At 32.2% G+C, this 72,089-nt stretch overlaps 2 protein-coding genes, 1 long non-coding RNA gene and 5 pseudogenes across 7 annotated transcripts in view; 4 read left to right on the top strand and 4 right to left on the bottom strand.

The window, feature by feature from the left end:
• LOC148204167 (nuclear speckle RNA-binding protein B-like) overlaps positions 1 to 4,306 on the top strand; it is a 9,207-nt gene extending 4,901 nt beyond the window's left edge. Inside the window, exon 6 of the mRNA XM_088107219.1 lies at positions 3,672 to 4,306. Coding sequence (XP_087963345.1) covers positions 3,672 to 3,778 — 107 coding nt within the window. The 3' untranslated portion in view covers positions 3,779 to 4,306. The remainder of the gene's footprint in view (positions 1 to 3,671) is intronic.
• Positions 4,307 to 8,967: 4,661 nt separating this feature from the next.
• LOC148204166 (17.3 kDa class II heat shock protein pseudogene) lies at positions 8,968 to 9,318 on the bottom strand (annotated as a pseudogene).
• A 12,436-nt stretch (positions 9,319 to 21,754) lies between these two features.
• Positions 21,755 to 25,498, top strand: LOC148204165 (RNA-binding protein 1-like; annotated as a pseudogene). Its single transcript, XR_015784439.1, has 6 exons — positions 21,755 to 21,885; positions 22,536 to 22,633; positions 22,718 to 22,995; positions 23,363 to 23,424; positions 24,270 to 24,351; positions 24,980 to 25,498. The product of XR_015784439.1 is annotated as an RNA-binding protein 1-like (transcript).
• A 2,429-nt stretch (positions 25,499 to 27,927) lies between these two features.
• LOC124833982 ((S)-coclaurine N-methyltransferase-like) lies at positions 27,928 to 30,741 on the bottom strand (annotated as a pseudogene). Its single transcript, XR_015784438.1, has 7 exons — positions 30,473 to 30,741; positions 29,450 to 29,729; positions 29,229 to 29,328; positions 29,040 to 29,150; positions 28,807 to 28,890; positions 28,532 to 28,590; positions 27,928 to 28,411 (listed from the first exon to the last, which is right to left on the bottom strand). The product of XR_015784438.1 is annotated as a (S)-coclaurine N-methyltransferase-like (transcript).
• A 3,032-nt stretch (positions 30,742 to 33,773) lies between these two features.
• Positions 33,774 to 38,522, top strand: LOC148204164 (25S rRNA (cytosine-C(5))-methyltransferase NSUN5-like; annotated as a pseudogene). Its single transcript, XR_015784436.1, has 10 exons — positions 33,774 to 34,078; positions 34,149 to 34,198; positions 34,284 to 34,322; positions 34,428 to 34,563; positions 34,731 to 34,817; positions 34,986 to 35,084; positions 35,276 to 35,792; positions 35,935 to 36,112; positions 37,335 to 37,483; positions 37,891 to 38,522. The product of XR_015784436.1 is annotated as a 25S rRNA (cytosine-C(5))-methyltransferase NSUN5-like (transcript).
• A 1,638-nt stretch (positions 38,523 to 40,160) lies between these two features.
• On the bottom strand, positions 40,161 to 40,830 carry LOC148204163 (17.3 kDa class II heat shock protein-like). The gene has a single exon (XM_088107218.1). The coding sequence runs from the start codon at positions 40,760 to 40,762 to the stop codon at positions 40,331 to 40,333; it is 432 nt and encodes a 143-aa protein (XP_087963344.1). The 5' UTR covers positions 40,763 to 40,830; the 3' UTR covers positions 40,161 to 40,330.
• A 3,668-nt stretch (positions 40,831 to 44,498) lies between these two features.
• Positions 44,499 to 46,687, top strand: LOC148204162 (uncharacterized). Its single transcript, XR_015784437.1, has 3 exons — positions 44,499 to 44,632; positions 44,780 to 44,856; positions 46,471 to 46,687. It is a non-coding gene; the product is annotated as an uncharacterized LOC148204162 (long non-coding RNA).
• Positions 46,688 to 53,074: 6,387 nt separating this feature from the next.
• Positions 53,075 to 58,604, bottom strand: LOC124848703 (uncharacterized; annotated as a pseudogene). Its single transcript, XR_015784501.1, has 9 exons — positions 58,448 to 58,604; positions 58,207 to 58,290; positions 57,723 to 57,961; positions 57,348 to 57,582; positions 56,666 to 56,745; positions 56,414 to 56,498; positions 55,309 to 55,440; positions 55,089 to 55,201; positions 53,075 to 53,999 (listed from the first exon to the last, which is right to left on the bottom strand). The product of XR_015784501.1 is annotated as an uncharacterized LOC124848703 (transcript).
• Positions 58,605 to 72,089: the final 13,485 nt, after the last annotated feature.

Below are 72,089 nucleotides of genomic sequence, written 5' to 3'. Positions count from 1 at the left end.
CATCTCTGGTAATACCTCATTGTTCTCAACCCTTTCCATCCAAGAAAAACCCCATTTCATTACTCTTGCAAATGGCTCTAAAACTTGTTCAAAGGGAGTCGGTCAAGTCTCCCTGTCTCCCTCTCTAACTCTGAAATCTGTTCTTTTTGTCCCTAATTGTCCATTCAATTTAATTTCCTTAAGTCAGTTAACCAAAATGTTACATTGTTCAATAACTTTCAATTCAAAATCTTTTGTTGTACAGGAGCGTGGCTCGGGGAGACAGATTGGAGAAGGATACGAAGCTGGAGGTTTATACCATTTTGGATCTCGTCCATGGGTATCCTGTGTTGCAGCTCTTCCCCCTAAAGTGTTACATGACCGATTTGGCCACCCTCACTTGTCAAAGTTAAAAAAGATGTGTCCTGAACTTAGTGGTCTTCAGACTTTAGAATGTGAGTCTTGTCAAATAGGAAAACATGTTAGATCCGTCTTTCCTAAAAAGTCTCAATCAATGAGTAATTCTAGTTTTTCTATTATTCATTCTGATGTCTAGGGACCTAGTCGCGTCTCTTCTTTTGGTTTTAGGTACTTTGTTACCTTTATTGATGAATATTCTAGATGTACTTGGGTTTATCTAATGAAAGATCGCTTTGAATTGTTACCCATCTTCACATCCTTTTTGAATGAAATCAAGAACCAATTTGGTAAAGTGATTAAAATCTTAAGAAGTGATAATGCAAAAGAGTATTTCTCATCCAATTTTTCTGCAATCCTTAGCTCCCATGGTATTTTGCATCAGTCCACTTGTCCTCATACACCCCAGCAAAATGATATAGCCGAAAGAAAAAATAGACACTTAGTTGAAACTGCTCGTACCCTTTTGCTTGGTGCCTATATACCTGTCCATCACTGGGGATGCCATCTTAACCGCCTGTTTTCTTATTAATAGGATGCCCTCCTCCTCTCTCAATAATAAAGTCCCTTTCTCCATTCTCTTTCCCAATGATCCTCTCTTTCACACCCCTCCTCGGGTTTTTGGTTGTGTATGTTTTGTTCACGACATGTCTCCGGGGCTAGACAAGCTCTCCGCTCGTGCGATCAAATGTGTCTTTTTGAGCTATTCTCGGCTTCAAAAAGGGTACCGGTGTTACTCTCTTGAAACCAAGAAGTACTACATGTCTGCCAATGTTACATTCTTTGAACAGACACCTTTCTTCTCTCCATCTGTTCAAGATGTCCATATCCTCCAACAGGTCCTTCCTCTTCCAGTAGTTGAGTCCAATATCTCTAATGTCAATGTCAATCCAAGTCATGCTCAAGGTCCTCCCGAACCTTCCTCTCCACATATTGATATCTTCCGACACAGTACCCCGATGGGTAGTCCTCTTCTAGAAAATGGTGGATCTCCTCCTTCAGATTCTTCTCCCTCATCGCCTCCTGCCACGCCTCCTGGTGAAGATGATTCTGGTTGGCCCATTGCTCTTAAAAAAGGTACTCGTTCCACTCGAAACCCTCATCCCATTTATAATTTTCTTAGCTATCACAGATTGTCGCCCTCCTTTTATTCCCTTGTATCCTCAATGTCCTCTGTAGTTATACCCAAAAGTGTGAAAGAAGCATTTGATCATCCTGGATGGCGACAAGCCATGATTGCTGAAATGCAGGCTCTTGACCACAGTAATACTTGGGAGCTTGTGCCACTTCCCCCGGGCAAAAGGCTGTTGGTTGTCAATGGGTCTTTGCAATTAAAGTTGGCCCTAATGGTGACATTGATCGACTCAAAGCCCGGCTAGTTGCAAAAGGGTACACTCAGGTGTATGGCCTTGATTATTGTGACACATTTTCTCCCGTGGCCAAGATGACTACCATTCGTCTGTTCTTTGCAATGGCAACAATTCGTCATTGGCCACTTCATCAATTGAATATCAAGAATGCCTTTCTCCATGGTGATCTTGAGGAGGAAGTTTATATGGAGCAACCTCCTGGGTTTGTTGCTCAGGGGGAGTCTGGTATGGTTTGCAAATTGCACCGATCTCTATATGGGCTCAAGCAATCACCACGTGCTTGGTTTGGAAAATTCAGCTCCATTGTTCAGAAATTTGGGCTAAAACGCAGTGAAGCAGATCATTCAGTCTTTTATTATCACTCGTCTCTTGGGAAATGTGTTTACTTAATTGTAGATGTTGATGATATCGTTATTACAGGGAATGATACTGCTAGAATATCTCAATTGAAGGAGTACTTGTGTAGACATTTCCAAACCAAGGATCTTGGAAGCCTCAAATACTTCTTAGGCATTGAAGTAGCTCAGTCAAAAGATGGAGTTGTAATCTCCCAAAGGAAGTATGCTCTAGATATTTTGCAAGAAACAGACATAATTGATTGTAGACCGGTTGAGAGTCCCATGGACCCAAATCAAAAATTAACAACAGAAGAAGGTGAGTTATTCTCCGACCCGGAGAGATATAGGAGGCTAGTTGGAAAACTAATCTATCTCACTATTACAAGGCCAGATCTATCTTTTGCTGTTGGGGTGGTTAGTCAGTTCATGCAAGCTCCATGTGTTGGCCATTGGAATGCTATCATTCGCATTCTAAGGTATCTGAAAAAGGCTCCCGGGCAAGGGCTGTTATATGAAGAAAAAGGAAGCCTTCAGGTATTAGGATATTGTGATGCCGATTGGGCAGGTTCTCCTATTGATAAACGATCTACTACTGGATATTGTGTCTTCCTTGGAGGAAACATTATCTCATGGAAAAGTAAGAAACAAAATGTAGTGGCTCGATCAACAGCGGAAGCTGAATATAGGGCAATGGCGTCACTAACATGTGAACTTATATGGGTGAAACAGTTCCTCCAAGAGCTTAGCTTCTGTGACATCCAGAGTATGAAGATGTATTGTGATAACCAAACTGCTCTTCACATTGCATCAAATCCAGTATTTCAGTATTTCACAAGAGGACTAAGAATATAGAAATTGATTGTCATTTTGTTCGGGAAAAGTTATTGTCAAAAGAAATATGTACCGAGTTTGTTGGATCAAATGACCAACTCGCAGATGTGTTGACTAAGTCATTAAGGGGACCTGGTATCAAGTTTATTTGTTCAAGCTTGGTACATACAATCTGTATGCTCCAGCTTGAGGGGAAGTGTTAAAATTATTGGTTATTGTGTATGAGTTATGTGTGTATGAGTTGTGTTCAAGTGTGTTCCAACTAAGAGTGAGGTGGAAAGGAGTGTTCCAACTAAGAGTGAGTTGGAAAGGAGTGTGGTTAGTTACTTTGTTTCCTATAAATGTAAGTGTAGAGGTGTTTAAGCCCTCACGAGAACATATTTTTATCTCAAGTACATCTAACAATTTATGTTGTAACTAAGAGTCTTTTGTCTGTAAATTGTGTTTTCACCAGAAACAGCTTCTCTGCTTTGGATGTCAATAATATCTATTTTTTTTTTATATAATTTATTCTTATTCAAAACGCACACATCTAAAAAAAGTTAAATTTTATGAGTAAATTTCTAATATTACTTTGTATCCATATGGTAAATATAAATCTAGATGTACAGTGTTTGTTAGAAGGTGTACTACAGATAAACTTAGCCTTTGGTTGTCAATTTGAAATTTAAATTAAAAGGTCTTTAAACATATGTATGTGTGTGGGTTGTATACTCAAGGGTAAAACTTGATGCAGGCTATAAATTTGATGATAAAAAGCCTGACTCGCCAACCCTAAAAATACAGTTTGCGCACTTTCCATTCCGTCTACCGTCTGATCATGGCAACAGTATAACAACATGACACAGACGGCTTGACATTCATTTCTTGGGTGTAATGGATTTTGATGGTGTTGAGATGAACTCTATCAGATAGAGGTATTCACTTTTATACTCCGAGTTTTAGGTTAGACCTTCCTGGCTGTTGAATGTAGGATATGGATATGCAAGAAGTCTGGTAACAGGACAATTTTTAATCTGAAATATGTTGATAGAATTTTCATTATATTTTGGCCCCTATTTTCAGTTAGCCTCTCCAATCACCGGATTAAGGCCGTGGCTTATACATTTGAGTTTTGACCCTCTTATATCTGACAATGGTTGAAGTTCATGTATTCGGCTGCCCAAGAAGATAGTTGTAACTTTGGTCATGAACTGTAAAAATAATACTAATAGTTCGGAGTTGGCTCAGTATGCATTCGGGCTACATTATATCAGTAAATCATGGCATACTACGTGTCTTTTGTCTGAACTAAATATAAACATTGCATTGCATTGCTTTAAGCTGTATATGCTATCCAGAGGAACCCGTTCTCCTGGTGTTTGAATTTTATCCAAAGCTGATTTAATGGCTTGCCTCTTCTCATCTTTGCCTTACGTCGAAGATTAATGCATGGTGCAAGATTCCAAATAACGATGACCATTGCCTCGTGATGATGATTGATGTTGAGGTATTGTGCTTGTTGGCTAATAATTGGCGGGGTGTTAAAAATTACTGCTGCACTTTTTGGCTACTCTTTAGGGATTTACTTATAGACATGTCCGATGGCTACCCCGATTTCTCAGTGATTCTTAAATTATCTATGCACTGTAGCCAATGGTATAATATATATTTATATATATATATTTGATCACTATATGTAAATTGAACTCCAGACAAAAAAGAAACATGAAAATACTCTGGCCTAATCGTGACACATCCTATATTATTATGTGAAATATATATAGAAATAGAAACAAGTATGAATATAAAGTTTCATACAAGCTAAAAATGATAAGTGGAATTACGTGTAGGTGAGAAAACTTAATACGTGTGATGCTGAAATTTTATTTTGTGATTTGGTTGTAATTTATTGAAGATGATCTTTCTAATGTTGTATCCCTTCAAATACTCAATAAGTAGTATTGGGGTCGATAATTCAAAGTGACTATTTGTTCATATTAATATATAACAATTGAAAATAGAGTTAAGTGTTGTTGAAAATCTTACATAGACTAGAGATAAAGTTAATTTATAATATATAAGTGAGTGTAAACTTCACTTTACAAGCTAGTTTTGTGAGGTTGAGTTAGGCTTAAAGTCTACTTCTAACGTGATATGAGAATTATGCTTAAAGTTCACATTAACTAGAGATATGTCAATTTATTATATATATATATATATATATATATATATATATATATATATATATATATATATATATATATATAAAAGTGAGGAAGTCAACATAGGATGATAATGGATATTCTAATTAGTTACTTGTGAAATAAAATTAAACATACTTAAAAACATACTTAAAAACATATGGTATCAAAGTCATTTATTCTTCTCCTATTTTCACACATTCTATCAAAGTTTATGTTTTAACTTGGTAACACATTAATATGGGTAGAATGAAATTGATAATAGATTCACATAAAAAGATTATTTATGTCGAAAATCTTCTTAGTAGTAAATAAAAGTATGGAGATGTAATACCTTTTCAAAATGTGTATGTCGAATATTTTGGTGCACCCCATCATAAACCTATAACAAATTCGAATGTTTTAATGTTTTCCAAAATATAATTTTGGAATGATAAGATGTTGGGATATGGTGCAGGAAGTAATAGTCTAAGAGTACACAATATATTGGGATCGTTGATTAAGCTCTAAGGTTCACCATTGAATATTTGTGAATAAAAAGTACTTTACTTTGAGGGGAAAATTGTTTGAGAACAATTGTAAATATGAAGTTCTACGTATAAGTGAGAATAATTTGTAAATATATTATCGTAAAATTTATTTGAACCTTAATAATTTTTAAGTGTTTTTATCTTTAAGGATTTAAACATAATTTATTTTCTAAATATCATTTTTTATTTGGTGTGATTTTATTTCTATATATGTTATTCGTAACAACTAATTCATTGAACTCAAATAAATAAGAGTATTTTATTTTACAAATAAAATAAGACTTCATAAGAATAAAACTAATGTCGATTGTAACATCTATATCTATATATATACGGAGATTTTTTTGTGTGTGTACATTTTAAAATTTTTTTCCCATTAAATAAACATTATTTTAAATTAAAATAATTACATTTCTAATTTTATCCTTTAAATGATTATTAATTTAAATTTAATTATTTTATAAATTAAATAAGTTATTTTATGATTTTATCCTTTTAAATCATTATTTATTTTAAAGTAAAAAAAGATACATACGGAAGTATTTCCACTAGTAAACATGTTAAAAATCGTCGTATTGTGTTCTGTTTTTTTTTTTTTCAAATAACATGGTTTGGATTTATAGGTTTGAAAACTAATCTAAACCAAATCAAATTAAACGGCCGGACAATGTAATATATTATTTAATTTTGTTTTTATTATTCAGATTTATAAATTTGATTATGTTTTAATTTATATAGAATGTAGATCTTAACATTTATCAATTGGAATTATTTTTTGCTGATGTTGAAATTATGTTGACAACAACAAATATACGATAATGTTTTAACGGTGAATGGTTCGTATGTGTGTTTGTATCTTTCCTGCACTTGTGGTATTCTACCCTTAAAATAATCTATCTCACACTTAAATACTCTATCTCACACCTCATACTATTCGATGAGAGTTACGCATCTCATAAACATAATGCCCATCACAGCACCTTATCATAAAAAGAACCTGTTAACTGATGTCATTGTTCTTGTGCAAGGTTTCATTGTTCTTGTGCAAGCTGAATAATGGGTTTGTTTGTAGGAACGACCAATAATGAGATGATTTTTTAGCATTGTTGGTTGGTTTATAGCAGTTTTGTGAAGGTTTAGGCCAGGACATCAAGTCAGAATTAAGAGGAAAGTTGAAGAACAGTTTGAGTCAGGACCAGTTGCTGCCAAGCAGTTTCAATTTTTCTATTCTCTTTGTATCAAAACAATTGTTCAGTTTCTTTTCTTTTCTTATTTGCTGTTTCAGTTCTGATCCCCTTTCACATGGAGGACAATGTGCAATTCTGATATAGCATGTTCAAAATTTTTTTGCTTTTCTGGTTAAGTTTTTATACTTTCTCGTGCTGATTGCTGTGTTTATTTTTTTCTTTTTTAGATCATCGTTGTCATAGTTTAAATTCCATTTGCTATTTTTAGGAAGTAAAGTAGTATAGCTGTTTTGAATTTTTCTTTGCAGTTTCATAGGCTAGTTTGATAGGTTACTTTGCTGTTTTTACTAACCAGTTTTTCTTAACAGCTTTAATTTTTACTAATCAGTTGTACTAATTCTTATTGCTTACGCTAATCCTATCACATCATACGCACGTTTCCTTATAGCTGCCATGAAATTACAAAAGAATTCACTCTAAGTTCACATTCCTATGCCTTTCACTGTTATGAAATTACAAATTTTTTAAATGAGTTTTTTTTTTCATCCTAAAAAGAAAAGTCCATGAGCTAGTCCTAATTCACAAGGATTTGGGGATATTTAGTCCAGTGGGTTTTTTAAATAAAAGATTTTTTTGGTTCCAATCCATGTGGACAGGGGCCAAGGTTCAAGTACTATGATGTGGGTTTATTTGACAGGTATAGTTTGAAGGCTGCAAGTACTAGTTTTAGACAGCAGCAGAGTTCCTGGTCTATCATTGTTTTGCACCATGATTTTTAGCGTTTTCTTTTTACATCTCAGTTTAATGCCTGATTCGGACAGATCCTGCTAAGCATGGCGAGGGTTTCTTCATTGCTTTGTTTGTTAGGAATGTAGGAAAGGTGCATCTTGGGACTGTTCAAATAAAAACGAAAATTTTTCTTTATTGCTTTGTTTGTTAGGAAAGTAGGAAAGGTCTTCGGACTGTTCAAATAAAACGAAACTAGAATTTCCCGTAGCACTCCCGGAATTAAAAACGCGCAAAGAAAGGAGAAACGTATGCCGTATATTAGCACGAATCCATTCAAAATGTGGTTATATGATCAACTGATGTAGCTTCCGAAATGGGAGGATATAAGGAGGTGACCAAGATAAAATTAGAGGTGTAAAATGTTTTAAATTTACTTATTTTCATTTAAAACAGTACATTGTATAATTATTTTGGCGCCATTCGCCATTTTCTTACTTACCTGCATATTAATATTGATTGAGTTTTGTCTAGCCCGGGCTAAAAAAAAAGAGCCGATTTCCATGCGGCGTTAAAAGATAGAGATGGTCAATTAGTAGGGGTAACAGTCAGTTCTTTCAATTTGACCTACTAAAAGTGGCAGAGTGTTGTCTAACACCCCAAAGGCGTGGGTTAGTTTGTTAGGTTTATTATATAATTAATGCCTTAATTCTGTTTTAGTGAATGTAGCCTAGAATATCCTTTTGTTATACAGATATTATTTAATGGAGTATTTTATTTATATCTATATAAATATATAAGATGATACTATACATTTACACTTCAAAATATTTCTTTTCTTGACAATGACTTTTTCCCAATTCTTGACAATCTTGAATGGATTTTCTTTTATCAAATTAAGCTTAAATATGTAATATCATAATAATGATGATAATAATAATGATAAAAATGAAATGCATTTTTTTACATTGCATGACAACAAATCGTGAAAATGTTTAGTTGTTGAAATGAAAAAATGTTCATACTACGTTAATGAAATAAGATATCAGATACACTTTTAAGGGTTTTATAGATTCATTCATCGGGAAGGGTATTTTAAGTTTCCATAAGCTGATTAATTTTTTCACACCCTTTCCATAGTAGACTTTTTTATTATTACAGAAGACGATTTCTACTCATCATAACACTGAGAGTTTAAAATTTACAAATCAGAGGAATTAGACAAATTAAAGTTTACTTCAAAGCATGCATTATTATATCACTGCATTTAGATCACATTCATATTCAGATGAACAACAAAAACTGAAGGAAAGACGCAAAACCATATAAAAACATTCAGAAAATGAAGGCATGGATAGAGATAGGTGTAGTGCAATGCCACCGGTCGATCTTGAAAATCAAGAAATTTAATCAACCTTGAACACAAGAGGCTTTAACTCCTTGGGTGGAGGAGGAGGAAGAGGAGGCAACTTGTTGATGGTGACGGTGAGCACACCATCCTTATACCTGGCAGATATGGCATCAGTGTTGGCATTGTCCGGAAACTTAAATTTGCGCATGAACTTTCCCACTCTTCTCTCCGTCCTCAAATACTTAGTCCCTACTTTCTCCTTCTCCCTCTTCCTCTCGCCGCTAATGACTAGCACAGTGTCCTCCTCCACCTGCACCTTAATGTCCTCACCTTTCAGCCCAGGCATGTCGATCACAAACGCGTAAGAGTTCGGATACTCCTTCATATCCGTAGGGGTGGCAGCCATTGATTTTGCATCTCGGACGTATGTCCAAAAAAATTCACAAAATATTAGTAGGAAGTTACAGGAGGTTCCGTACCTAATTCCCATGCTTCTAGTAGGGTTTTGACTCTTCCTCCCTTAAAAAACAAAATTCATTTTTGGGCTTTGGGCTTTGGGCTTTGTCCTTATCCATATGCAAGCTGTCCATATGATGGTCCCCTGCACACCTCACCATCCTAATCCCCTGCACCTCCCTCTCATCTTCAGCCGGAACAATCCAGTATATTTCGTGGCAAGATCTGGTTCCGTTACTGAAGGCGCAGGTGCGTGCTTCGCTGTACACGGGAATAAAACTCAGAATAGATTAATAGAAAAGTATATTGTGGGGAGGGAGTGACGCGCCCGGGAAGGAGTGTGTGAAACACTTAGGAGAGAGTGTTGCTGTCCCTGTCATAAATGAAAGAGTGTTTCATCCTACACCTCCAACGTCTCATCCTGTACCTCCAAAAATTCCATTTTTAACCTTCTGACATATGCACCTCCAACTTTTCTAAAATTTTATTTTTAATAAATATATTTTTATTTTCTTCTCTCTCTTATTAAAAGCACTTTAATAAATACATTTTTATTTTTTTCTCTTTCTTATTAAAGTCCATCTGCACCATCTTAATAATAATCTAATTTAATTTAAAATTTAAATATTATTTAATATAATTTTATATTTTAATAACTATTAAAATATGATTTATATCATAATAATAGTTATATTAAATATATAAAAATCAAATAACTAAAATAAAAGTAATAATGATAAAAATAAAAAATAAAATAATAATAACAATAATATAAAATTTGTTTTAATATATTCAAATATATTAAATTATATTAAAATATTACAATAAATTAAAGAGTTATTAAATTTTAAATAAAAACAAAATTTTTAAAAACTTATTTATTGATACCGTAAAATATGTTAATAGTTTTTTATTTAAAATTTAATAAATATTTAATTTAATTGAAAATTATAATATATTTATTATATTTTTATATTTTAATAATTATTAAAATATAATATATATTTTTATAATAGCTTTATTAAAATTACTAAAAATAATAATAATAAAAATAATAATAATAATAAAAATAAAAATAATATTTAAAATCACATTTAATATATTTAAATATGTTAAATTATATTAAATTATTAAATTAAATTAAATAATTATTAAAATTAAATAAAAAACAAAATTTTAAAAAATTCTTAATCGGATATCATATCCGATTCATATCGGATTTCTATATCCGATTGACAAATTTTAAATTTATTTTTTATTTAAACTTTAATAATTATTTAATTAAATTAACATTTTAATATAATATAATATATTTAAATATCTTTTATGTGATTTTCAATACTATTTTTATTTTCATTATTATTAACTTTATTTTAGTTATTTTATTTTACTTTTTTAATAAAATTATTATAAAATATAAATAATATTTTAATAATTATTAAATTAGAAAAATATAATAAATAATATTATTATTTTTAATTAAATTAAATATAATAAATTTTAATGTTAATAAGAGAGAAAAAAATAAAAATATATTTATTAAAGTGTCTTTAATAAGAGAGAAGAAAATAAAAGTATATTTATTAAAAAATAAAATTTTTAAAAAAGTTGGAGGTGCATATGTCAGAAGGTTAAAAATGGAATTTTTAGAGGTGCAGGATGAGATGTTGGAGGTGTAGGATGAAACACTCTAAATGAAATTTGGGGATTTTTAGTACATGAGAACAACGAGGAGTGGGGCCCAGTGTGATGGGTGTTGATTGGGTCGTGACACTGTTATTGGCTGGTGGTATTGTGTTATGGGTTAAGGTGCAGTGGATTCGCCCTATGCATGTATTTTCATCACTGGATATGAGTCGTCACACTCTTATTCTATCTGTTTTTCTTTTTTTCTTTTTTCGATAATATTCGTTGTTTTATCTCCACTCCCACCTTCCAACAACTTCACCAATTTTTCTTTTTTCAAAAATTATTTATTTATCATGCTGTTCATAAAATATTTCTGGAAAAAAATTCATTATATTAAGTAAAACTCACTTCAGTCATTTTTTGAGCTAATAAAAATAAATATTCATGCTTAGAGAATTCCAAAATAGAATTTGGAGGCTTTACCCATCACTGTGGAAATATCTAAATAGATAGTTTTACTGTCATCCCAATTTGTTAAGAAATTGTTAATATTTTAACACTAAATATTAGTTTATTTCTTAATATGACACACACCCTCTTTTTGTTACAGGATGAGTTATAAAGCTTTGTTTGTCAAAGAAGTAAACATATTAAATATGTTTCAAAGCATTATTAATTATTAACAAAAGCTAAAATAATAGATAAATAATTGAGTTATTTTAGTGAGATTCTGTTTTACGACTCATGTATAATAAAAACTTAAGAAAAAACAATGATTTTAACATATTTACATCTTAAAGATATTTTTGGTATTATAAGTTGAGTTTGAGAAATATTATTGATGTGTTGTGTACTAGAAAAAGTGTAAAATATTGATGATAAGTTAATTCAATGTGAGTTTATCATCTATGGAAAAATTAACATGTTTATCTCTGCTTAATTAAAAAAATTTAAATAAGCTTTACTCGAATAAGTAAACTTTCGGAAGTCACCAGTCTATTTAAATAAACATAAAAATAAATATTGTATGTATTATTACTATAATAAGTTTACTATAAAAAAATATATTTTTATGTTTATGTTTTAAACTTATTAAGATGTGGTTTTGAAAAAATAATTAAAACTTATATAAACCCATTACAAAATAAATTTATAGTTTGCTAGAGATCTTATTTTTCAAATAAATTATCATGAATATTATGTTACTTTAAAATATAAATATGAATACATAAGTTAAAATTTATAAAATTTGGTATACATTTTTCACTTTTATGCTGAATTAGAATACTATAATTAAATCTATATGTTAAAACAAACTAATTGATCAAAACACACAACATATAATGACACTGTATATTCTTTATTAATGTCAAACTCAAAATATAATAAAGTGTTGTTTAACCTTTTCTAATTATAACCCTGATATTAACTGAGCAACAATAGTGCTGTAAATAAACTTAAGTCTACCTACAAGGAATTATTTTATTTATTTTTATCTAACTTGTATTTTTTATAAAAGAAAGTGAAAAATACATAATTTCATTTAAAACCAAAAATGAGCAGTTTCATATATTAATCGATTTAAGATAAATATTAACAGTGTAATGATTTTAACTATTTTTAGAAGAAATCAAAATAAATATAAAAAGAAATTACTCTGATTTTTTAGAAAGTAGAAACATCTCTCACTAATATATTATGAGTTTATGGAAGATATTTATGTGTTGAAGTAAAATTGAAATCCAATTTATGAGAAGGAAAAAAATTATTCAAAACCTCAATATAATTAATTATATGAAGAAGAAATAAAAAAATTATAATAAATTAAATTTATAATTTATTATATAAATTTAATATGCTCTTGTTTTTGTCAGTTTGATTGTTTAATAATCTATAAATGAGCATATTTTTTATTTGTTCTATGCAAATAATTTGTTATTTCATTCCTAATATTACACAAATTATAATAAATGATGCTGAAAGTACTAAAAAGAAAAAAAATAATAATTGGAGTAAAATAAAAAACACAAAAAGAAACTAATCAATATTTTCTAGGAAGAAAAAAATATTTATTTCAATTATATATATAATTAAGTTGTAAATATTTAAAACATTTCTATTCTATATAATTAAATTATTTTTTTATTATAACATAATCTCTATATCATATGTAATAAATAATATGTTTAATTATTTTGTTTTTAGATAATAAAGAAAATTACCTGTATAATAGGTTCTATTGTACTATTTATGTTTTCCCTAATAATTGTAATAGTAATAAATACTTTTTTATTTTTCAATATAAAAGATTTTTTTTATTCCTTCTTATCAATCAAACAAATTTCTATTTTCACTTTTTTTTTTCTCCAATATTTTGTTTTGTCCTCTTCTGTTCAACAGTTTAACGTTAACAATAATATGTGTATATTTTAAATTAACAATTATTTTAAGATGGAACATACAGACATATATGGTATACATTGTCATTTATTTTTTTATTTTTTTATTCTTCATATACACAGGCATCTAGCACATGGGTGGATCGTGTTTCTACTTTATTAATATAGCATTAAATATGTAAGAAAAAGTTAAAAATAAAATATTTGACTTTAATTTATTGGTAGTGGTAAAAGTTTATACACTTTTTATTTTAGTGTTAATTATTTTACTGAGCTGTTTTAAAATTTTAATTATTTTTATAATGTTATTTAAGAAAATTTATAAAATCAGATAGAAAATGAAATTGTCAAATTCATGTAAATTGACAAACAGTGATACTTTATTACCTTACCCCGTTTTCTCAATCTATCTATATAATATATTTTTAAATCCAAATAAAGCATTTTTAATATTAACTATATAGCATAATTGGAACAATTATTTTGTTTAGAAATAAAAAGTATTTAGTGAAACATAGTTTCATATTTGAGAAAAGTTTTCTCACTTAACTTCTATAAAATTAATCATCCTCATTTATCATTTTCACTATTAAGTGGTGAAATAACTGAACCCCAATTATTGGAACCTAAAATGTCTATTTAGCTAAGGAGAGTGTAAAAATTTGTGTTTTTTTTTCAATATATTATTGTAAAACTTTGGGCATATTTATTCTTTTTATTCTTCTGTGTTCTTAAACTGTTTCTCCTTTATATGTTTGAATTTTATATTACTCCATATTTTTTGTTTGGTTTCTTATTTCATTTTTAAATTCTTCCAAAATTGAAAATTATCTTGCAATGGCAGTGCATGAAAGATTAATTCCATTATAATATATGTTATTTTTTATTAAATATTTGTTCATTTTAAAGTTCAACATTTTATTTTCCTCCATGTCAAATTCTGGCTTTGTTTGTTTGTGTTGTACTATGTTTCTAAGTAATTGAAGTCATAATTTTTCTATAACATTTATTTAAAAATAAATTCATTGCATTGTCATTTAGGTGGCATCCCCGGTTCCCGGAGTCGAGAACTCCGTTTTGAACCGAACGTTTTCTTCATTCCGACTGGTAAGTCATTTTCTCCCTTCTCCTCCACTGTCTTTGAATCTAGGGCATGCCACTTTACTGGTTGCATGCAGCTGGTAGCTTTTCCCTTTAGTTTCCTTGTTCATTCTAGCTCTAAGAGTTGTACTCTACCCCAATTTGGTGGTTTGTAGGTCCTGTTTAACTTGTTTCTGTGCGAGGATTACTGTTTTGGGGCTTCTTCTAAAGTGGTGTGCTTATAACCACCAAGGTAAGGGGAGCTAATTATTTTTCTTCAAATTTAATTCTTGAATCTGCTTTGTAAATGAATGCATGTTGAATTTTGGACTGTCGTGCGGTTGTATGGTACTTTGGATTTTAAGTATATATGATGGTTTGAATTGAATGGTGTAATTGATGGAACTGTGATTGATTACTTTATAGTGAGTTTGATGAACTTAATTACTGTATTGGATCATGTTAGAAGTGATTTGGAGTGTGAAATCTGTTGTAATTTTAGCTAGGTAGAAAACTTGGTGATTTGGTAGTGTTTTAGGTCATTTTGGAGGAAGTGAGGTAGTGAATTTGAGAGTTAGGGGTTCTGGGTATAATTGGGCTATTGGGGCAGTCTTAGCAAGTGGATTATGACTTGTTTGAGTCACCAAATTGGTCAGAATAGGTACAAAGTGTTAGAATTGGGTTTGGGGTCCTCTAGTTATTGAGTTTGATGTTTTGGAGTAGAAATTGAGTTGGTTTAGTACATCTAATTCCTATCCAAATGACCAATGCAATACTTTACTTTCATCCATAAACATGTTTCATATTAATATTAGTGTTACATATTTTAAATTGTTCATTTGAATATGTCTAAGATGCACCAAAACCAGAAAAATCACATTGCTGTAAAAAACTGATAAGAATAATCGATTATCTCACTTGATAATCGATTATTCTAGTTAGAGAGTTGTATCCTCTTCAAAGCTCTCGTAAATAATCGATTATCACATATAATAATCGATTATTGTCGTCGAAAAGTCATCCAGGACAGTTTTGGATGGTTTTTGGGGTTCCGGATATCATTTTTGGACGTTCTTTAGGTCGTTTTAGGGGTTTTGGGCCTTTCTAGAACTGTTGGTGACGGTTTCAAAGTTATTTTCCTTGTCTAAGTATGAGTTTAAGGGGTTTTTGTACTGTTTAGTGGGTCTCTTGGACTGTTATTGTCTGTTAATGTACATGGAATGGTTTCATGTGATTTTTTATGACTTATTAAGTTGTTTGTGGTCTTTTGAAGTATAATTAGTATTATATCTATGTTTGTATGCAATGTAAAAGTGAAAGTATGTGATTTTCAAAGTATGTTTGATGGACGTAATTCCATGGACGTCACACGGGGGTACATGATGGTGCCTCATGTTGTGATCCATAGTGAATTCTCTTGTTGAGATTCAAGTATGTTTAGAATGAATGTAGGAGCTCAGTCTTGGGGGTCATCCTGAAACTCCAATGGTCTTTCTTCTCACGTAGAGAGGATTGAACCATGTGGTGAGGAGTAGCAGGAGGTCTTAGTCTTGGGGGCTTCCAGTACGCCTCAAGGCCCGGAACAGGCTAACCTTGTGAGTGTGGTAGGGTGGGAGAGCCCAAGTTTCATAAGCCACCACGAGCGCAAGACCCGCCATAGCTCGACTATCATTCTAAAGTCCGGACGAGTCAAGTCTAGAATGTAACATGTTAGGATGTGTGTTTATCTTGATTGATTAAATTTAGCTCTGGCATGCACGTCTTGTTATATTGTATGCTTTTTATATAATTAGCTCACCCTTGCATGTTTGTGTTGTTTGCGTATGTTTCTTCTTGCGATGATCATCCACTTGGATGGGAGCAGATGTCGAGGAGGTGTCCTTGGAGCAAGCCCTAGAGGAAGAGAATGTTGAATCCTAGTATCATTAGGATATTTGTACTTTGAATTATGAGTTTTAAAACTGTTATCTGTAGAACTTATGGTATTTTGGAAGACTTTAGTATCTCATGTTTGGATTCCTAGCTTATTAAGGATGACTGTAACTCCCTATACTCTGTCATATGTTTCCAACTGTTTCTATTATTATAATTCAATGACGTCTTTATTATATATGCATGACGTATATTTTAAGGATTCACAATTTTGGGTGATCATGGCTAGATTTATTTGAACTTTCTATGTATTGACATAGAAATATATTTTTATTTGAAATTTAGAAAACTAAATATTTTGGTTTTTCATTTTTGGTTGAATTGTTTATGGATAAATGGTTGAAAATCATTGAGTGATACATTGGGAATTTTGAATGTTGAGTTGAAATTCTTCAATATGTAATATATGTTTGTAATTAATTGGATATTATAAACTTGATAAAAGGTTTTTAAAACAATAGTTTTAATTAATATTTTTACCCGTCGCATACATTTATTTTCTTTTATATTTTTGCTAAAGCAAAAATTGAATATAGAGATTTGGTTTTAGCCTTATAATTTACTTGGATGAGAAATAAATTGTTGTTCATGTAACGTTGAAAAAAAAAAACCAGCTTACTATAACATTACATTTATGTTTGACATATAAAAGATAGATGTGAAAGATGTGTGATAATATTTTTATAATTAAGTGATTAATATTTAAGTTTAATCTAGAAGGTTAGATGAATAAAAAATGACAGATCAAATGGAAATCTAGTTTTAATGTGTATAAAGCTTGTAGGTGAGATGTAAATTTGTTTAAAAAACATACTCATCACGGTGGCAAGCATCTGGTGTTTGTTAGAGATTCTTTTAATGACTAAAATTGTTTTTCCTTGTTGTTATAGTGTGGACGTATGTAATTGTTTTTAGGGTAATTCGATTATTGTTTTATATAAATGTCTTCATTGATTGAGTTGAACATGATTTTTATGATTTTTTTTTCATATTAGATGTTTAATTGATTTTAAATTTATTACACAATTTATGTTTGTATAATTTTAAATTTAGGTTAAACTCTTTTAGTTGTCTGTATTTTTGTGTGTTTTTCTCAGTTTAATCTCCGTTTTATTAGAATCTCCAATTTAGTCTTAAAAAATGTTAATTTGAGTCAATTAGGTCCTACTGTTAAATTGTGCTAACGGAGTTAAATTTTTTATGAGCTGGGACGTTGACGTGACATGTTTTTTAAACGTGGCAGAATGTTACGTGTAAGTTCCTAAGTTTAACGTGAAAAATGTTTGATTAAAAAAATAAAAAAAAATCATCTTCCATTACAAGAAGCACCCATAAATCTTCTTCCCAGCCTGAGAGACACAACAAAGAAAGACACAACAGAGAGAGAAGAAGGAAGCAATGGGAAAGAAGAGTGGAAATGGTGGTTGGAGCGCCAGTGGTAGATGCACGGTTCGACATTTCTCGCCATTTGATGAACCGTTTTGGAAGAGGAAGGGAACGGGCTGGTGACGCCTTTTCCAAAATCTAACTATGGTTATTATTATCTTCCTTGATTAGTTTTGAAGTGTGTTATCTACTGTTTAGTTTTGTCTATCATCAATGTCTATTTGGATAGCATTGATATGTCATCATTATGATGTTGTTGAAGAAAGAAGAGACATTGAAATTGGTCCTTCATTCGCTTTTGTCAATTTAAAAGAACTATCAGAGACGATTCCTCAGAATGAAAGAACTGGAAAGCACAGCATCGAACAATCAACCCCCAAAAACAAGAAAAGGAAAAAAAAACACCACTTTTCCGATCAACCCCCAAAAATCACTTCTTTAAAATAAAAAAAAAATAATTTACGAGATATGAAAAAAAAGACCCAAAACAAGATTAATTTAAAATTCTAAAATTGCAGCAGAGAAAAAAACACGAAATAGAGAGGAAGGGAGAGAAAGAGAGACAAACATTGAAGAGAGAGAAAGTGATTTCCCAAGAGTGAAAGACATTGTCTTTGTAGGAAGAGAGGGTGCAGAGCGTGTGAAACTCCTCGTCCCAGAAAATGACGTCGTCAGGTCGAGGTTGCGCCTCTCTGGTGAAGTTTATGGCAATGGCGATTCTATGCAACGAGCTAAACGTGAGTTTGAGACCCTTCCACTTAATCTGGAGTACCATACCCATTATTTGCGCTTGATCACACCAGATCGCATCCCTAGAGAGCGAGGGTCTTCACCAGATCGCACCAAACCGCGATGTGATTGGCGCGTGGAGGAGCCGTTGGAAGTGGTGATTCACCGAAAGAAAGAAGCATCGACAAGGGCAAAATCGACTTGCCGGAAATTCTATTATTAAATCCCATTTCAGAAACCCTATTATTAAAATATAATCTTTTAATAAATGCCACTTATAAAAGTTTCAGCATGACACGTTTGAACCACATCAACGTCCCAGTTCATAAAAATTTATCTCTGTTAGCATAATTTAACGGCAGAGGCCCAATTGACTCAAATTAACACTTTTTAGGACTAAATTGGGGATTCTAATAAAACAGAGATTGAACTAAAAAAACTCACAAAAATAGTTTAACCTTAAATTTATTATATGTTTGATTAATTTATAACTTGATTAAACTATAAATTATTTTTAGGTACAGTTAATTATATTAAGGTGTATTGTTAGTTTATATTAATATTTATTGTAATTTTAGAAATAGACGTGATCCTTAATTTTTGTTTGAGGTTTAGTGTAATTGTGTATTAAATCTTGAATAATATCATCGAACAATTTGAAAACAAATATTTTTCATATTTTATTAATATATGTATATTGTAAATTTATGAATAAATTTGATAAAATTGAAATTCAGATCAAATTGTATTGTTTTCTGTGATTATGAGTGACAATTTTTATTTGTGTATTTCAAAAATCAATATTATTATTAAAATCTTATCAAATTTATAATAATAGATTTTTTTTTGTGTATTTGTTACAAATTATAAAAATATTTTCTTCCAATGAATAACATCTCATTTTGTTATAATTAAAATTTTAAGAGTAATTTTTATTTGTTAGAGTATTCTTTTATGCTCCAACTAAGATAAAACAAATAGTGTAACATCCAAAAAATTAACAAAACTAAACTTAACAATTAATTTTAATGGTGAAAAATTAAACAAATATCATAGAAATACCATGAACATGTACCTGATTTCATGCACTTATAGTAGTTCAGTGCTCTACAAAGTCATTGCCAATGAATTTCTCCCTATCACACTCACAAGGTTAGTTTGTCGTGTCTTGAACCATATTGGATGTATCTAGACTAAAACCTCTTGCTACTCTTACCACATGTATCACTCATTTTTAGTTGATAATGAATGATCGTTAGAGTGTCAGGATAATCTCTAAGACTAAGCTCCCTACATTCATACCAACAACATTTTGAAACAACCAGTGAGATTTCTCTTTAGAACTTTTACAACCTCAAATTCATACTATCATAGTAATTCAAACCATACCACTTATCATAAAAGCAATTATCTTACCATTTACCTTCAAACATATAAGAGAAATGCAAATAAAACAACCAAGAAAACCCAATTCACTCGTCAAACGCCCTAATTATTGGCTCCCAGCGAGCACATGCTCCCCTAGTGAGCCAAACCACTCGCCCAACGAGAGCAGAGACAGTGAGCTCCAAAAGTCGAACGAGCTGGCGCACCTAGCCTTTGAAACCCAATGCCAAAGACCTCCAAAACTCGCCCAACGAGTGTTTGCTCGCCCAACAACTTTGTAGAATTTTGCATAACATTAATTATGCAAAATTAGCACCCCTCAACATACCATTTCCTAACTCTTATTACCTCCTCATGTATTTGTTCCCCCTTAACATTCTATCATTCAATTGTAATTTAAGTGTTTGTGACTACAAATCAACTTTACTAAACTCATCTTTCCATAAATTCCCACTTACTTCCACTAAAGGAACACCTTATAACTCATAATTCAATTTCATCTCTTCTAGCATAAAACTTCACTACTTAGGAACCTAAACAAGTAAAAAATGACTTAACAACATATTCCAAACCTTTCCTTTTGACACAAAACCTATACTTTATAATCTCACTAATCAAAACCCCTAAAATGAACTTATAACCATTCAAAACACAATCTATTGACTACCAACACTTTCTAGAATAGACTTATGTTAACTCAAAGCTCCAACAAGTTTCAAATAATCATAAAATATACCATAAAACTCAGTTTTTTCCCTTTAACCATTACTTCAAAATCTCACCTATCAAAACTTCATTTTTAGACCAAAAACAAGCCCAACACCCTTCTATTTTACTGCAATCAATACCACATAAGTTTTTCATACATCTAATCATGGATGACATACTTTTAATTGAAATCACATAAACAACTTCACATATTAGTTTGTCAATTTCTAATCAACTCAAGCATACAAAACAATTTATCAAAGCATCAGTAACATAAAACAAATGATAATCAGCTTCCCTAACCTTTTAGAATACCAATCGCTCTAAAGAATCTTATTTCGCTCACACACCTCAAGGAGTTCTATTTGTGCCTATAGACAATAAAACCAATCAGGATATACTGTTAGCAGCACTAAACAATAGAGAGTCACGTAAGAGACTCGGACATTACATGCAAAATGAGTGGGACCCACATGCAACAAAATAAATAAAGGACCACAGAAAAGTGGTTGAAACTTGACTTACTCAAACATAGAAACTAATTGATCTGAATTGAAAAGTTTGCCCTCAAGATCACTTATACAGTCTCAATTCTTCAATCAGATTAATAAAAAAAAAGAATTCATAAAAAGAAGTGAAAGAACTCTAAAATCCATTTATATTAAAATATATATTTTAATATTAAAATAATTAAGCCATACTATTTTTAATCTACTACTACTTATAAAATATTATATCTTCATAGTAAATGAATTATCGAGTTAATGTCTCTTAAATAACATTTGTAATTTATATTTATTATTTAATGTAATAATATATTTTATGTTGAAATTGATGGTATTGTTTCAAATGTTATTGGAATTATGATTAAGTTGAAGTGATAATATTTGAACCTCTCATTATACCTATACAAACATCTAATTATATTAAAATACATTTAATTTAATAATTATATTTAAATTTGAATACCTAACAAATAGTTAGTATAGTTTTTTTTAATTACCACTAACTAGAAATGTATAATATTCCATCACTATTCTTTATATTAAATAAAATCTGATTATAATATTTTTGTTAAGATAATGTATACGAAATTTGGTTATAATAAAGAAGAATAAAATTTAGATTACAGATAAAACTTGCAAGTGGAGTCTGTCCCCTTTACTCATTCACATTTTTTCTTTCTTTCCACTCTGACCAAACCGAGAGAAGAGTTTCCATGGCGGATCCCTACTACCCATATAGTGCTCCGGCAGCTGCCGACGGAGGTACTCTCTGGTATTCCCTACTTTTACAATTTTCCAATATTTTTTTTCCATCTTTAATTCGTTCGCACAGACATATGAGACTACAAAACTGAACCAGTTTTACGTGTTTTAACCATTGGATTCAGATCAGCTGTTAGTTTCTTAAAATTTCAACAATTACTTTTATTCTTCAACACTAAACCCTAAACAAGTTATATGATAGAAAAGGAGCATCAGTAATAAGATTCTGGTTCTTATTTTTCTTTAAGGTTCAACTATTGTCTTAGTCCTTATAATTGTGTCCATTTTGAGTTTTAATTTTTATATAAGGAAATTGTGGGTTTTAGTCCATGATACAAAGTTATTTTGATCCCCATTCAGAACACCAGAACATTTTGGTGATTCGAAACTGCTAAAAAAATGATCAGAGGAAACTTTTTGATGTTCTAGAATGCATGTTTGGATAATCGTAAGACGAGTGGGCTTAAACCTAGCCGCAAGAGCTTATTAGCGCTGTTAAAATATGGCAAAAACTATTCAAGGACTAGCTTACAATTTTAACATAGGAACTAAAGCTCAAGTTGACAAAACTATACCGATGAAATAAATACTTCAACCTCTTATTACAGAAAATAATGATTATGTTTTGACCGTTGTTTTGGTTCTGTCAGCAAGTATTGCGAGGACCAGCTTTGCTGGATATATTCCAACTAAGCCTTCAAATTCTACTGAACTGCGGGGCATTGGATCAGATTACCTTCAAAGAGACGTAAGAACATTATAATACTATTTTGAGTTACAATGTGATGCCGTGGGGATGGATGTTCATTTTGAATTTTGATTGTTGCTGCAGATAGGCTTGTTTTACAGTGCAGATGATACTTTGGGATCTAGGGTTCATTTTGAGCCTGTTAAGGGTTGTTCACCTCTCGCAGATCCTGACCTGACTAAAAAACGAGATATGGCACCATTAGGCATTAGTCATGGTGTTTCTGATGTGAACAGTGAAAGAGCATCATCTAAAAACAGTTATGATGGTCTGCCATGATGCTCTGCCTATTTCAGCAGCGGACTCAAACATTCTGTTTGTGGGTGGACTTCCAAATAACTGCACTAGAAGGGAAGTTGGGCGTATCCTTTGTGATTTATATGTCTGTTTGTGTGCATATGCATATCGGGCTTTTGTTCCTTGCAAAAATGGATAGGAACTAAGTATTTTGAAATTAACATCGGATTTACTTATGAGATTATAATTTGCCTTATAAGTTAATAACATATGGAGATTAGATCACTTGACAACTTTAATGGTATGCTTGGGAGTGAAATTTTGAAGGGAAAAGGAAGAGGTGAAAATTCTAGTTGGTTTTGTAAATACTAGATAACTCTTAATTTGAAAAGGAAAAATTGCGCGTTTTTGTCTTTTCTTCCAGGATACAATCCCAAGTATACATTGTATTTTGTTGTTATTTTGATACGAAGCCTTGACTTGTGCCCATAGATCTTTTCCGCCCCTTTATTGGCTATAAGGATATCAGAGTTGTTCACAAGGAGCCTAGACGTGTAAGTGTGTTAATTAAGAATTTCATGTTTTATATTTTAGCATATTTCAATAATGCAAAATCTACTTTAATAGTCTTGTCCAGGAAAGACAGAAAATGCATATAAGGTCATAGATATTATTTGTTTTTGAGGAATATACAATTTGCTTCTCACCTGTTGCAATATTCCTCTGGTTAATAATCATGGTAGTCAAAATTTCTAGAATTGCACGATTCTACCCTTCTGCAATGCCTTGCTGAGTTTGCCCATGCTTAGAATTGTTGATGAGCAAAATCAGTAGACTCAGTCTGGAATTGTAAAAACTGTGGAATTGGCTTGATTTATGAGTTTGTGTGGATCATGATTCTTTGTGCTAACTTTCAGTGTTTGATCAAGTCTCTTTTTTTTTTTTTAGTTTTGGCCTTCTGTGCTAACTATTCTAGGTATTCATGTTGTGTTTTGTACTAGGAGTACTAGTCACCACTGCAGTATTTTAATTTGCTTTGTTTGCCATTTATGACTTGTGAATCATGAGTTCTGTATGGAGTAATTTGAGCTTACTTAAGTATTAGTGGTTTTATGTGGATTTCCCCCTTCTTATTTATGCTATGTTATATGCGTGCACACGCATATTTGAATTTTATATATCTCGTGGAATCTTATGCATCTTGTTACGATTCCCTTGATTTGCAATTCATTATCTCCTTCCCAGTCTGAATAATAGAATCTTGAGTTTGACTACCTTGTTAGTAATACATTAGCTTTGGTAGGTAGATATATTAAGTGTAGAGTGTTAATCTACGCCATTTCTTGTGCTTCATTTATTATGAATAATGAATCGTTTTTAAATGGCTGGGATGCTGCAGAGCGGTGACAAGGCTATGACTTTGTGTTTTGTGGAGTTTGTTGACTCGAAATGTGCTCTCACTGCCCTGGAAGCCCTGCAAGGTATTTGTTTTTTCTGGATTGCATATAATTCAGTTTTATATCCATGCACAGTCCTGAGGATGTTAGGGAAAAAAAAAATAGAATGTGAATGTAGGCTAGTGAATAATATGGAATCTCTGATTCTATGGTGGGTTGTGGATACAGATACAGAACACTAACACTTATTTATGCTAGTATTCTAATTCAACTATCAGTACTATCCCAACTATATGTTACTAAGCACTAACTTGGTCAGACTTGTAACGAATAAATAACCATCTTAAATATTATAATGACTTGAAGCTTAAGACATCTAACAATTTATGTTGTAACTTAGAGTCTTTTGTCTGTAAATTGTGTTTTCACCAGAAACAGCTTCTCTGCTTTGGATGTCAATAATATCTATTTTTTTTATATAATTTATTCTTATTCAAAACGCACACTCATCTAAAAGAAGGTAAGTTTTATGAGTAAATTTCTAATATTGCTTTATATCAATATAAATCTAGATGTACAGTGTTTGTTAGAAGGTGTACTACAGAGAAACTTAGCCTTTGTTTGTAAATTGTCAATTTGAAATTTAAATTAAAAGGTCTTTAAACATATGTATGTGTGTGGGTTGTATACTCAAGGGTAAAACTTGATGCAGGCTATAAGTTTGATGATAAAAAGCCTGACTCGCCAACCCTAAAAATACAGTTTGCGCACTTTCCATTCCGTCTACCGTCTGATCATGGCAACAGCATAACAACATGACACAGACGGCTTGACATTCATTTCTTGGGTGTAATGGATTTTGATGGTGCTCGGATGAACTCTATCAGATAGAGGTATTCACTTTTATACTCCGAGTTTTAGGTTAGACCTTCCTGGCTGTTGAATGTAGGATATGGATATGCAAGAAGTGCCAATAGGACAATTTTTAATCTGAAATATGTTGATAGAATTTTCATTATATTTTGGCCCCTATTTTCAGTTAGCCTCTCCAATCACCGGATTAAGGCCGTGGCTTGTACATTTGAGTTTTGACCCTCTTATATCTGACAATGGTTTTATGCCCAAGAAGATAGTTGTAACTTTGGTCAGAACTGTAAAAATAATACTAATAGTTCGGAGTTGGCTCAGTATGCATTCGGGCTACATTATATCAGTAAATCATGGCATGCTACGTGTCTTTTGTCAGAACTAAATATAAACATTGCATTGCTTTACGCTGTATACGCTATCCAGAGGAACCCGTTCTCCTGGTGTTTGAATTTTATCCAAAGCTGATTTAATGGCTTGCCTCCACTTATCTTTGCCTTACGTCGAAGATTAATGCATAGTGCAAGATTCCAAATAACGATGATCATTGCCTCGTGATGATGATTGATGTTGAGGTATTGTGCTTGTCGGCTAATAATTGGCTGGGTATTAAAAATTACTGCTGCACTTTTTGGCTACTCTTCAGGGATTTGCTCTTAGACATGTCCGATGACTACCCCGATTTCTCAGTGATTCTTAAACTATTTATGTCCTGTAGCCAATGGTATAACACATACACACACATTTGGTCACTAAAAAGAAACATGAAAATACTCTGGCCTAATCGTGACACATCCTATATTATTATGTGAAATATATATAGAAATAGACGGCAAGAGAACAAGTGTGAATATAAAGTTTCATACAAGCTAAGAATGATAAGTGGGATTACGTGAAGGTGAGAAGAACTTTTAAACTTAATACGTGTGATGCTGAAATTTTATTTTGTGATTTGGTTTAATGTTTAATCCCCTCGAATACTCAGTAAGTGATATCGAGGTCGATAATTTAAAGTTATTAATTGTTCATATTAATATATAACAAAATTGAAAATAGAGTTAAGTGTTATGACTGAATATTCATGGATAAGAAAAGACCTTTGGTTGAGGATATAAAAAAATATGAAAGAGTTAGGAAGCCAACATAGGATGGGAATGGGTATTGCTATTAGCTACTGGTCCAGTCTGAAATAAAATTAAGCTTGTTACTTGTCAAGTACATGAAGGGTAAATACTTGAATACGTTTGATTATATATATATATATATAATTTTAAATAAGATTATTTAAATATAATTCTTTAAAATATTAATTCAAACAAAAATCTTATCTTAAAATAAAACCCCACAATAAAATATTCGTACAAACATATGGTATGAGAAAGTCATTTATTCCTCTCCTATTTCCACACATTGTATCAAAGTTTATGGTTTAACTTGGTAACACGTTAACATGGGTAGAATGGAATTGACAATAGATTCACGTAAGAAGATTATTTATGTCGAAAATCTTCTTAGCAGTAAATAAAAGTATGGAGATGTAATACCTTTTCGAAATGTGCATGTCGAGAACTATGCAAGAGTCATGTTGACAACAATTACTAAGTATTAGGGGCCTAACGACATGGCAATGACTTCTTGCACCTGTCAAATTTTTTGGTGCACCCCATCGAAAACCTCAAAAAAATTCGAATGTTTTAATGTGTTCCAAAAAATAATTTCGCAATGATAAGATGTTTTGTAAATATATTATCTTAAAATTTATTTGAACCTTAATCATTTTTAAGTGTTTTAATCTTTAAGGATTTAAAAACAATTTATTTTCTAAATATCATTTTTTATTTGGTGTGATTTTATTTCTAAATATGTTATTCGTAACAACTAATTCATTGAACTCAAATAAATAAGAGTATTTTATCTTACAAATAAAATAAGACTTCATAAGAATAAAACTAATGTCGATTGTAACATCTATATCTATATATATACAGAGATTTTTTTGTGTGTGTATATTTTTAATTTTTTTTCCATTAAATAAACATTATTTTAAATTAAAATAATTACATTTCTAATTTTATCCTTTAAATGATTATTAATTTAAATTTAATTATTTTACAAATTAAATAAATTATTTTATGATTTTATCCTTTTAAATCATTATTTATTTTTAAGTAAAAAAAAGATACATACGGAAGTATTTCCACTAGTGAAGATGTTAAAAATCAAACTAATCCAATTTAAAAAGTGAAAATTGTAAAATATTAACTTCGTCGTATTATGTTCTGTTTTTTTTTCAAATAACATGTTTTGGATTTATAGGTTGAAAACTAATCTAAACCAAATCAAATTAAACCGCCGGACAATGTAATATATTATTTAATTATGTTTTTATTATTCAGACTTATAAATTTGATTATGTTTTAATTTATATAGAATGTAGATCTTAACATTTATCAATTGGAATTATTTTTTGCTGATAGTTGAAATTATGTTGACAACAACAAATATACGATAATGTTTTAATGGTGAATGGTTGTTCAATAAGTAGAAAAAATATTTAATGTAAAAAATAACCAAACAAGATAACACCATATTAGTAATACTCTTGATACTTAGTTTGGTTCTTCTACAAAATATCTTTTTGGGTGTGAGTTCCTCAAGAACTTGATTGCAATAGTTCTTTGATTGGGTGACTTTCCTAGAACTATTGTAACTTGGAATTATTGAAACACCCATATAAAAACACCACAACCTAGCATCAAACTACCATATACTTTAAATGCCAAAACCCCGTAATTTGAGGCAAAAATCATTTCATTCAAGAACAAGATAAAATTATATTCGTTACAAAGTATAACATCATAGAAGAACCAAAGTGCATATTTTAAAGTTTGAACTAAAGTGCAAAGGACTGAGAACCAAGAAAAAAAAAAGTCAAACAACCAAATAAATTAAGTTATAAATGACACAACATTATTGAAATGTGCAACTTCGCTTGGCAGCTTTTTTTGTCCTGAATGCTTAGGAAAAATAGTAAAATAGGTTTGGAAGCCATTCTCAAATTAAAAGATTAGGTTATGGCTTATTTCATTTCTTTTTGAAAAGAAAGTGTGCAACCATCCATTCTTCACCGTTATTATATCCGAAAAGTTCCGCCACAGCTATGAAGAATGTTCTCCAATACGCAGTCCACTTGGTAGCTGAAGCATTGCCATACGTTGATTGCATAATTGGCTTGATGTAAGTCATTTTCTGGTCCATTCTTTTCAGCCATTCTTCACTGCAACATGTATTCATTTTTTTTAGAAGTGGGTTCGAACTTGCTTTGTAAACAAATCAACTACCGGTGGAGTATGACGTGATCGCTGTAAAATCATTTAGCAGTCAAGTTGATTCTAACCTGGTCTGTGCGTAGTGTTTACCATTTACCAGCCAATGGTTGATGACTGTAACATCATCCTACATACATCACCAAAGAAGATAGTTGGTTACAAGTGAGCTGATTCTGGACATAAAGGTGTTAAACAAAAGTATAGCGGATACTTCTTTCTTTTCCCGTTTTTTCTTTTAAGGAGACAGCTTTTTTCCTTCATATAACACATGGCAACATTTGACGGGATTCAGAGATACCATTTGTTAATAACAAAGCTGGCACAAGAAGCATAGGAAACTCACTTGAAAATAAAGAAGTAGATTTGCTGAAGGCATGGTTCCTCCAGTAAAGAAGTATCTTGTAATCCAGTCATCTTCATTTTTATCCTTTATGAAGAAGTAGCAAGTAGTAGGTAAATTAATTATATCTATGAAAAGTTGAAACCTCACTAGCCTTGTTAATGCATTGACTAATATATATCACAAATATAACATCACAATGGTCAAGTTGTTTAACAGTGTAGTATTGGGTTCACCTCAAAGTGGTAGGCAAATGCTCTGTGGCAGAAGTAATGCACAAATAAAAGGCCATCTTCTTTCATCCATTTGGATATCTTCTTCAGAAGGTCTTGGTAGTTCTTCATATGCTGCATCAAGGTCAAAGCTGACTCTAAAATACAAGAAAACGTGTCGTTGACACCAATCATTAATTAACAAATCCTAACCTCAAACATTTTTATGGAAAATATTCTGTCGTAAGAAGCCTCCATTTCAAACGTGCTAATATCAGCAACTATAATATTGATATTTTGCAGCTGAAGATCCCTGACAAGTGAGGAGAAGAATGTGATTTTCACCCAAGTGTCATCTACCTAATCAGATTTTTCAGAGCCATATGGCAATGCATAAGGCCTTAAAGCCAACAAGGGGATATCAAGCACCATACCGGCACTTCTCCTCAATGTAAGCCTTTTGAGTTGTGGAATTGCAGATTCCTGTAACTCTGCAGTTAATATATTTCTTGGCAATGTATAATGCCAGCGATCCCCAACCACATCCCACATCAAGTACCGTATGACCATCTTTCAGGTTTGATCTGTCGCAGTACAGTTTCAACGTTGCTTCTTCAGCCTCTTCCAGCGTCGTTGAGGCAGAAGAGAAATAGCAAGAGCTGCAGGAGTTCATGCATTTGGGAATGCTATATTAGCCATAAGGTTGTGAGCGTACTTCACTATTTTTCTTTCATGCACACATACTTGTCAGAAATTTATTTTGGTAACAACTTAAATCTTTTCACTTCTGCACGCATAACTTAATCAGTACAGCAAACCTGTTGTAGCTAATCAAGTGAGATATGTATGACTGTTCCCAGTGCCCAGTTCCCACATTTCATCCTGTACTCCCTTTTAGGTAGATTTTGTTGTAAAGGTTTAGGTCCTATGTGATTTTCTTCTAGTCTTTTGTCTTTAAAAACTATTACTTAAAATAATTCCTTCCTTGCAACTTAAGAATCAATTTCGCCTGTAAAGTCTACCAGTTTAAAAAATTATTCCAAATCTTATTTTATAAACCAAAAACCAGGAACAGTTCAAAGATATTTTCTCATCGCCTCAAGAGTGCTGCAGGCGGTGAGACTGAGACATCAGCTTAGTTGAGTGTCTATTTTCGTTGCTTTTTTTTTATAAAAAGAAAATCAAATTTCGAAAATATAAATCAAAGAAACAGGATCACTATCTACTAATAGCACAGAAACAAAGGAAACTTTTAGGTAAAGTTACCAATTACCTGAAAGAGCGTGAGACATGAAATTCCTGGTCAAATTGTTCATTAACCGGACAAAATCAAATGAACTCAAAAAAACACATTATTACATTAAGACGTTGCAAAGTAATGTTTTCGTTATTTTTCTTTTTTTGATTCCCAGAATGTCATAGTGATTGATTTTTGAAAATGCAGTCATAATCGCGACGAGAGAAATTAAGAAGGTAAGAAATAATACAGTGTGCGAAGTGGAGGAGGTTGAAAAGTTGAAGCCCCGAGGATGTGGTGGAAGAAGAGCGAAGGCGAGTAGCCAAAAGGAGGCGCGTGAGTCTTCTGGTGACGGCGTCAGGGAGGAGGTTGCGCTCAAGTGCAGACAGCATGAGCTTCACCGTTGCATCATAAGCAAGCTGCATCATCCCTTCCATGGAAGCCGCAAGGGAACCCTCACTGCATCATAAACAAGTGTCTTATCTTCTATTTGCCTGTATTATTCTTTTCTTTTTTATATTATTATTATTATTCTTTGTATCCAATTTTCATCAAAATAAAAACAATTAAAAAACATAATTATAAAAGTACTAAAATTTGCATTAAAGTTATAAAAATTAATAAAAAAACTCCGTTATAAAAGTAAAATTTTATTTATTATTATAATTACACAATAAAATAGCAGGTAGTGGCAGTAATTATTATTATTATTTATTTGCCATAGAAAGTGGGAGAATAAATGTCTTAATATTTATATTTTTAGCATGAACTTATGTTATCAAATGATATCTTGGATTGTTATTAGTTCATCATGTTATATAAATTCTTAATTATACAAATAGACCATGACAATATCATAGAAAATCATCCAATAACATCAACATAATTTAAAAGACCAACTCAAGAAATAAAATATATGATGTTTAAATTTAATTTTTATAGATTTGTGCCAACTCATTTAAGATATTTTTTTTTCAAAATTTTTACTTTTATACTAAAGTCTTACTCATAATTTATTAATATTTTATTAGGTTATTACATAAATATGTATTTTCAAGACAAAAAAAAATCTTTTAACGTTATAATTTATAGTCTTATTTAAAATCTTGAGTGGTGTTACCTTTTATGTTGCATGGTTCCAGACCTTTACTTCCCTCAATATAGGTTTTCTAATAAATAGTCTATTGTAACATTTGCTTGAAAAAAATAATTTATTTGTATTCAATAATAATTTCCATTTTAATTCGAATACTAATCGTAATTATTTTTCAATTTGTATTCTGTCTCTTAATAAACAAAACTCAATTTATCTTAAGTTGCAAAGATTTTATTCAAAGTATGTAGCTAAAAGAATTTAACTGCATCTTATAAAATATAAACACTTAAATATATTTAAAAAAATTTACAAAAAACAAAAGTTTTAAATTGTAAATTTAATTCCTAAATTTAAATAAATAAATCTAATTTATTAAATATAAAAAAAACACCTTGTAAATAATGATTTCACAAAAGTCACTACCATTATAAAATAACCTTTTAATAAAAAAGTTAAAAAAATAAATATAATAATTTTAAGTGGTTATTACTTCAAAAGATAACTTATCAATTTTCGTAATTTAATAAAAAAAATTCCAAATAGTTAAATTCTAAAAGTAATTGCATTAGTTCGATGCAAAACCTTACAGGGTTTTTGGTTCTAGGAACTATCACACATGTTGCCCAGTCAATTAAATACGCATTATTTATATGAATTTTAGGTTTTTGTTAATTTATTTATCTAATTTCTTTGATTTAGTTATATTATTTTAAAATATATAAATGTTGGCCTAATTTTAGTTAAAAGTTGTGATTGATATCAATAAGTTTAAAAGGTGTTAATGTGGTATAATAATTTGATCTCATAATGAATTTCTTATCAATCTTTAATTCTGAAAATACTCTTATCATTATTTAATTATTAACTATTCATTCTAAAAGAGAAAACAATTCGTAAGAATATAAATTTCCAGTAAAACTGCAAATTTTTTACATGTTTTAAAACATAAATTTTAGAAAAAGAAGGATTTGGGGAGATTGTGATTTGAGGATGAAAGAAATACTTCTTCTGATTCTCAAGCAAATTACAAAATAAAGGACAATATAATTAATGATTACAGACTTAAAGACTGTACAACTTGGGAAAATCTCATTGTCCTTTTTCCTTATATCCTCCCCATAGTTCTCAACCTCATCTTCATCAAATCACTACATGTTCCATATTAGTTGTCGTGGTATGTGATCTTCTTAATTAGCCCTTAAAGTTCAATTTTTCATGAAAAATTACCACATAACACTTGGGAAGTGCACAGGCAGACTACCACGGTAGCTAGCTCCTATGTCAAAAAACTTCAACTTCTTCGACTTAACTGTAATTCGGATGAGTATGGGTGCCTACGTAACCTCGGATCATCCTTGTCCCTTTCAACTACCTTCTTCACTGAACATCCCTCCACTGAACACCTGTAGTAGTTCCTATAAAACAATATTTATCATATAACAAAGTTTTTTAATATATATGTATATGGAAGATTGAATAAAACATTAACAACACTTCTCATGACAATCATGATGAACCATGCAATAATCTCCCACACCTTGGATTTGGGCTATTTTTCACCATCGAGATCATCGTATGACCATTGATCATCATCTAAATTCAGGTACTCGGAGAGCTCCGAAGGCCATTGCTTGGTGAAATCACTCTCAGGTGAATCTGATGGTTTTGTATTATCACCACTCATTTTGGCACCATTGATACGAAAAGAATGGACTATGACTCACATAATATAAACCCCATGGCCTTTTTTTAAACGAGGCAGCTTCTTCGTAGATTTTTCTTTATATATATATATATATATATATATATAATATTTTGAATAAAGTAAAGAAAACAAGGAAAAATACAATATAAAGGAAAAAATTGAGAGGAAAATGTGTTAATAGCTAATATTTATTAGTTTTTTTTTTATAAATATACAAGGTTGAAATATAAATGCATAAGATAATATAATAAAATGATTTTATTGTCGTTTTTTTTACAACATGACACATATAATACAATTCAAGAATTAGAAGCTACTCAAAGTTTGTATTGCTTATTTACCGTTTAAGGTTAGTTGTGGTTCTACTTCTACATTTTTTTCACATCTTATTATTACGTTGTTTGGATTATTTAATTCATTTATCATTTCAAGTTAAAAAATGATTTTATATGTCTCCAATGCTTAAAGAATAAAAATATATTTAAAATTATAAAATAAAAACCAGACAAACTCTAAATTTAAGTAATAAGTACAATTTAATAGAGAGACATGTTTAAAAAAAGAGATGCGAAAAGACACCAACTTATAAAGGAACCCAAAGCACTAAACCCAAAAGAAGGAATCCAAAAAGGTACGGGCCAGACTTACTAGAATGGGCTTCCGTATTGCTCAATGTTCATAGACCTCAAAAACGACAAATAGAGTCGTCGTTTCTGGCAAAATAAGAGAGTGACAAAAAGTTGTGGTTTATTGTGTAAATTAAGTGCAATGCAAAGACGCAAGACAAAACCCCTAAACCCTGGGAATGAAGAAGACGAAAAAGAGTGTGGAAGAAAATGGGGGAAAGTTCAATGGTGCTGAGAGGTCAGCGTATTTCGCACGCAGAGAGGCAGCGAAGGTGCTGAGAGTGGTTCTCGAAGGAGACGCTAAGAGCCGCGCTCTTGCCTCCATCAAATCCCTCATCTATCAACCTTCCGTTAGGAACAAGACCACCACCTTCGCTCTCATTTGTCAAACCCTAAAATGTAACTAACTAAGTAGCTAGCTATCTCTGAATGTATCATTTCATTCACGTGTTCGGTGTTTCGTTCGCAGATCTTCCCATCATTAAAGATGTCTTGGAAGCTGCTTCCATTCTCAACATGGTCATAAATCGTAATAACTTTACTGCATTATAACTTTGGTTTTTCTCGTTTCTTAACGCGATGTGTTGTGTATTGTTGATTTTAGCAGAGGCAACGAGAATTGGTTTATATCATTTTCGGCAAGGTGAGGTGTTTTTTCTGTCCTTGTATGGAAGGACACTTACTTCTACGACTTCTGCAAATTAAACTAGTTATTTATGCGGTCATGGCCAAACTTTGAAATTTATAGGCGGTTTCACTAGTTGGTGATGCATAGAAGTACCTTATGCGACACGAAGGCTCTCTGCGTTAGACTCTTAAACAGCTTTTGTTACAGAGAAATGTGAAGATTGTTAAACAGTTGATTGCTCTGCATGAAATTCCAGGTCATTTTTTACCTCTTCCGTTTTTATGCATTTTATTAGATTTTATAGTTTGTAGAATTGGTGCTTTTTTACAGTTGATGCGCGGCAACGTTTTTGATTTCGAAGCTGATGCTTTAGGGATGATTTTTTTTGAAATTTTTACATTTTCAATATATGCTCTTATGCAGATGTTTCTGTACCTCAGGTATGTTCGTGTGAATACGCTTAAACTGGATATTGAGTCTGTCTTGCTTGAACTTCAGAAAAATTACTCGGTAAATTCATCAAAATATTTCTGATGATCAATATTTTATATTTTAGTCGAAATGTTTTCTTCCTTTAATTTTTTTAGGAAAGTATTTAACTGAATTTATAAAAAGTCACCAGGTTTACTTCATTGATTTAATCCACATTTTCGGTTGATACGGATTATTATTAAATAGGTTCAAAAAGATAATCTGCTGGCTGAGTTACTGATTCTCCCAAAAGGCACTGATTTACATGATCACCCTCTTGTTAAAAACAGCAGTATCTTTATGCAAGTAAGGAATTACTCTTTTTTTTTTCTTTTTTTAAAGAAGTTATAGATATATATCATTATATGTATATAGGTCTCAGGGGATGAAAACGTTATTATCTTTTGATATTTAAGAAACGTATATTTCAATTCTGATTTCATGTTTTTCTTTCTTTTGTAATCGTTTTGCTAAAATGGAGACAAACTTTTGTAAAGGGTAAGGCAAGTTTCATGGCAGCACCAGCTCTTAGCCCTCAACCAGGATGGGAGGTGAGTTATTGCTGCAATGTAATAAACGTTTAAGATATGAATTTATTCAATCATAGGTGCATTCTAGTTCTTCATTCCTTGTAAACATCACTTATTACCCTATCATTTCTGTCCCCACACCTGAGGGAGCTTTTCCAAAACCCCTATCCCCCAACCCCAGAAAATGGGTTGGGATTAAATTAGGGCCGGGTTAGCCTCCTAGCCCCCAAAACCCCAGTTTTCTCTGTTGATCCTGGACATCCCATTTTCTTCTGGACAAACGTTTGCCGAAGAGCTCTACAACAATGACAACAGACAGCAGGGTCTACGGCGGCAGGCATGGCGGTACAGGCGGCGACAACACACAGTGGAGTCAACGGCAGCACTTGACGGCAACGCACGGTGGTATAGGCGGCGGCGATAGCAACGATCGAGTGGTTGAAAAGCGACGATCGAGTGGTTGAAAAGAAGAATTGTGAAGGAGGTTAGCTTTTCTTTCAAATGCTTCTCGTGCTTTCAGTCTGAGAAAGGGGTAAATGCATATTTCAACAATTTTGGTTTATTGAATGAAAAGTTTGTGCTTTGATAATTCAATAGCTTCATGTAACTGTTGGTTTGTTGTGCAGTACACTGCAATTAAGCCTCTTAGGTGACAGAGGACTGATAAAAGTTAAGGAAGCATAAGACAAAACTGAAGGTGGGATTTTGCTTCCCTCAACCACTCAAACTAAGCCTCAAGAGGTTGAGGTGGTTGCTGGTGAAGGAAAGACAGTTGGAAAGTCAAAAGTAGATGTTAGTGTGAAGGTAATGTTGATGCTATGTTGTAGTCTTTAAACCTTTACTGGTCTGTGTTTAATTTTTTTGGGGAGTTAGGTTGGCTCTCATTGATGCTTTGATGTGTTGTGAATAGTCATAAGGGTAATGGATTGCAATTCAAAGCCATGATAGTAATGTTTTAGAATTTGTTTTTTCTAAGAATTATTGTGACCCAGTTTTTCTATGAAACAAGACAGACTCTATGACCCGGATTTCCTTTTAATCTGAACCAATTAGGCTGGAAACCACTTCATATATTCACTGTCAACTTGTCATTTGATTTTATTATTCCTTTTCATCTTCTGTTTCTTTTTCTACCACTTTTTTCTTTCTCTTAAAATAATCTTATCTTAATTAACATCAACTACTTTCTAATCTCATAGTATTTAGTAGTTTTCGATTCAAAGCAAGGAGCCAAGAGTGTTTCTCCTGATCTTTCTGGTTCTCAATTTAGATTTTTTAGATTATGTTTTAGTGGATTATGGTAAAAAAACAATGATCAATAATAAGCAAGAACAGTGAGTGAGAAAAAAAAATCTAAGTTACTAGTTGTAGTCCTAGTCTTTAACAACCACTAAGCAAAGGAACCATGGTTTTCAGAAGCATACAAAAACATCCAACTGTAACATTATCACCCTCTCTTCCATTCAATCAGATATGCACATGATCAGGCCTAACAATTTGCCTTTAAATTGGTCCACCTCTCTTTAAATGTTATTGCAGTATCTTGGTAGCAGTAACATTTCTTTATAACTTTTCTATTTTCTTACAATTTTTCTTGTTTTTGAGTGAAATTTTTCATCTATATACTTATTTATACGATAATGTTATAACTAATTTAATTGCTTGATGTCTTGTATTTCTTTTCGCACCATGTTATAAGAATAAAACATATGTTACTTCTTTTTTTAATAAAATCTTTCATTTTAATTATAACTTTTATGTATAAAACTCCACTACTGATATGGTCTAAAAATAGTTCTATTAGGATAAACATAAAACGAGTTTGATGTATGTTATTTGAAGTCTCTTTATATTGTAAGACTTAATTAAATTTCAAGGATTTCATAACACGTGTTTCTAATTAAGTTTTTATTAATTGATAAATCTGTTATACGAGTTTTATATAAGCTCACTTGCAAAGAGAGTGACACTTGCTTATAATTTGTTTATGAATAACTTTTTCTATTGTTATATCTCCTTGAACTAGTTCTTGTGAACTTGGTAAATGTTGCTGCCATTAAAGCTGCAATTGAAGGTGCAGAGAAAGTAACAGCTTCACAGTTGGAGTATGCGAAAGACAGAATAATTATGGGTACTAAGAGGAAAACAATATTTATATCTGAAGAGTCAAAAAAGGTATGAGTGTATGACAGTAAATTTGTATTCTGCTTTAGTGCTTAGAACATGTGCATTGTGCTTATGTGATTGATCTAGGCTTCACCATGTAAGGGCACTGTTAAACAGTTTTAGTCCTAACATGTTAGATTTTTTTTTTTGTTGGATTTGGATCTTTATGTTTTAGATTTTTTCTACTTTTTTCCTGTTTCTTCTATGATGGAACTTAACAAATGTATCCACATTAAATTGTTGAATCAGAAAAAAATGTTTCCATCGCAAGCGAAACAGGGAAAATAAAAAAATAAATTCTTGCTTGTTTCAACAACTGATTATCAATGTTCTTCCACAGTTTAATAGAGCTTTCAGAACATTGTCTTGCAATTTTTGAGATGAAAGTTTAAGTTTTTTTTTTTGTTTTGCACTAGGTTGTCAAAATCCCATCTGTTATAGGAAGGGAGCAGCATGATTGTGATTACATGTAAATTTGGGTTTCAATCTGTGAGCTTTTGACAAACACTATAGCACTTGTGGTATTCTACCCTTAAAAGCTAGTCGTGAAGAAAGGATAACTGAGCACTTAAATACTCTATCTCACACCTCATACTATTCAATGAGAGTTACGCATCTCATAAACATAATGCCTATCACAGCACCTTATCATAAAAAGAACCTGTTAACTGATGTCATTGTTCTTGTGCAAGGTTTCATTGTTCTTGTGCAAGCTGAATAATGGGTTTGTTTGTAGGAACGACCAATAATGAGATGATTTTTTAGCATTGTTGGTTGGTTTATAGCAGTTTTGTGAAGGTTTAGGCCAGGACATCAAGTCAGAATTAAGAGGAAAGTTGAAGAACAGTTTGAGTCAGGACCAGTTGCTGCCAAGCAGTTTCAATTTTTCTATTCTCTTTGTATCAAAACAATTGTTCAGTTTCTTTTCTTTTCTTATTTGCTGTTTCAGTTCTGATCCCCTTTCACATGGAGGACAATGTGCAATTCTGATATAGCATGTTCAAAATTTTTTTGCTTTTCTGGTTAAGTTTTTATACTTTCTCGTGCTGATTGCTGTTTTTGTTTTTTTCTTTTTTAGATCATCGTTGTCATAGTTTAAATTCCATTTGCTATTTTTAGGAAGTAAAGTAGTATAGCTGTTTTGAATTTTTCTTTGCAGTTTCATAGGCTAGTTTGATAGGTTACTTTGCTGTTTTTACTAACCAGTTCTTCTTAACAGCTTTAATTTTTACTAATCAGTTGTACCAATTCTTATTGCTTACGCTAATCCTATCACATCATACGCACGTTTCCTTATAGCTGCTATGAAATCACAAAAGAATTCACTCTTAAGTTCACAATCCTATGTCTTTCATTGTTATGAAATTACAAATTTTTTAAATGAGTTTTTTTTTCATCCTAAAAAGAAAAGTCCATGGACAGATCCTAATCCACAAGGATTTGGGGATATTTAGCCCAGTGGATTTTTTAAATAGAAGATTTTTTTGGTCCCAATCCATGTGGACAGGGTCAAGGGTCAAGTACTATGATGTGGGTTTATTTGACAGGTATAGTTTGAAGGCTGCAAGTACTAGTTTTCGACAGCAGCAGAGTTCCTGGTCTATCATTGTTTTTCGGACAGATCCTGCTAAGCATGGCGAGGCTTTGTTTGTTAGGAATGTAGGAAAGGTGCATCTTGGGACTGTACAAATAAAAACGAAAATTTTTCTTTATTGCTTTGTTTGTTAGGAAAGTAGGAAAGGTGCATCTTTGGACTGTTCAAATAAAAAAACTAGAATTTCCCGTAACACTCCCGGAATTAAAAACGCGCAAAGAAAGAAGAAACGTATGCCGTATATTAGCACGAATCCATTCAAAATGTGGTTATATGATCAACTGATGTAGCTTCCGAAATGGGAGGATATAAGGAGGTGACCAAGATAAAATTAGAGGTGTAAAATGTTTTAAATTTACTTATTTTCATTTAAAACAGTACATTGTATAATTTTTTGGCGCCATTCGCCATTTTCTTACTTACCTGCATATTAATATTGATTGAGTTTTGTCTAGCCCGGGCTAAAAAAAAAGGGCCGATTTCCATGCGGCGTTAAAAGATAGAGATGGTCAATTAGTAGGGGTAACAGTCAGTTCTTTCAATTTGACCTATTAAAAGTGGTAGAGTGTTGTCTAACACCCCAAGCGTGGGTTTGTTTGTTAGGTTTATTATATAATTAATGCCTTAATTATGCTTTAGTGAATGTAACCTAGAATATCCTTTTGTTATACAGATATTATTTAATGGAATATTTTATTTATATCTATATAAATATATAAGATGATACTATACATTTACACTTCAAAATATTTCTTTTCTTGACAATGACTTTTTCCCAATTCTTGACAATCTTGAATGGATTTTATCAAATTAAACTTAAATATGTAATATCATAACAATGATGATAATAATAATGATAAAAATAAAATGCATTTTTTTACATTGCAGGACAACCATTCGTGAAAATGTTTAGTTGTTCAAATTAAAAAATGTTCATACTACGTTAATGAAATAAGATATCAGATACACTTTTAAGGGTTTTAGGTATTTTAAGTTTCCATGATTAATTTTTTCACACCGTTTCCATAGTAGACTTTTTTATTATTACAGAAGACTATTTCTATTCATCATAACACTGATAAATCAGAGGAATTAGACAAATTAAAATTTACTTCAAAGCATGCATTATTATATCACTGCATTTAGATCACCTTCATATTCAGATTTACAATAAAAACTGAAGGAAAGACGCAAAACCATATAAAAAACATTCAGAAAATGAAGGCATGGATAGAAATAGGTGCAGTGCAATGCCACCGGTCTTACTCAACCTTGATCACAAGAGGCTTTAACGGCTTGGGTGGAGGAGGAGGAAGAGGAGGGAACTTGTTGATGGTGATGGTGAGCACACCATCCTGATACCTGGCAGATATGCCATCAGTTTTGGCATTGTCCGGAAACTTAAACTTGCGCATGAACTTTCCCATCCTTCTCTCCATTCTCAAATACTTAATCCCTACTTTCTTCCTCTTCCTCTCGCCGCTAATGACTAGCACAGTGTCCTCCTCCTCCATCTGCACCTTAATGTTCTCACCTTTCAGCCCAGGCATGTCGATCACAAACGCGTAAGAGTGCGGATACTCCTTCATATCAGTAGGGGTGGCAGCCATTGATTTTGCATCTAGGATGTAGGTCCAAAAAAATTCACAGAATATTAGTAGGAAGTTACAGGAGGATCCGGACCAAATTCCCATGCTTCTAGTAGGGTTAGTAGGGTTTTGACTGTTCGTCCCTTAAAATACAGAATTCATTCTTTGGGCTTTGTCCCTATCCATATGCAAGCGGTCCATATGGCAAGGCGATTGTGCGTGCTTCGCTGTACACGGGAATAAAACTCAGAATAAATTAATAGAAAAGTATATTGTGAGGAGGGAGTGACGCGCCCGTGAAGGAGTGTGTGAAACACTTAGCAGAGAGTGTTGCTGTCCCTGTCATAAATAAAATTTGGGAATTTTAGTACATGAGAACAACAAGGAGTGGAGCCCAGTGTGATGGTGTTGGTTAGGTCGTGACACTATTATTGGCTGGTGGTATTGTGTTATGGGTTAAGGTGCAGTGAAATGCGATTGTGTTGAGTGAGCTTTCGTCCTATGCATGTATTTTCATCGTCACACTCTTATTCTATGTGTTTTTCTTTTCTTTTTTTTTCCATAATAATAAACATCGTTGTTTTATTTCCGCTCTCACCTTCCAACAACTTCACCAATTTTTCTTTTTCAAAAATTATTTATTTATCATATTGTTCATAAAATATTTCTCGAAAAAATTAATTATATTAAGTAAACCTCACTTCAGTCATTTTTTGAGCTAATAAAAATAAATATTCACGTTGGAAGAATTCCAAAATAGAATTAGGAGGCTTTACCAAATTAATTATTAACAAAGCTAAAATAGTAAATAAATAATTGAGTTATTTTAGTGAGATTCTGTTTTACGACTCATGTAAAATAAAATCTTAAGAAAAAACAATGATTTTAACATATTTACATCTTAAAGATATTTATGGTATTATAAACTGAGTTTGAGAAATATTATTGATGTGTTGTGTACTAGAAAAAGTGTAAAATATTGATGATAAGTTAATTCAATGTGAGTTTATCATATATGGAAAAATTAACATGTTTATCTTGCTTAATTAAAAAATGTAAATAAGCTTTACTCGGATAAGTAAACTTTCAGAAGTAACCAGTCTATTTAAATAAACATAATAATAAATATTGTATGTATTATTGTGGTTTTGAAAAAATAATTAAAACTTATATAAACCCATTACAAAATAAATTTATACTTTGCTAGAGATCTTATTTTTCAAATAAATTATCATGAATATTATGTTACTTTAAAATATACATATTGTTAGGATATTTATCCTATCTTATCATCATTATAGTGTGTCAAGGATTATCCTATTTATTATGATTATATTATGTCTAGGATTACCCTATTTATCATGATTATATTGTGTGTAGGATTACCCTATTTATCATGTATTTATTCTTATAATTAGAAGATTGTGAGAGGGATCAATTAAGATCTCTATAATTATTTTATAGTTTCAATCTTAAGACATATGAATACATAAGTTAAAATTTATAAAATTTGGTATACATTTTTCACTTTTATGCTGAATTAGAATACTATAATTAAATCTATATGTTAAAACAAACTAATTGATCAAAACACACCACATATAATGACACTGTATATTCTTTATTAATGTCAAACTCAAAATATAATAAAGTGTTGTTTAACAATAGTGCTGTAAATAAACTTAAGTCTACCTACAAAGAATTATTTTATTTATTTTTATCTAACTTGTATTTTTCATAAAAGAAAATGAAAAATACAAAAAAAGTAAATAATTTCATTTAAAACCAAAAATGAGAAGTTTCATATATTAATCGATTTAAGATAAATATTAACAGTGTAATGATTTTAACTATTTTTAGAAGAAATCAAAATAAATATAAAAAGAAATTACTCTGATTTTTTAGAAAGTAGAAACATCTCTCACTGATATATTATGAGTTTATGGAAGATATTTATGTGTTGAAGTAAAATTGAAATCCAATTTATGAGAAGGAAAAAAATTATTCAAAACCTCAATGTAATTAATTATATGAACAAGAAATAAAAAAAATTATAATAAATTAAATTTATAATTTATTATATAAATTTAATATGCTGTTGTTTTTGTCAGTTTGATGGTTTAATAATCTATAAATGAGCATATTTTTTATTTGTTCTATGCAAATAATTTGTTATTTCATTCCTAATATTACACAAATTATAATAAATGATGCTGAAAGTACTAAAAATAAAAAAATAATAATTGGAGTAAAATAAAAAACACAAAAAGAAACTAATCAATATTTTCTAGGAAGAAAAAAATATTTATTTCAATTATATATATAATTAAGTTGTAAATATTTAAAACATTTCTATTCTATATAATTAAATTATTTTTTTATTATAACATAATCTCTATATCATATGTAATAAATAATGTGTTTAATTATTTTGTTTTTAGATAATAAAGAAAATTACCAGTATAATAGGTTCTATTGTACTATTTATGTTTTCCCTAATAATTGTAATAGTAATAAATACTTTTTTATTTTTCAATATAAAAGATTTTTTTTATTCCTTCTTATCAATCAAACAAATTTCTATTTTCACTTTTTTTTCTCCAATATTTTGTTTTGTCCTCTTCTGTTCAACAGTTTAACGTTAACAATAATATGTGTATATTTTAAATTAACAATTATTTTAAGATGGAAGGTACAGACATATATGGTATACATTGTCATTTCTTTTTTTATTTTTTTATTCTTCATATACACAGTCATCTAGCACATGGGTGGATCATGTTTCTACTTTATTAATATAGCATTAAATATGTAAGAAAAAGTTAAAAATAAAATATTTGACTTTAATTTATTGGTAGTGGTAAAAGTTTATACACTTTTTATTTTAGTGTTATTATTTTACTGAGCTGTTTTAAAATTTTAATTATTTTTATAATGTTATTTAAGAAAATTTATAAACTCACATAGAAAATGTCAACAAGCTAAAGACAAATTGTCAAATTCATGTAAATTGACAAACAGTGATACTTTATTACATTTCTCAATTTATCTATATAATATATTTTTAAATCCAAATAAAGCATTTTTAATATTAACTATATAGCATAATTGGAACAATTATTTTGTTTAGAAATAAAAAGTATTTAGTGAAACATAGTTTCATATTTGGGAAAAGTTTTCTCACTTAACTTCTATAAAATTAATCATCCTCATTTATCATTTTCACTGTTAAGTGGTGAAATAACATTGAACCTCAATTATTGGAACCTAAAATATCTATTTAGCTAAGAAGAGTGTAAAAATTTGTGTTTTTTTTTCCAATATATTATTGTAAAACTTTGGGCATATTTATTCTTTTTATTCTTCTGTGTTCTTAAACTCTTTCTCCTTTATATGTTTGAATTTTATATTACTCCATATTTTTTGTTTGGTTTCTTATTTCATTTTTAAATTCTTCCAAAATTGAAAATTATCTTGCAATGGCAGTGCATGAAAGATTAATTCCACTATAATATATGTTATTTTTTATTAAATATTTGTTCATTTTAAAGTTCAACATTTTATTTTCCTCCATGTCAAATTCTGGCTAGGTTTGTTTGTGTTGTACTATGTTTCTAAGTAATTGAAGTCATAATTTTTCTATAACATTTATTTGAAAATAAATCATTTGAAAGTAAGGATAATCATTTGATATATATATATATATATATATATAAAGAAGATGGGTGAAAACATTATTAAGAAAAAGGGAGGGGCTTTTTATTAAAAAGAAAACAATTTATAGTTTCTGCTAAACTTTTAGAAAAAAAAAGCTGAACTCATTCTTAAAAGTGTTCCTCTCTCTAGAAAACTTATTCTTCCTTTACCTTCTCTTTAATCTCCACACTGAACCATGCATTATCATTTAGGTGGCGTCCCTGTATTCCCAGAGTTGAGAGCTCCGTTTTGAATTGAACGTTTTCTTCATTCCGACTGGTAAGTCGTTTTCCCCCTTCTCCTCCACTGTCTTTGAATAGGGCATGCCACTTTACCGGTTGCATGCAGCTGATAGCTTTTCCCTTTAGTTTCCTTGTTCCTTCTAGTTCTAAAAGTTGTACTCTACCCCAATTTGGTGGTTTGTAGGTCCTGTTGAACTTGTTTTTGTGCGAGGGTTACTGTTTTGGGGCTTCTTCTAAAGTGGTGTGCTTATAACCACCAAGGTAAGGGGAGCTAATTGTTTTTCTTCAAATTTAATTCTTGAATCTACTTTGTAAATGAATGCAGGTTGAATTTTGGACTGTCGTGCGGTTTTGTACGGTACTTTGGATTTTAAGTATATATGATGGTTTAAATAGAATGGTGTAATTGATGGAATTGTGATTGATTGCTTTATAGTGAGTTTGATGAACTTAATTACTGTATTGGATCATGTTAGAAGTGATTTGGAGTGTGAAATCTGTTGTAATTTTAGCTAGGTAGAAAACTTTGTGATTTGATAGTGTTTTAGGTCAGTTTAGAGGAAGTGAGGTAGTGAATTTGAGAGTTAGGGGTTCTGGGTATAATTGGGCTATTGGGGAAGTCTTAGCAAGTGGATTGTGACTTGTTTGAGTCACCAAATTGGTCAGAATAGGTACAAAGTGTTAGAATTGGGTTTGGGGTCCTCTAGTTATTGAGTTTGATGTTTTGGAGTAGAAATTGAGTTGGTTTAGTACATCTAATTCATATCCAAATGACCAATGAAATACTTTACTTTCATCTATAAACATGTTTCATATCAATATTAGTGTTACAGATTTTAAATTGTTCATTTGAATATGTCTAAGATGCACCAAAACCAGAAAAATCACGTTGCTGTCAAAAACTGATAAGAATAATCGATTATCTCACTTAATAATCGATTATTCTAGTTAGAGAGTTGTATCCTCTTCAAAGCTCTCGCAAATAATCGATTATCACATATGATAATTGATTATTGTCGTCGGAAAATCATCCAGAACAGTTTTGGGTGGTTTTTGGGGTTCTGAATATCATTTTTGGACGTTCTTTAGGTCATTTTAGGGGTTTTGGGCCTTTCCAGAACAGTTGGTGATGGTTTCAAAGTTATTTTCCTTGTCTAAGTATGAGTTTAAGGGGTTTTTGTACTATTTAGTGGGTCTTCTTGGACTGTTATTGTTTGTTAATGTACATGGAATGGTTTCATGTGATTTTTTATGACTTATTAAGTTGTTTGTGGTCTTTTGAAGTATAGTTAGTATTATATCTATGTTTGTATGCAATGTAAAAGTGAAAGTATGTGATTTTCAAAGTATGTTTGCTGGACGTAATTCCATGGACCTCACAGGGGTTACATGGTGGTGCCTCATGTTGTGATCCATAGTGAATTCTCTTGTTGAGATTCAAGTATGTTTAGAATGAATGTAGGAGCTCAGTCTTGGGGGTCATCCTGAAACTCCAATGGTCTTTCTTCTCACGTAGAGAGGATTGAACCATGTGGTGAGGAGTAGCAGGAGGTCTTAGTCTTGGGGGCTTCCAATACGCCTCAAGGCCCGGAACAGTCTAACCTCGTGAGTGTCGTAGGGTGGGGGAGCTCGAGTTTCATAAGCCACCACGAGCGCAAGACCCGCCATAGCTCGACTATCATTCTAAAGTCCGGACGAGTCAAGTCTAGAACGTAACATGTTAGGATGTGTGTTTTATCTTGATTGATTAAATTTAGTTGTGGCATGCACGTCTTGTTATATTGTATGCTTTTTATATAATTAGCTCACCCTTGCATGTTTGTGTTGTTTGTGTATGTTTCTTCTTGCGATGATTATCCACTTGGATTGGAGCAGATGTCGAGGAGGTGCCCTTGAAGCAAGCCCTGGAGGAAGAGAATGTTGAATCCTAGTATCATTAGGATATTTGTACTTTGAATTATGAGTTTTAAAACTGTTATCTGTAGAACTTATGGTATTTTGGAAGACTTTAGTACCTCATGTTTGGATTCCTAGCTTATTAAGGATGACTATAACTCCCTATACTCTGTCATATGTTTCCAACTGCTTTCTATTATTATAATTCAATGACGTCTTTATTATATATGCATGATGTATATTTTAGGGATGTCACAGTTCTGGGTAATCATGGATATATTTATTTGAACTTTCTATGTATTGACATAGAAATATATTTTTATTTGAAATTTAGAAAACTAAATATTTTGGTTTTTCATTTTTGGTTGAATTGTTTATGGATAAATGGTTGAAAATCATTGAGTGATACATTGGAAATTTTGAATGTTGAGTTGAAATTCTTCAATATGTAATATATGTTTGTAATTAATTGGATATTATAAACTTGATAAAAGGTTTTTAAAACAATAGTTTTAATTAATATTTTTACCCGTCGCATACATTTATTTTCTTTTATATTTTTGCTAAAGCAAAAATTGAATATAGAGATTTGGTTTTAGCCTTATAATTTACTTGGATGAGAAATAAATTGTTGTTCATGTAACGTTGAAAAAAAAAACCAACTTACTATAACATTACATTTATGTTTGACATATAAAAGATAGATGTGTGATAATATTTTTATAATTAAGTGATTAATATTTAAGTTTAATCTAGAAGGTTAGATGAATAAAAAATGACAGATCAAATGGAAATCTAGTTTTAATGTGTATAAAGCTTGTAGGTGAGATATAAATTTGTTTAAAAAACATACTCATCACGGTGGCAGGCATCTGGTGTTTGTTAGAGCTTCTTTTAATGACTAAAATTGTTTTTCCTTGTTGTTATAGTGTGGACGTATGTAATTGTTTTTAGGGTAATTCGATTATTGTTTTATATAAATGTCTTCATTGATTGAGTTGAACATGAATTTTATGATTTTTTTTTCATATTAGATGTTTAATTGATTTTAAATTTATGTTTGTATAATTTTAAATTTAGGTTAAACTCTTTTAGTTGTTCCTATTTTAGTGTGTTTTTCTCAGTTTAATCTCTGTTTTATTAGAATCTCCAATTTGGTCTTAAAAAGTGTTAATTTGAGTTAATTAGGTCCTGTTGTTAAATTGTGCTAACGGAGTTAAATTTTTTATGAACTGGGACGTTGACGTGACATGTTTTTTAAATGTGGCAGGATGTTACGTGTAAGTTCCTAAGTTTAACGTGAAAAATGTTTGATTAAAAAAATAAATAAAAAATCATCTTCCATTACAAGCAGCACCCAGAAATCTTCTTCCCAGTCTGAGAGATACAACAGAAAAAGACACAACAGAGAGAGAAGAAGGAAGCAATGGGAAAGAAGAGTGGAAATGGTGGTTGGAGCGCTAGTGTTAGATGCACAGTTTGACATTTCTCACCATTTGGTGAACCTTTTTGGAAGAGGAAGGGAACGAGCTGGTGACGCCTTTTCCAAAATCTAACTATGGTTATTATTATCTTCCTTGATTAATTTTGAAGTGTGTTCTCTACTGTTTAGTTTTGTCTATCATCAATGTTTATCGACCCATTCAAAATTAAAAATTTTTTTGTTTTTAGTTGTGTGTTGTTGTTGCTATGCATGTTGTTTTCGATAGCATTGATATGTCATCATTATGATGCTGTTGAAGAAAGAAGAGACATTGAAATCGGTCCTTCATTCGCTTTTGTCAATCTAAAAGAACTATCAGAGACGATTCCTCATAATGAAAGAACTGGAAAGCAGAGCATCAAACAATCAACCCCCAAAAACAAGAAAAGGAAAAAAAAAACACCCATTTTCCGATCAACCCCCAAAAATCACTTCTTTAAAATAAAAAAAAATAATTTACGAGATATGAAAAAAAAAACAAGATTAATCTAAAATTCTAAAATTGCAGCAGAGAAAAAAACACGAAATAGAGATGAAGGGAGAGAAAGAGAGACAAACATTGAAGAGAGAGAAAATGATTTCCCAAGAGTGAAAGACATTGTCTTTGTAGGCAGAGAGGGTGCAGAGCATGTGAAACTCCTCGTCCTAGAAAATGACGTCGTCAGGTCGAGGTTGCGCCTCTCTGGTGAAGTTCTTGGCAATGGCGATTCTACGCAACGAGCTAAATGTGAGTTTGGGACCCTTCCACTTAATCTGGAGTACCAGACCCATTATTTGCGCTTGGTCACACCAGATCGCATCCCTGGAGAGCGAGGGTCTTCACCAGATCGCACCAAACCGCGATGTGATTTCGCACCAAACCGCGATGTGATTGGCGCGTGGAGGAGCTGTTGGAAGTGGTGATTCACCGAAAGAAAGAAGCATCGACAAGGGCAAAATCAACTTATCGAAAATTCTATTATTAAATCCCATTTCAAAAACCCTATTATTAAAATATAATCTTTTAATAAATGCCACTTATAAAAGTTTCAGCATGACATGTTTGAAAAACATGCCACGTCAACGTCCCAACTCATCAGAAATTTAACTCTGATAGCACAATTTAACAACAAATGCCTAATAGACTCAAATTAACACTTTTTAAGACTAAATTGAAGATTATAATAAAACAGAGATTGAACTAAAAAAAACTCACGAAAATAGTTTAACCTTAAATTTATTATATGTTTGATTAATTTATAACTTGATTAAACTATAAATTATTTTTAGGTACAGTTAATTATATTAAGGTGTATTGTTAGTTTATATTAATATTTATTGTAATTTTAGAAATAGACATAGAGTAATCCTTAATTTTTGTTTGAGGTTTAGTGTAATTGTGTATTAAATCTTGAATAATATCATCGAACAATTTGAAAAAAAATATTATTAATATATGTATATTGTAAATTTATGAATAAATTTGATAAAATTGAAATTCAAATCAAATTGTATTGTTTTCTGTGATTATGAGTGACAATTTTTATTTGTGTATTTCAAAAATCAATATTATTATTAAAATTTTATCAAATTTATAATAATAGATTTTTTTTGTATTTGTTACAAATTATAAAAATATTTTCTTCCAATGAATAACATATCATTTTGTTATAATTAAAAGATAGTATATATAGTGTGGATGCAATTTTAAAAATGTCAACGATTAGACATAGTATATATAGTGCGGGTGCAATTTTTTTATCTTTTAAAATTGTTTCTATTAAATGTCAACGATGTATTAAATGTCATACTTGATGGATACATCTTACATTCTAAAAGAAAAGGACGGAAGAAGAATATTGTCATCCAATCAAAGAATAATAATGCATACTAAGTTCGTTAACGGTTAAAATAATCACCTTAAAATCATATAAACAAGTATTTCTTGTTAATAGTGCAAAAAATTAGCTATTGAAGACTGAGAAACATCCTCCAACTATGAACCAGAATAATCAAATAAAGACTTCTGACTTTAGAGTCACGTAATAACAGTAAAACACAAGGGCAAAACAAATTGATAAGATGCCAGCCGAAACAACTCGTGAGGTTTTTGGTAGTAACGGTAAGGACTTGAGTCAAATCATGTTTATAAGAATCTCAAGAGGGCAAAGAACCACACCACGAAAGCTAACTACAGTAATACGGGATCCTAAAGTCTATGGATTGGTTCCTAAAATCCCACCACACTCCACAGCCCATTTATATGAGCTGGCACTAGTCCATGATTAATCCTGGACAAACACTAGATGGTGAGTGCCAACTTCACGACCCGCTCTGCTTGTTTGCAGTTGAGAGGGACGGTGAAAGACTCTAATACCAATTAATACGAATCTTTGGAGACGATAGCTAGCTCGGAGAGCCTAAGACCCATAAACGTCATACTAGAATATCGTACGTATGGAATGCAACTCCAATACCTTGCAAATCAAGTGTTTAACTAAGCAGAGGAAGATGAGAAAAAAGGTAGTGATACTGAAAGGAAGAGTTGCTCCAATTGTAACTAATATCAAAGAGACGAAAGACTAAAAATAAAACAAACAGAAGAATGACTTATTTATTTAATTATAATCAAGATTTTGAATCGATCCAAGCTTTGCAGTTTTTGTTGATGTAGCAGGAAATTGCAGATAAATGGGCCACTATAGCTACAAATTGAGGTCAGAAAATCAGAGTTATTGTAAATTTTGTAAGACCCATGAAAAAGAAAATATTTACAGTAGTAAATTTTAGTATTTTATTAGTAATAATAATTTTAATGGATAGAAAAATGTAAATTTTGGATATAAAATTATAGTAATTTTAGAAGGAGAGGTTCAAATTTTTGATAACTTATTTAGTAAATTTTTTTAAATTGAATAGTAAAAAGTAAATAGTAAATAGTAAAAAGTGAATAGTAAAAATAAATTTTCAGCATTAGGATTCCTTAGCATGGAAGAAATTAGGATTTCTTAATATGGAAGAAACTAGGATCAGATTTGGTGAGTAAATGATTAAAATATTATTTTTTAAATAATATTAAAATAATAAATAATATTAAAATATTAATGAATAGTAAATTTTTTTTTACTATAAATAGCCATAGGAGGGAAGAATATTTTGCACCAAGAAAAGAGGAATCAAGTGAGAGCTTGAGAAATAGAGAAGAAAGAGTTAGGGAGAAATTTTTAGTTGCAAGAAGAGTAGAGGTTCTGAAGGGTTTCGGGGAAACAAATTCGGAGCAGGAGATTAAGTCTGGAATAGAGGCAGGGGAGCTAACTTTTCTATGCTTTTATATTATGATTTAGTATTGTTTTATTACTATTCATATCTTGAAATTCTGTGTAATTACTGTTAATGCTTACTGTATGTTTATCTATGTTGAAATTCGGTGTAAATATTGTATGCTGTTGTTTTGAATCTGTAAATAAGAAATTTGTTAAAAACTAGTTGAGGAACACTTTGGCTAAGGAAAGACTTGGTACTTAAGTTGTCCATTGTGACGCACCTCTTTTTCCTGGAAGTCTACTCGACAAGTTTTTAACTTAAATCCTATTGAACAGATTATGTATTGTTAAATTATTGTGTAATATATCTTGTTGGAATATATTGAGTTTGTGTGATTTATGCGATGATTGTATTTTATTATATTGCATTTGAATTTATGCATCTGAACATGATTGTGAATTATGTGGAAAGTATGTGAATGTATGAGATATGTTAGATTCACTGTGATAATACGATGGTATATGGTTATTCATGTCTTGGGTTAAGTTTCAAGGTAATAGTATGATTCATGAACGTAATTCCATGATCCTCAAGGAGAGGATACATGGTGGTAATTTGGGGGTGTATAAAATGATTGCATGGTAGCTCAGTTTTGGGGGTCATCCTGAAACTCCAATGGTCTTTCTTCTCATGTAGAGAGGATTGAACCATGTGGTGAGGAGTAGCAGGAGGTCCTAGTCTTGGGTGCTTTCATATGATCCAAGGTGAGTGATAACGGATTAACCTCGTGACTGTGGTCGGGTGGTAGTGCCAAAGTTTCATAAGGCGGTAGTGCCAAAGTTTCATAAGGCGGTAGTGCCAAAGTTCCATAAGGCGGTAGTGCCAAGTTCCATAAGGCGGTAGTGCCAAGTTCCATAAGGCGGTAGTGCCAAGTTTCATAAGGCGGTAGTGCCAAGTTCCATAAGGCGGTAGTGCCAAGTTTCATAAGGCGGTAGTGCCAAGTTCCATAAGGCGGTAGTGCCAAGTTTCATAAAGCCACCACGAGTGCAAGACCCGCCATAGCTCGGTAATCATTCTGGTCCGGACGAGTCGGGTTATAAAGTAACAAGTCTTGTGATGTCATTTTACCATGTGTATCAAAGTAATGGATGAGTATGTATGATGTGATTGTTGTATGATGGTATGAGTATGTATGACATAATTATTATATGAGGTTTGCATGCATGTTTCATAAATGATTGGTTGCATGTTAGCTTACCCTACTTGTTAGTGTTTGTTTTTGTTTGGGTATGTGCGATGATCGTATAATTCGTTATACGGGGAGCAGATGAAGGAATGTTGTCTGATCCAATGTCAATGAAGAGAGAGACAGAAGAATAAGTTAGAAGAATTCGAATTATATTTATGAGTTTATAGTTGAAATCTGAGTTTAAAACATGTGTAGACATATATTAACTATGAATTTATAAGTGTGAGATTACGGGATATTACCGTAAATGTAATGTTACAATATATAAATTATGAATTATCCAGCGTGAGATATTGGGATGTTACAAATTTGCAATCTGTTGACGAAATTGTGATCACAAACTGTTTTTTAAAATCATGATTCTAATATAAGAAAAAAAAAATATCAATTAAAAACATAATATGACTCAAAAAATTAAACTGTAAAATAATTTTAGAGATTTGATTGATTCTCTCGTAATTTTTTATTTATAAAAATAAATTAATACAAAAGTACATGATAATTAGGATAACCTTAGACACAATATAATCATGATAATTACAGTAATTTAAACACACTATAATCATAACTCTAAACAGAATATAATTATGATAAACCCAAATAGAGTATAATAATAATAAATAGGATAAATATATATGCATTTATCTTTCACCAACAGTAAGAAAGAAATTAAGAGGAAAAGCTCTGATTACAGTGGAACTTGCAGGAAACGTATAAAGGTAAAATAAAATAAAAAAGATATCATGGATAGAAACAGGGCATTCCCTGTGACCCCAGCCACTACCCAATTACCCATCCTCCACACACTCTACATGTCCTTTCCTGTCATTGCCACGCCCTCATCTCCACTATCCTGATGTCAATTGTCCCTTCTGTAGAGACAAGAAAACCATTGCTATCCATTCCCTAAACCTTCTTTCTCTTCTACTGCAGACTTTTGTTGATGACGTATTGCATCTCCATCAATTTTCAAACAAATTGCTATTTGTTTCCCCATTTTTTTACAAAAATTTATAGAAGCAACATGGTTTGTATCCATTGATTACCACCCTTGATAGGTGCGAAACATACAACAAATTCCTTCCTTTTTAAGCCATTAAATGCACTAACCTAAGTAGATATATTTCAAGAAGACGAACGGTTATCTTGCTTATTCTATGAAAAGAATATTCACCATCTAATAGTTTTGATATAAAGAACAATAAACAAAAAATTATTTTCATAACACGTATCACTTTTAACTGTTATCAGCAAAGGTATTGAAAAAGTATCACAAATCAGTGAAACCAAATGGACGAGAGAAAGTATACCGTTTTCTAAAAGGTAATATTTAAATCATACATAACTATTTTGAGTTTATGGGGAAGTCTATTTAAATTTTTTTTCTTCACCTAAAAGTAAAGATGGAAATTTACCCAAACAATTCCATAACATGTCTTCACATATAACAATTGATAGTAAACAAATTTAGGGAAAAAAAAGTGTAAAAAAAACTAATCCAGACCCACTTCTTGCCGCTGTTGGTGGATCCACCTAATAATTCACCAAAGCATACAATGAGAAAATCATGAAGGTTTTTTACAGCTAATTACACTCCATAAACATGGGCATTATACGCAATCAAGAATATATCAAAAAATGTCATCAAAGTGGAAAGATGATTAAAGAACTCTTAGTGCAAGTAGTATGTCTTACTGGAAGAACAAGCATAAGGAACTTATAGAAGAAAGGGTTCTGAAACTGTATTAGAGAGGAAAAGTAACAATAACAGGTTCAATGTACAAATTTGAAATCTCTGTCCAAGATTGAACGGAAAATACATTTAAGATGTTAACTGCCCATTGGTAAACCTTCACTTTTAGTACAAAGATTCCCACAAACTTCTACATATAGTACAATCCAAGCATTTTAAAAGCATATTAGCCATAAAGAGTATCAAAATTTAGAAATATATAGCCAAGACAAATCAACATTTAACAATACGTCAAGCTAAATTGCTGGTTGCAGGTCTGGATTCCATTGAATTTAATCTCGTTTGCAACTCAACCCAATTAAAATAATTGGGTTGGACTGAGTTCAACTTTATTTTATTTAACAACCCAATTCAGCCTAAACCTGTTATAATTGGGTTGGACTGGAGCATCAAATGGGATAATTTTAAAAATATTATCACCTTTTGGAAAAAAAATTGTCAAAATAAATACTTTTAATGTTTCTTAATATTTATAAGGTAAAAACAATACTTATGACACACATTCATATTATAAAACATATAACATTTTATAGTAATATTATTAGACACATAAGAACATCAGTTGGGCTGGTCGAGTTCATCGGCTCTCTAACTCATGAAGAAACCAATTCTAATTGGGTGCACTAAAAAATTACAACCCAACTCAACTTACAATAGTGAAATAGGATTGGATTGGATTAGGTGGGTTACCAGGTTGGGCGCAACCCACTTACACCCCTAATCCCTGGTAACATTGAAGCACAATTTTCAAATGATTAACGGCAAAATTAGATATATGCAGTTTTTCCAACAATTCGTGGCAGTTCTTCTGTAAGAAAATATACAGAACAAGAAATAATGGGATAGCGTGATGAGTTCCTATTTTATACCTCATCAAACTTCATGAAGTTTTGGTATCCAGCTCCCCGTTGACTTGAGGTTTAAATGCTGCCTCCATTTCATACAGTTTCTCCCACTCCACACCATGGAACCAAGGATGAGCCTGGTATATACAAACGTATATTAAGTATGACAGGTAAAAAAAAAAAAAAGAGGCTGACAGCATCTCGGCAATATTATAATAATTAAAATAAAATGAAAACACCTTACCTTTATTTCTTGGGCCCCTCGAGTACCTAACCTATGATCAACATCACACAGCAACCTATAAATTAGATCCTTGGCCTCAAGTGTTAACTGGGTATCTTCAGGAAACCTTAAATGATTTCTCCAGTGAACAATCTGAAAACAATTAGTGAACTTAGTGCCAACCAAAAAGAACAGAATCTTGGGAACACTGACTCTTCTGGGTAACATAACTAAAAAGGCGCAAAATACATCCAATAATTACTTCTCTTACATTTTCCCTCACAGAAAAGCGGACTGCGCTTGAGACACAGATGATATAGAGGTCCCCCTTACCTTGAGCTTAACTACTATTTAAAATAGGTGGCTAAGATCAACAACTTAGTTTAAAATCAAACTCAAGATCATTTTCCAGCAAATGATCTTTTACTGTTTTAAAAATCACATCTCCCAAAAAGCTAGAGTTATTATTAGTGACGGCACATAAATAGTTTTATCACATCTCCAATAGATCATTTTTCGAATGTTCCTTATTATTCTAATTAATACAATATAATAATCCTAATTCAAAAATAAATAAATAAACTATTACTATAATATAACCATCCTAATTCAAAAATAAATAAATAAACTAACCTCCCCGTCCCATCTCCATCCAAGTACACCTTGGTGTCTTATTTTAGTTAACTTTTCACATTCTTTAAATTAAATAATTGTGCAAATGAGGGTTGACACAAGTGGTTAACTGAAATGATTGAACAGTGTCCCTGACCAATGAAACAACTAACATCAGGCATTTTGTCACCTATCCCCGGTTTTTATTAATTGTCGTGTTTTATCAGGGGAATAGAGAGAGGGGATAAAATATTTGAGTCTCAAAGAATACTTGTACTAACAACAGGAGACAGTGTCAATTCATACATCAGCTTAAACTGCTTGTCTCCCTTTGGTTTTCCAGGATTTCATTAGAGGACATAGTAAAGAGGTAGAATGAGTTTAAGAAAGAATAGAAGGGGTAACAATAGGAAATGGTGCAAAGTATCAAGTCCCCGTCAGACTAAACTACATATGAGATGCAATAATATATTAATTTATAATGTGAAGTCTTTAAACCAATTAAGAATGGTACCTTTCTGCAAGTGGTTATTGGGTCATCGGAGTAAAATGGTGGGTAACCAACCAGCATTTCATACATTATTGCTCCCAGTGACCACCTGCCAAATGATCAAGCCAATTAAAACTGTACAAATTTCAAATGACCAGCCAAACACATTCAACATAACTACAGCTTATTGATTAAATACAACAAAAAAGAGCAGCAATCCTCCCAGCTGATAAGTTTACAAGGTCTAAAACAGAAATACTTCAGGTAAGAACTAACCAATCACATTCCATCCCATAGCCTTTTTTCAGAAGTACTTCAGGAGCAATGTAATCCGGTGTCCCCACTGTTGAAAATGCCTTGAAACATGAAACAAGGAAACAGAGTGCAATGAAAGGCTTTCTTATTTCAGAAGTATTAGAATAAGAAGTGCAATAGTAACTATAGACCATGCAATTGAAAAGCATAATTTATGTGCAATGGATTCAACAACAACCGTCATCAAGAACTAAGGTCTTACTAAAGAGAATAATTGCATAGCAGCCCAAGGTACAGTATCCTCAAACCATACAATAAGACTGAACATAGGGGGACAGAGTCATTTTACAATTTAGACTGGACCATAGCTTAAAAAATTTTAAACCTCCCCATTTTCATAATTCAAAATATAAAAGTGTGGAGTTAGAGCCTTCAAAGACATTTTTTCCTTAAAGAACTCCTGAAAATTTTATCCCCCCACCCTCCAAAAAATAGACACATAATGTTAAGATTCTAGCTCTGTTTTACTTTTGTATCATTCAAAGAAGAAAAGGAATCTTCTAATATCAATGCAGGTTTTGATTTAGACCACAGAATCCAAACCCAGACTATGAAACCAAATACAGAGACATGAGTGTCATAGAAGAAAGTTAGGACCATCTCTATGAAAATATCTTCTTGGGTTTAAATAACTAAAGCATACCAACTTCCTCCTGTTCATCTGCCAATGCTGACGAGGACTTCTCCAGCTGCTCCGATTGTCCGCATCACGCAAACATCCATCAACATCCATTGGCTCTGCCAATGTCTCATCATCCATGGTCTGATTTTCATGCAGTGTAGACAAGGCAATACAATCGAGAGGCTTACAGAGACCAAAATCAGAGAGCTTCATGTGACCATTTTTATCCAGAAGTAGGTTATCAGGTTTAATATCTCTGAAAAATAGATGACAAGTGAAAATATTAATATGTTTGTCTAGCATGCAAAAACAACATATTTCATCATCACCCTATAAACCATCACCCCTGATAAAACATATAAAGCTAAAAACTTTAAGAGCACAGCCAAACTGAACCTGTGAATGTAATTGTGTTTGTGAATAGATTCTATGGCCATAACACTTTGTGAAATATAAAATCTAGCAACATTTTCACTTAAGGTGTCTTCCCTCATCAGCAGTGTCATAATGTCCCCCAGGCAGACTCCATAATCAAAGTACAAGTACTCAGTATCCTGAAATGAGTAGTAAAGCTTCACAGTGCAATGACTGGCAACCTCAGCCAGCAACTTCCTCTCAGCTCTAACATGTTTCACCTGTAATAAAATAACGAATAAGCATTCTTCAAGCCATTTAGTCATCCACTAACATGGGTGATCCTTCCAAAATGGAGACAGTATAACCCCATTAACATTGGAATATTACATTTCAGCCACAACAGAACTTTAAGGGACTATGAAGAATACTAAATTACATGCCAAGTCTGTTATTTACATATGGAACATCCATCCATTAGTAATTTTTACTTTTCGTTCTACTTAGCACAGTGTATATTTCCCACCTGGCCTCTCCTAAGCATTTCAGATTTCTTCAGCTTTTTCATAGCATAAATATTTCCAGATTTCTTCTCCCGACACAGTCTGACCTGTAATTGAACAAGTTAGCATAAAATAATATCATTACATAGTAAGCAGCCAGCACAAAGAAGATTTCCATTTGTAGACAACACAATAATAATATAATGCATCTTATCCAGCAAGAATTTTTTCATGCACAAAAATGCACGCCAGGGCAGTACTAACCTTCCCAAAAGCCCCCCTTCCAATGATGGTCAAAAGTTAAAAATCATTAACACTGCCTTTTCAATCGCATATATTCAGTCTCCTTCCTCTCTAAATCTTTGATAAGATTGATCCGCTCCTCATTTGGCACATCCGAAGATGCTAATTTTCTTTCCAACACACAAGGCAATAAAAAAAATTGTCAGCATCAGCAACTCTAAAACACAGGGTGAACAAGAGATTTGCACCATACCAGAGACGGTTGTATGAAAAGAAATAAGCATGGCCACTAGAACAGGCCAGGATACACTTTAGCATCTTCAACTGTTTCTTTTTTCAGATGAAGCTCACATAAGGAAGAGCATGCATTAGGTTGTTTCACTTTGACCAGATTTGGCCAAACTACGATGTCATATCACACAAGGTGGGAATACCTCGTATGGTCAAGCCATTAAATATTATAATTTCATTCGTTAATGGCTACACAGGCATCATGTCATAATGGCATACCTTCCACAGAAAAAAAGTTGAGAATACATAGTTTATTTCATCCATAGTGTTGAAGATAATTCCTAAGCAAATAATTTAATTATTCTCAGAGATCCAGAGAGTCAATCTATAGAAAAAAAATATCATTGTCCTTGTTTATGATTCTAAGTAGTTTGAGACACACTTCTTATCCCTTCCAAGTCTTATGATTCCATCAACATTGTCCTTTACTTTCAGTCTCCATTTAATTTGGACACTTGGCATTGAACCAAATGAGGTGCTTGTGTGGCTGTTTGCTATGCTTATTAAATGGTATGAAAATGGGAAGACCCCATTATAAAAATTAAAAAAAAATCTATAAAAAGGTTGTATGATTATGAGATTAATTTTCTTGAGTACTTTTAATAATGCACCCATATATTTGTCAATCACATCAGAAGAAATAACTAAATTATTATCTACTCAAAGCCAATGTAAAAAGTAAAAAAGAACAATAAACAAAGTGCACAGTTCAAGTTGTCTAACTATAACAAGAGAAGTCAAATCATTTATTAACAGAGACCAGAATGCACAATCACTTTAAAGATACATTGCTTATGATTCTAAGCAAGATGAGACAAATGTTTATTCCTATTTAGCAGCCATGTCTTTTCATTGCATCAATATTGTCCTTTAGTTCCCCTTAATTTGGTCCCTGCTATCTAATTACAACATCATGTGCATGAAAGATTAATTCCATTAAAATATATGTTATTTTTTATTAAGTATTTGTTCATTTTAAAGTTCAACATTTTATTTTCCTCCATGTCAAATTCGGGCTTTGTTTGTTTGTGTTGTATTATGTTTCTAAATAATTGAAGTTATAATTTTACATTTGGAAATAAATCATTTGAAAGTAAGGATAATTATACTTGCTAAATTATAACTATTTTATTTATAGTTAAATTGAATATTAAACTCAATCGCTTTACATGTTAATTTATAAATTTGATGACAAATTTTTATACAAGATTATGATTCTGGGTAATCATGACTAGATTGATTTGAACTTTCTATGTATTGAAATAGAAATACATTTATTTTTAAATTTAGAAAACTACATATTTTGGTTGAATTGTTTGTCTATAAATGTTGAAAATCATTAAGTGATACATTGAGAATTTTGAATGGTTAAGTTGAAATGCTTCGATATGTAATACAGGTTTGTAACTAATTGGATATTATAAACTATTGATAAAAAGGTTTTTGAAAGTAATTTTAATTAATATTTTTATCCATTGCATGCGTTTATTTTCTTTTATATTTAAAAATTGAATATAGAGATTTGGTTTTAGCCTTATAATTTATTTGGATGAGAAATAAATTGGTCTTCATGTAACATTGGAAAAAAAAGCAGCTTACTATAACATTACATTTATGTTTGACATATAAAAAATAAATGTGAAATATGTCTGATAATAATTTTGTTATTAAGTGGTTAATATTTAAGTTTAATCTAAAAGGTTATAAAATATGACAGTTTTACATTTCACGCTTGTAGGTGAAATGTAAATTTGTTTAAAAAACATACTCATTACATTTTTTTGTGTCCACTTTCTCTATTGCGCGAACATCATTCTCGACTGCGGCAAGCATATGGTGTTTGTTAGGGCTTCTTCTAATGAAGAAAAATTGTTTTTTCCTTTTTCATTTGATGTGCAGTGCATTGAAAAACATGTATCTTATTAATATATTTTTTTTTACGTTAGGGATAGCTTCACATGTTCTTGTTATAGTGTGGGCGTATGTAATTGTTTTTAGGGTAATTCGGTTATTGTTTTGTATAAATATTTTCATTGATAGAGTTGAACATGACTTTTTTTTCGTATTAGATGTTTAATTGATTTTAAATTTATTACATAATTTATGTTTGTATAATTTTAAATTTATTACATAATTTAAGTTTGTATAATTTTAAATTTATTATATGTTTGATTAATTTATAACTTGATTAAACTATAAATTATTTTTTGGTGCATAGTTAATTATATTAAGGTGTATTGTTCGTTTATATTAATATTTATTGTAATTTTAGAAATAGACATAGAGTGATCCTTAATTTTTGTTTGAGGTTTAGTGTAATTGATTAATCTTTAGTTGTTTGTATATTAAATCTTGAATGATATGATCGAAAAAATTTGAAAAAATATTATTTATAATTTATTAATATATCTATGTCAACACCCAATTTTGTCCGGATTGACTGTTTATTTTATTTTATTTTTGTTTTATGTTATTTTATTCTATTTTCTTTCATTTTTATTTTTAAGTTATTTTTGTATTTTACTTTTTTTATATTAGTTATTTCACTTTATTTGATTTAGTTTTTTTGCTTTATTTTTTTATGTTAAGCGTTAACAAAAAAAATAAAAATCTAAAAAAAAAGAAAAAAAAAGAAAACACAATAGTAAACTAAGCCTTTTAGGAATAGCAGACTTTGCTTCTCCCCATTCTCAGTCTACGCAAGCACAAATTGAGCTTTCTGCCATGCAACATGCATATCACAGCACGCAATATAGAAGACTGTCGTTCTGCAGCAAAGGGCTTACAATAGCTGCAATCATATATCAAATGAGAAAGGATATCTGATCCGCTAGGACCAATTGATCCGTTTGAAACATAAAAGAGGAAAAAGGACAAATTGAATTCAAAGTGAATATCATAAGTCAGAGGCTTTTCCTCATGGGAATCTTGCAAAGCATTTTTGAAAAGGAAGGAACATGGGGTTTTTCAATGGGGGGGAATTTGGACAAACCTCATCAGGAAAAAACGGGAGATCGCCAACATCTCCACCTTACTATAATCCAGTCTCGACTCCCCTCACCCGGATACCATTCATCATTCATCAGCTAACTGCACCCACAACAAAGAAGGAGTACAGGCCATGTTCAGAGAGGAGGATAAGTAAGGAGCGTTGACCGACAACTACAAGCCATAGCACAAGTGCGAAATCAGCCTATAGAGGTAAGTCTTACTACTCCAGCTAGTAGGTGTTTCAGTTTAAGAGTTAGCTTTTATGTGTCTGCTTGCTAGTCCCAATTGGTCTTGCACATGTGAATCGGTATTTCTTCCATGCTACTGTCATCCTCCCTAGCCATCACTTATCTCAATCTCTCTGCTCTTGAAACCCATTCCATTCATTCACCTCTACCTCACGGCCAACGACCATCATCAATCTTCATCCCTTCATGGCACTGACTCCTCTGCTCATCACCCTCATCTTCATCCTTACCTCACGGGCCTTCATCTCCAACAGGGGCCTTCATCTCCAACACCCGTGATCAGCCCCTCTCAGATTTACACCCTTTCCGTTCTAGAATTCGTCAAATTCATCCCTATTTTTCTCACTGGATCACCCATCAACCATTCCAAGAGCCAAACCCAATCAAAGCTATAAGCACAGAAAATGAAAATAGATAAAGGAGAATAGGAGAGCCCATCGGTGCCACCGACGCCAAGATCGGAAGAAGCAGTGACGCTGGTGGCGCCGGTGAGGAAGCGCGCTCCCGCTAGAGGCGACGGTGGCCGGCTCTGGCAGAGGCGGCGGTAGGCGGTGCCCAAGGTGGAAAAGCCTCAACCCTAGGCTAGTGCGAGAGAAGCGAGGGAGAGACGGCAGTGGCGCCGCGGTCGGCAGTGGGTCTGGTGGCGCGAGTTGTCGCCGGCGAGGCCAAGGTGCGTTCTGGTCGAGGCGACGGTGGCCGGCGCTAGCATAGGCAGCAGTGAGCCTGCAGAGAGAGTAAGAGACCTTGGGTCTCTGGCGAGTGTGTGAGCTGAGGGAGTGAGCTTACGGGAGGGTGTTGGATCTGAGTGGGTGAGGAATGGAAGGGAAGATGCTGAACCCCTTGGGGATTCTAGGTTAGAAACCACCCGGGTGGGCCAAGCCCAGAATAAACGCACCTTATTAGGCCTTTTTCGAACGTTCGTCATCGGCCTCCTCTCCAAACGTTCGTCCGGCCACTTCTTGGACGGACCGTTTGGTGACCATCTTCCCAACGAACGCTCGTCCCCAACGAGCGCTCGCCATTCGGCCTCCATTTCCCAGCGTCCGCTCGTCATCTCATCATTGAGCCTCCATTTCTCAACATACGTTCATCATATCCCCCCAACGAGCGCTCGTCATTCAGCCTCCATTCCTCAACGTCCGTTCATCATATCCCCCCATCGAGCGCTCGTCATTCAGCCTCCATTTCTCAACGAACGCTCGTCCCCAATGAGCGCTCGTCATTCAGCCCCTATCCCAGCGTCCGTTCGTCAACTCCCCAACGAGCGCTCATCCCCAACGAGCGCTCGTCATTCAGCCCCTTTCCCAACGTCCGTTCGTCAACTCCCCCAACGAACGCTCGTCCACAACGAGCGCTCGTCATTCAGCCCCCTTCCCAGCGTCCGTTCGTCAACTCTCCAACGAGCGCTCGTCCCCAACGAGCGCTCGTCATTAAGCCTCCTTTCCCAGCGTCCGTTCGACATCTCCACCAACGAACGCTCGTCATCCAGGCTCCTTTTCTCAACGTACGTTCGTCAACTCTCCCCAACGAGCGCTCGTGATTCTAAATCCTTTCCCAACGTACGTTCGGCCACTACCACGGACTGCACGGTCGCCTGCGACGGAACATTCGGCACGCCTTTTCTCGGACCCCTCATTATTTGCTTTTTTTATTTACTTATTTGTTTTTTTTATTTTGTTTATCCTATTTTATTTTTATTTTTTTTATTTAGTTTTATTGTCTTATTTTATATTATTTTGTTTTATCTATTTATTCTAGATATCTACTTATTCTAAAATATATATTTAATAATGTAATATTTATAATTTAAATAAAAGAATTTACAAAAATACATTTAAAGGTTAAGCACACGTGTGACCGCTCGCGTCGTCCTTGTGCTAAAAATCCTTTTCTTCTTTTTAAGTAAAATTGCAAAAAATACGTTTAAAGGTTAAGCATACGTGTGACCGTTCGCGTCGCCCTTGCGCTAAAAACCTTTTCTTCTTTCTTAAATAAATTACAAAAAAATACGTTTAAAGGTTAAGCACACGTGTGACCGTTCGCGTCGCCCTTGCGCTAAAAACCTTTTCTTCTTTCTTAAGTAAAGTATAAAAAAATACGTTTTGAAGGTTAAGCACACGTGTGACCGCTCGCGTCGTCCTTGTGCCAAAAAACCTTTTCTTCTTTCTTAAATAAAATTACAAAAATATTTTAAAGGTTGAGCACACGTGTGATCGCACGCATCGTCCTTGTGCTAAATACCTTTTCCGTTTATTTTATAAAAATATCAAAAAATATAAAATTTTCAAAAACTAAAAACATCAACAATTTCAAAGCAACAGACAATTTCTAGCCAGAACTACGTTATCCTTGATTCTCCATCAAAAGTGGAGATACGTAGGAGCAAGGCTAGTCTTTGTCAGGTTCACTTCCCAAAAAAATCCAAAATCATTTCAAAACAAATTTTCAAACAATTTCCAAACAAATTTCTCAAACAGTTTCAAAAGAACTACGTAACCCTGATTTCTCATTCTGAATGAGAATACGTAGGACCAAGGTCAATCCTTGTCGGGCCCATAAAACTAAAAAATATATTTTGTTTATTTAGAATTTTATTTTAGGGGATAGTTAAACATTTTGAAAACCACATCATATTCGTACATTTAGTTAAAGGTACTGCCTTAGGGCAGGCGTTGTAGGGTGCTAATACCTTCCCTACACGTAACTGACTCCCGAACCTAGAATCTGATTTTCGCGGACCGTGTCTTATAATTTTATGGTTTTTCCGTAGTTTTCCAGAATAAACTATGGTGGCGACTCCAAATCTCTTTTCAAAACTCGTTTCTTTTTGGATCGTCGTCCCGTCGCGATTCCGGTTACGACAATCTATATTATTCATTACTCTTGCAATGGTTCTAAAACTTGTTTAAAGGGAGTTGGTCAAGTCTCCTTGTCTCCCCCTCTAACTCTGAAATATGTTCTTTTTGTCCCTAATTGTCCATTCAATTTAATTTTCTTAAGTCAGTTAACCAAAATGTTACATTGTTCAATAACTTTCAATCAAAATCTTTTGTTATACAAGAGCGTGGCTCGGGGAGATAGATTGGAGAAGGATATGAAGTTGGAGGTTTATACCATTTTGGATCTCGTCCACGGGTATCCTGTGTTGCAGCTCTTCCCCCTAAAGTGTTACATGACCGATTTGGCCACCCTCACTTGTCAAAGTTAAAAAAGATGTGTCATGAACTTAGTGGTCTTCAGACTTTAGAATGTGAGTCTTGTCAACTAGGAAAACATGTTAGATCTGTCTTTCCTAAAAAGTCTCAATCAATGAGTAATTCTAGTTTTTCTATTATTCATTCTGATGTTTGGGGACCTAGTCGTGTCTCTTCTTTTGGTTTTAGGTACTTTGTTACCTTTATTGATGAGTATTCTAGATGTACATGGATTTATCTAATGAAAGATCGCTCTGAATTGTTACCCATCTTCACATCCTTTTTGAATGAAATCAAGAACCAATTTGGTCAAGTGATTCAAATCTTAAGAAGTGATAATGCAAAAGAGTATTTCTCATCCAATTTTTTTGCAATCCTTAGCTCCCATGGTATTTTGCATCAGTCCACTTGTCCTCATACACCCCAGCAAAATGGTATAGCCGAAAGAAAAAATAGACACTTAGTTGAAACTGCTCGTACCCTTTTACTTGGTGCCCATATACTTGTCCATCACTGGGGGATGCCATCTTAACCGCCTGTTTTCTTATTAATAGGATGTCCTCTTCCTCTCTCAATAATAAATTCCCTTTCTCCATTCTCTTTCCTAATGATCCTCTCTTTCACACCCCTCCTCGGGTTTTTGGTTGTGTATGTTTTGTTCACGACATGTCTCCGGGGCTAGACAAGTTCTCCGCTCGTGCGATCAAATGTGTCTTTTTGGGCTATTCTCGGCTTCAAAAAGGGTACCGATGTTACTCTCTGAAACCAAGAAGTACTACATGTCTGCCAATGTTACATTCTTTGAACAGACACCTTTCTTCTCTCCATCTGTTCAAGATGTCCATATCCTTCAAGAGGTCCTTCCTCTTCCAGTAGTTGAGTCCAATATCTCTAATGTCAATGTCAATCCAAGTCATGCTCAAGGTCCTCCCGAACCTTCCTCTCCACATATTGATATCTTCCGACACAGTACCCCGATGGGTAGTCCTCCTCTAGAAAATGGTGGATATCCTCCTTTAGATTCTTCTCCCTCATCGCCTCCTGCGACGCCTACTGGTGAAGATGATGCTGGCTGGCCCATTGCTCTCGGAAAAGGTACTCGTTCCACTCGAAACCCTCATCCCATTTATAATTTTCTTAGCTATCACAGATTGTCGCCCTCCTTTTATTCCCTTGTATCCTCAGTGTCCTCTGTGGTTATACCCAAAAATGTGAAAGAAGCACTTGATCATCCTAGATGGCGACAAGCCATGATTGTTGAAATGCAGGCTCTTGACCACAGTAATACTTGGGAGCTTGTGCCACTTCCCCTGAGCAAAAAGGTTGTTGGTTGTCGATGGGTCTTTGCAATTAAAGTTGGTCCTAATGGTGACATTGATCAACTCAAAGTCCGACTAGTTACAAAAGAGTACACTGAGGTGTATGGCCTTAATTATTGTGACACATTTTCTCCCGTGGCCAAGATGACTACCATTCGTCTGTTCTTTGCAATGACAACAATTCGTCATTGGTCACTTCATCAATTGGATATCAAGAATGCCTTTCTCCATGGTGATCTTAAGGAGGAAGTTTATATGGAGCAACCTCCTGGGTTTGTTGCTCATGAGGAGTCTGGTATGGTTTGCAAATTGCACTGATCTCTATATGGGCTCAAACAATCTCCACGTGCTTGGTTTGGAAAATTCAGCTCCATTGTTCGAAAATTTGGGTTAAAACGCAGTGAACCAGATCATTCAGTCTTTTATTATCACTCGTCTCTCGGGAAATGTGTTTACTTAATTGTATATGTTGATGATATCGTTATTACAGGGAATGATACTGCTGGAATATCTCAATTGAAGGAGTACTTGTGTAGACATTTCCAAACCAAGGATCTTGGAAGCCTCAAATACTTCTTAGGCATTGAAGTAGCTCAGTCAAAAGATGGAGTTGTAATCTCCCAAAGGAAGTATGCTCTGGATATTTTGCAAGAAACATGCATGATTGATTGTAGACCGGTTGAGAGTCCCGTGGACCCAAATAAAAAATTAACAATAGGAGAAGGTGAGTTATTCTCCGACCCGGAGAGATATAGGAGGCTAGTTGGAAAACTAATCTATCTCACTATTACAAGGCCAGATCTATCTTTTGCTGTTGGGGTGGTTAGTCAGTTCATGCAAGCTCCATGTGTTGGCCATTGGAATGCTATCATTCGCATTCTAAGGTATCTGAAAAAGGCTCCCGGGCAAGGGCTGTTATATGAAGAAAAAGGAAGCTTTCTGGTATCAAGATATTGTGATGCCGATTGGGCAAGTTCTCCTATTGATAGACGATCTACTACTGGATATTGTGTCTTCCTTGGAGGAAACATTATCTCATGAAAAAGTAAGAAACAAAATGTAGTAGCTCGATCAACAGCGGAAGCTGAATATATGGCGTCACTAACATGTGAACTTATATGGGTGAAACAGTTCCTCCAAGAGCTTAGCTTCTGTGACATCTAGAGTATGAAGATGTATTGTGATAACCAAGCTGCTCTTCACATTGCATCAAATCCCGTGTTTCACGAGATGACTAAGCATATAGAAATTGATTGTCATTTTGTTCGGGAAAAGTTATTGATAAAAGAAATATGTACCAAGCTTGTTGGATCAAATGACCAACTCGCAGATGTGTTGACTAAGTCATTAAGGGGACCTCGGATCGAGTTTATTTGTTCCAAACTTGGTACATACAATCTGTATGCTCCAGTTTGAGGGGGAGTGTTAGAATTATTGGTTATTGTGTATGAGTTATGTGTGTATGAGTTGTGTTCAAGTGTGTTCCAACTAAAAGTGAGGTGGAAAAGAGTGTTCCAACTAAGAGTGAGTTGGAAATGAGTGTAGTTAGTTACTTTGTTTCCTATAAATGGAAGTGTAAAAGTGTTTAAGCCCTCAAGAGAACATATTTTTATCTCAAGTACGTCTAACAATTTATGTTGTAACTAAGTCTTTTTTCTGTAAATTGTGTTTTCACCAAAAACAGCTTCTCTGCTTTGGATGTCAATAATATCTATTTTTTTTTATATAATTTATTCTTATTCAAAACGCACACTCATCTAAAAAAAAGTTAAATTTTAGGTTTAATAGCCAATTTAGTCCCCACTTTGGTTGAAAAATCTCAATTTAGTCCCTCGTTATAAAAGTGTTTTGAATTAGTCCTAACTTTTAAAATAGTGGGTCAGATTGGTCCTTTCTGTTAAATATAAGTTAACAAAATTAATGGATGATGATGTGACATAACTTAAAGCTAACGAGGGACCAATCTAACACATCAGCTTTAAGCTGTGTCACATCATCATCCATTAATTTCGTTAACTTATATTTTACGAAAGGGACCAATCTGACCCACTATTTTAAAAGTTAGGACTAATGTAAAACACTTTTATAACGAGGGACTAAATTGAGATTTTTCAACCAAAGTGAGGATTAAATTGGCTATTAAACCTAAATTTTATGAGTAAATTTCTAATATTACTTTGTATCCATATGGTAAATATAAATCTAGATGTACAGTGTTTGTTAGAAGGTGTACTACAGATAAACTTAGCCTTTGGTTGTAAATTGTCAATTTGAAATTTAAATTAAAAGGTCTTTAAACATATGTATGTGTGTGGGTTGTATACTCAAGGGTAAAACTTGATGCAGGCTATAAATTTGATGATAAAAAGCCTGACTCGCCAACCCTAAAAATACAGTTTGCGCACTTTCCATTCCGTCTACCGTCTGATCATGGCAACAGCATAACAACATGACACAAACGGCTGGACATTCATTTCTTGGGTGTAATGGATTTTGATGGTGTTGAGATGAACTCTATCAGATAGAGGTATTCACTTTTATACTCCGAGTTTTAGGTTAGACCTTCCTGGCTGTTGAATGTAGGATATGGATATGCAAGAAGTCTGGAAACAGGACAATTTTTAATCTAAAATATGTTGATAGAATTTTCATTATATTTTGGCCCCTATTTTCAGTTAGCCTCTCCAATCACCGGATTAAGGCCGTGGCTTGTACATTTGAGTTTTGACCCTCTTATATCTGACAATGGTTGAAGTTCATGTATTCGGCTGTCCAAGAAGATAGTTGTAACTTTGGTCATGAACTGTAAAAATAATACTAATAGTTCGGTGTTGGCTCAGTATGCATTCGGGCTACATTGTATCAGTAAATCATGGCATACTACGTGTCTTTTGTCTGAACTAAATATAAACATTGCATTGCATTGCTTTAAGCTGTATATGCTATCCAGAGGAACCCGTTCTCCTGGTGTTTGAATTTTATCCAAAGCTGATTTAATGGCTTGCCTCTTCTCATGTTTGCCTTACGTCGAAGATTAATGCATGGTGCAAGATTCCAAATAACGATGACCATTGCCTCGTGATGATGATTGATGTTGAGGTATTGTGCTTGTTGGCTAATAATTGGCGGGGTATTAAAAATTACTGCTGCACTTTTTGGCTACTCTTTAGGGATTTACTTATAGACATGTCCGATGGCTACCCCGATTTCTCAGTGATTCTTAAATTATCTATGCACTGTAGCCAATGGTATAATATATATATATATATATATATATATATATATATATATATATATATATATATATATATATATATTTGATCACTATATGTAAATTGAACTCCAGACAAAAAAGAAACATGAAAATACTCTGGCCTAATCGTGACACATCCTATATTATTATGTGAAATATATATAGAAATAGAAACAAGTATGAATATAAAGTTTCATACAAGCTAAGAATGATAAGTGGAATTACGTGTAGGTGAGAAGAACTTTTAAACTTAATACGTGTGATGCTGAAATTTTATTTTGTGATTTGGTTGTAACTTATTGAAGATGATCTTTCTAATCTTGTATCCCCTCAGATACTCAATAAGTGGTATTGGAGTCGGTAACAATTGAAAATAGAGTTAAGTGTTGTTGAAAATATTACATCGACTAAAGATAAAGTCAATTTATAATATATAAGTGGGTGTAAACTTCACTTTACAAGTTAGTTTTATGGGGTTAAGTTAGACTTAAAATTTACTTCTTAACATGATATGAGAATTATGGTTAAAGTCCACATTAACTAGACATAATGTCAATTTAATATATATATATATATATATATATATATATATATATATATATATATATATATATATACACACACAAAAAAGTAAGAAAGCCAATATAGGATGGTAATGGATATTCCAATTAGTTACTTGTCTAGTCTGAAATAAAATTAAACATATTTAAAAACATATGGTATCAAAGTCATTTATTCTTCTCCTATTTCACACATTCTATCAAAGTTTATGTTTTAACTTGGTAACACGTTAATATGGGTAGAATGGAATTGATAATAGATTCACATAAAAAGATTATTTATGTCGAATATCTTCTTAGTAGTAAATAAAAGTATGGTGATGTAATACCTTTTCAAAATGTGTATGTCGAATATTTTGGTGCACCCCATCATAAACCTATAACAAATTCGAATGTTTTAATGTTTTCCAAAATATAATTTTGGAATGATAAGATGTTGGGATATGGTGCAGGAAGTAATAGTCTAAGAGTACACAATATATTGGGATCATCGATTAAGCTCTAAGGTTCACCATTGAATATTTGTGGATAAAAAGTACTTTACTTTGAGGGGAAAATTGTTTGAGAACAATTGTAAATATGAAGTTCTACGTATAAGTGAGAATAATTTGTAAATATATTATCTTAAAATTTATTTGAACCTTAATAATTTTTAGGTGTTTTTATCTTTAAGGATTTAAACATAATTTATTTTCTAAATATCATTTTTTATTTGGTGTGATTTTATTTCTAAATATGTTATTCGTAACAACTAATTCATTGAACTCAAATAAATAAAAGTATTTTATCTTACAAATAAAATAAGACTTCATAAGAATAAAACTAATGTCGATTGTAACATCTATATCTATATATATACAGAGATTTTTTGTGTGTACATTTTAAAAAAAAATTCCCATTAAATAAACATTATTTTAAATTAAAATAATTACATTCCTAATTTTATCCTTTAAATGATTATTAATTTAAATTTAATTATTTTATAAATTAAATAAGTTATTTTATGATTTTATCCTTTTAAATCATTATTTATTTTAAAGTAAAAACAGATACATACGGAAGTATTTCCACTAGTAAACATGTTAAAAATCAAACTCATCCAATTTAAAAAGTGAAAAGTGTAAAATATTAACTTCGTCGTATTGTGTTCTTTTTTTTTAACATGGTTTGGATGTATAGGTTGAAAACTAATCTAAACCAAATCAAATTAAACCGCCGGACAATGTAATATATTATTTAATTTTGTTTTTATTATTCAGATTTATAAATTTGATTCTGTTTTAATTTATCAATTGGAATTATTTTTTGCTGATGTTGAAATTATGTTGACAACAACAAATATACGATAATGTTTTAACGGTGAATGGTTGTTCAATAAGTAGAAAAATTATTTGATGTAAAAAATAACCAAACAAGATAACACCTTATTAACTCTTGACACTTAGTTTGGTTCTACAAAATATCTTTTTGGGTGAGTTCCTCAAGAACTTGATTGCAATAGTTCTTTGATTGGGTGACTTTCCTAGAATTATTGTAACTTGGAATTATTGAAACACTCATATAAAAACACCACAACCTAGCATCAAACTACCATATACTCTAAACGCCAAAACCCGTAATTTGAGGCAAAAATCATTTCATTCAAGAACAAGATAAAATTATATTTGTTACAAAGTATAACATCATAGAAGAACCAAAGTGCATATTTTAAAGTTTGAACTAAAGTGCACTGAGAACTAAGAAAAAAAAAGTCAAACAACCAAATAAATTAAGTAATAAAGGACACAACATTATTATAATGTGCAAC

Source organism: Vigna umbellata, chromosome 2 (genome assembly GCF_029865625.1).
Source record: "Vigna umbellata cultivar VRB3 chromosome 2, Vumbellata_1.0, whole genome shotgun sequence".
Classification (NCBI taxonomy): domain Eukaryota; kingdom Viridiplantae; phylum Streptophyta; class Magnoliopsida; order Fabales; family Fabaceae; genus Vigna; species Vigna umbellata.
The sequence above is the reverse complement of the archived record's forward strand: the minus strand, read 5'-3'. Positions and strand labels throughout refer to the sequence as shown.

Excerpts from the sequence above, each read along its gene's own strand:
- LOC148204163 (XM_088107218.1), bottom strand. The coding sequence starts at position 40,762 with ATGGGAATTTGGTCCGGATCCTCCTGTAACTTCCTACTAATATTCTGT.